Genomic DNA, 71,628 nt, shown 5'->3' on the forward strand with positions numbered 1-71,628 from the left:
CTGGACTACTGTCTGTGTTTACTCACCACTGTTGTCCAGCACAGTAACTAACATGAAAATTTAAATCAATCTACTTTACAATAACGGTATTTGGGCTGTAAGCAGAGAATGTATATTTAAAATTAACTACATGTCAGATACCATCCATATTTTTCCTCATTTAGGAATATTGCTTGTTATATGGAGTATATTTAGCATGAACTTTCTTTGGATTCTTCCATTAGTCTGTATGGGGTGATTTACCAGTTCTTGCCTTCCTGCATCACCCTGGTTTAAAGTGATTATGGGCAGAAGATTTTGGCTTTCTTGCCAAGAACAAAACAGCCATAAGGTTTATCCTTCATAGGAAAAAAGCAGAAAGAACTCACCCCCCCCAACCCCAAATAGGGAATGGAATCATAACTCCTCCATGTAAACAGAGCACTACATAGCTTTTCTTTTTTTCTTTTAAAAAAGATTTTATTTATTTTTAGAGAGAAGGGAAAGGAGAAAGTGAGGGAGAGAAACATCGATCAGTTGCCTCTTACATGTGCCCCAACTGGGGACTGGGCCACAACCCAGGCATGTGCCCTGACGGGGAATCAAACTGGTGACCTTTTTGCCTTGCTGGATGACACCCAACCCACTGAGCCACACCAGTCAGGGCTACATAGCTTTTCAATTAGACATGGAAGTGTGTGGATTTTGTCAGCACAATAGATAGGAACAAAAATGGCAAATATTAAGTCTGTTCTAATTTTTTCTTTTAAGTATTTTAGCAATATTAATATCAAATGCCTTTCTGAAGGTAAAAATGTTCAGGTCCCTTAAGATTGACGTATTGCATAAATGTAATGTAATCTATTATATCTTTTAAGTCTTCTTAGACAAAAATTAAGATACTTTGCCTCCAAAGTTCAAAGACAATACTATGACAAGAAAAGTGAGGCCTGTATCATAAAATCCAGATAGAACAAAAGGACATTCGAACAATGAAAAGGTTTCATGTAGTTTTCCTACCATCACATTTGCTCAATACTGTAGATAATATTATAGAAGGATTCTGATGAATTATGTACATAATTTAACTTTGAAAGTGGCTTTTGGGTAGAAGAGAGCTTAGGCTTTTGTCTGTCCCAGGGTACATATTCTGGCTTTGCCACTTACTAACTGTATAACCTTAGGAAAAGTACTTTTCTGCATCTGTCTCCTCATTTGTAAAGAGGAATAATACTCCTAAGGCTTTTGGGAAGGTTGAGCTAAAATATGCAAATTACTCTCTTTAATAGTCATTCAGCAATATGGTGGTTTCTTTCTTGCTGCCTCTCCATAAGAAATTAGAGCCTTTCAATCACAATATTGCACTACTTTGCACTACTTATGACTACTAACACCTTGTGTTTGTGTTGAAATTTTTACACCTTGAAAGGTCGAATCTCCATATATTAAATGTTCATAATATTAGTCAACATTCATATCTGCTGGTTTAGAGACAGGGAAGGGATATTAACCCTATTTTACAGATGGGACTTTGGATACATATAAAGATTAAGTGACTTATCCAACATCACCAAGTCAGGACAGGACTGAAACAGCAAGAACTAAATCATGTTTAAGCACATGATTCAGATGTGAACCTTACACAAGACTGGTATTTTCTTGAGTTATGAGAACATAGTAATGTTCATACAATTTTATTTGCTAATGAACAGAGCTACACTTACCAGTCATTAGGTTTGTAATTTGCAAAAGAGAGGACACAAGAGACTCCACAATGTAAAAGTTAATAGAAACAAAGCAAGATGTATGTTAGGAAAAGGGCTAAGATCAGAAACCTGACTTCTATTCCAGATGGATTTTTTTTCTTTTTAAGAAAATGATGGTAGCTTATAGTGTGGAAAACAGGTTTTATAATTTCAGAGCAACTTTGGTTGGCAGCAGGGAAAAGATAGCTGAGACTGGACTATAAATATTAAAAATGTGATTTTTAATAATATAAGTACAAAATTTTCTTTCTTTATACAATTGTAATGGAATCTGGATCAAACCGCTAGGATTTATTTTAAAAAAAAATTTAAACAATGATATAAAAACTGCAAGGTCTGAATCCAAAGTTTTTCCTCTAATAGTACCAAATACCACAAGGTACAGATTATTATACAAATGTGTACAAATTTTAAATACAAATACAATAGGACTGGATTTTAAAGGAAAACAAACAAAAAGCAGGTCCTCATTAGGATTACATTAATCTGTACAAATGACAATGGTAGGCCTGACTTCTTTCAGTACTAATCCACGTCTTCCAGTCCCTTCCCTGATACCCTGTGTCACATAGGAAACTTCCCTGGGTACAGATGAGGCATGGAACAGGTTCTAACACACGAAATCAAAACAAGATTTCTGTTCTTGATTTTGGTTCCCAAACATTACTGTTTCCTTCTGTTTCCCCAACTGAATCTCAGAACTGCTTTGAGTTGAGAAAGGCAGCCAGCAGCCAGAATACCTTTTGGAAACAAAGCCCTGTGACCGCACTGGTGGGGAGAAGGGAAGGAATTAACAGGATGCCGCGGCACTGTCCTCAAACACCTACTGGGGTGCTGTAGAGCGCCCTCTAGCTGGGGAAGAAAGCACAGTCACCTCCGAGCTGGTGTTGGGCGGGGAATCTCACACATTTAAAAACAACCCTGAAGTGCTCAACTGTCTTCTTTGGAACTAGGAAGCAAACAAAGTCTGGTTCTTTGGAAATAAGGGCAGCTGGGAATGGAAACATTCCTTTTTATTTTACTTTCTTGACATTATTGAATTTTAAACAGTTAGAATCCTGACATAATGATTCCTTTTTGAGGCACAATACCTTAAAATGCAGATGATTTAGTTTTTAGAGGGGGTCAGAGGAAGGAAGGGAGGAAGAAATAACTCTGTATCTTCCACATGCTGTTGCTGGTGGAGGCTTTTGTTATTAAATTATATATACAGAAATTTACAGGATAAATTAAAATCTAAGAGATTTTGAAGAGTTAAATACACATAATTAAAACACACATTCACGCGCACACATAAATAAACCTACATGAGAATCAACTACTTTTTTTTTGCAATTCACTTATGTGTGGAATGCAGAACACTATGTATCTGCCCACCAGGGGAGCCAATAAGATGAACCCAAGAATCCCACTGGGCAAAGTTCATCTTCCACAGCCACCAAGCAACTAAGCGGAACCTGTGAGGACTTGGTGGCTAAGCGAATGCTGCCAATGGAAGATCCCAGCTCTTCGTTCTGCAGGCCAACGGTTCTGGACCGGCCCGCAATATACGCAGCTCACCTGCTGGCGCCCACAGCTTGGCCCTGTTCCAAGTGTTGAGGCGCTCGTGCTGCCAGGGCCACAAAGCTCCTTGGCCCCTACTGAGGCTGCCAGTGGTCACAACAGACTTCGAGACATGAACACCTGTAGAGCAGGGAGTGGGACGACCCCCCCACTAGTTTACCTAAGCTGTCGCAATAACTCTAAGATGGGAATGATTCTGTCACCTCCCACCCTAAAACACTTCAAGCTGAGAGGCTTTGCCCTTTCAGACAACTGGCATCTTCCCATAATCTTAACTATTACATCTCAGACTATGAGACAGGTAAGGCAAATGGTCAGTGATGGGTCTGGAGGTACAACTGCTTGGAAAAAAAAAAAATCACATTTTAGCTGTCCATAAAGAGATGCACTTGGCACCCAGAACAAGCCCCCAGCCCCCAAGTTACACTGATTTTTAAGGCAGATTTAACCACCACAGGAGAAAAAAGAATCCCAAGCCCATATGCATGCCAAGGTTTCCTCTTGGCTAAACCCTTGCCATTTCATAAAATTATTAAAAGCAAAGTAGTTACAGTCCTATGTATATATTTGTACATTATATATATATATATATGTATATGTATGTCTATGTATATAAAAATTTAAAACCTACACCCAGTGGCCAGTGAAGGGATCTGGAACAGTCATATATACACAAACCAGCAACGGGGTAGGATAAGGTTTCTGTCCCAGGGTTCTCCGCCGTCACAGTCCAGGCATGATGTAAGCAATGTTGTCTAGTGTGTTTGACTGCAAAACAAGGGGAAAGGTTCAGTGGAAGAGTACTAAATGTTAGTTCCCTGACACATATGCTGTTCAGGGGAGAGACGAGAGGGAAAAACCGGAGTTTGACAACTTGGGGTTGATGAAGATGGCATCCTATTGTCTGTTATGCCAGGAGTTTTTCTGCTCACTTCTCCCACTGTGCCCAGTGAAAAAGAGGCAGAAGACTCCTGCCCTTCCTTTGGGTGCAGAAGAACAAACAAGAAACACTGGGGCTGCAGTAACCCCAAGGCCTAGAACTATTCCCTCTGCAGGACTACTGAGGGGACGGCATGCTTCCTAGCTTCACTGGAAGAAAGCACGGCGTGCATTCAACAATGCAGAGTCCCGTTGCCGGGCCGGACCACGAAGGGGGCCTGTCTGCTCCGTGCCAGGAAGCCTTAGGAGCTTGCGCCTGACAAGCTCTTTACAACAGGGCCTCTCTGGCTCCCAAGGGCTCTGGCCCCCCGCATCCAAGGAAAACAAGGAAAACTCACCAAGACCTGCTTGGGACAGCCGTTCAGTTCAGGTAGTTGTGTGGTGAGACACGCCAGGGGGCCCAGCGCACAGATGATGGAGTCCAGAAGGACGGACAGACTGCCGGACACAGCCACCATACCCTGAAAGGGAGAGCATCGAGGGGGAGTCGGTTGTGACCAGTCACACTCCTGACACTGCCTCCGTGCTGTGGCTGACATCCTCACGTTCTTTAGTCTTAGGCAGTTCTAGGAAACTGGCAGCAGAAATGGAAGGTATCGGCTTTGATAACTCTGTAAGTTGTTTAAAAAGAAAACTTGTATAATACAGTCCCAGGTTTCTCTTCTATATTTCTTACCCATCTTACCCTCTCTGTGACCTTGGGTTAGTCATGAATAGTAGAAAAATGTCTTACCTACTCTGGAGAGCTGCAGGGAAGATTTGTGGAGATCAGGTATGCACAAGTATTTTTCTTATTTTTTTAAAAGATTTTATTTATTTATTTTTAGAGAGGGGAAGAGATGGAGAAAAAGATGGAGAGAAACACAGCTTGGTTGCTTCTCCGACCGGGGAACCAGCCTGCAACCCAGGCATGCGCCCTGACCGGGAATCAAACCAGCGACCTTTCGGTTCGCCGGCCAGCGCCCAACCCACTGAGCCACACCAGCCAGGGCAGAAGTATTTTTCTTATGAAGACCTCAGATATAGCTCAAATGTGACAACTGTGAGACTGCTACAGCCTTACACATTAACATTTAATATAAACATGCACATATTCCTCCACATACGTGGCTTTTGATAGCTGATGATACCACTTTTCTGAGTTGATCTGTTCTCTCTTGGAAAGAATAAAATGTGGTTCCTTTCAAATTTTAACATCTTATACAATTCCTATTGTCTGTATCTCTGTGATTCCAAGAGGGAAGAAATCAGACTGCCTGCTGCGGATGCCGCTTCCCCGAAGTGCTCGGAGCCTACGTCACCTCGGAGGCCGCAGGGCAGAGTCCGTCAGAGACTGAGCTCTGGGTCAGGACTGCTGGGGCCGGGCGCTGGCCTGCCTGCTCACCGTTTCTGTACCGGGGCGGCTGCTTCCTGTGCTGTGCCTGTAGAATAGACCACTAAGGGCATCTGTAGCACAGGTGGGACTAAGTGAGACCACAGATACAAAGTGCTTGTGCCTGGAACATGGTACGTGCTCAAAAGCACCGGTAATCATCCCCGTTACCAACATCTTCACCTCCAAAGCTGCACTTCTGGCTGCCTGCTAGGCTTCCCAAGCTTGGTGTGCTGCAATGAGAAGTAACTACCCCTCCTTTCTGCTAACATTACCACCGTCCCTACAACCGCCTCGTCTCAGGGCCTCGCCATCACCGACTCCCCCCCCCCCCCACGCCCAGTGTCTCCCGCCTCCCACTGCCTGGGGAGGCGCTATGGGAAGGGGTTAAGGGCATGGACCTTGAGCCACCAAATTCAAGCCTCTGTTTCAGCACCCAGAGGCTGAACTTCAGAGCTGGTTAATTGACCTCTCTAAGTCTCTGTTTCTTCTTTTCTCTTCTGTAAAATAGGAGGAACAAAGATTCTGCCTCACAAAGCTGCAGAGTGAATTAAATGAAAGAATTCATATAAAGCACTCTGAAGCAAAGCTGGTGGTGTATCCATTCAAAGGAAATGAGCTATTAATAATATTATTCCATCACTTTTGCCTTACTGTTAATTATAGCTAATATTTTATGTCTGACTCTCCTAATGGATTATAAGCAAACTGAGGGCAGGAACCATGTCCTGTTCCTTTTCATAGCCTCCCAATAACTACTGGTGTTTCACATACAGTAAGCTCTCAGAAAACACTTACTGGATTAATTCAGATTTTTGCTGTATCTAGACTAGCCTCTGTTACAACTTCTCCCCAGTTCCGGTCTCTTTTCACTCACAGTCTAAATACCAAACAAGAGCTCCGATTATATCCCTCCCTATGAAAAAGTCCCTGCAGTTTCTGAACACCAAAGTACACACGCTTCTGAATGCCCGGTAAGACCCTCTGTAATTTGGGCAGTACTTGCTGTTCAGCCTTCCTCCACCTTACGCATTGCATGTTCCAGTTTTTCATTATTTTAGCAGTAAAACCCATTTTCAAGTAAAACCTTATGTGGACCCCAATATATAAAAGAGCTAAAGATCTGGTTAAAGTGGGAGAGGGGTTCTTACTGGACCTCCTTTGACCCTTTTTGCAGAAGACCCCAAGGCTGAGAAACAGAGACGCGCACGGTCTTCCTGGTTCGGAAGGGCTCTCTGACATCTCCATGGGACAGACTCTTGCTCAACTGTCCTGTCAGCTCCGGGTGGACAGCACCGCCCTCTCACAGCCCCTCCAACTGCCCTTGACTCTCTCTGGTCTCGATCACCACTCTGCCCCAGCTGGCACAGAGCGACGGCACGAAGACAGGCTAGAGTGGGGCAAGCTGGGCTCGGCCACAAATCGCTGTGTGAACTTGTACTAGTCACATTTCATTAGGCTTCAGGTATTCACTTTTTATTTATTTATTTTTATCCAATTTTTAAACGAGCAGATTGTATAAAATCAATATTCCATAAAGTATAGTATATAATTTCAGATGGTATGTAGGTGAACACTAATTACTTTGATAGACATCCATTTTGATGTATATTAGGGAAAACACCAGAATATCACACTCATGATATTGAGGGTATTGTGAAAGCATGGACAGATCAGTTTTTATAAAAATATAAAGTAAGTAACAGTGTAAGTGGTACATGAAAATGTCAGAATTGTAAGGATACATGCACATGTTAAAGTCTTGGAAAAGTGGTGTGGAGGGGAAGTGGGGAATGATGGCTGATGGAAATGGGTTTTCTTTTGGGGACAATGAAGATGTTCTGGAATTAGATAGTAGAAATGGGTCCACAAGTCTATGAAGATACTAAAACCCATTAAATTCTACATTTAACATAAGTGAATTTCATGGTATGTGAATTACATCTCAATAAGATTTACATAAAAAAAGGAGACTAGAGATTCTGCAAAATTCCCTCTTTTGGTCACTTTGTATATGGAACTCATAGCAACTGCTCACAGAAGTTGGCTTCTTTTAATTTGCTAATTATGGATCTATTCTCTCTTTCCAATCAGACTACATTTCCTGATGATAGCAAATAATAAGGAAGCTATTCAGATTTTCTACTACCGTAAGGTTTTGGAATAATGCCTTGTACTTAATAAATACTTGCTAAACTAAATGGAGCTATGAGGAAAAATCTGGAATATGGTTGGTGCATAAAACAAATCATTTTAAATTCTAACTTTTTAGGAGACATAAGAATGTATAAATATGAAAAATAAGGATTTCAGAATATTTTATTCTGGAAATAGCTACATCCCTTTAAATATCAGCCTACATGAAAGTACTCTAGTTATTTTAATGTATCTAGATGAGGCTATTGCTCTAACTGCTAAATATTTGAAACTAGTTGAAGATCTTAGACACAACTTCATCTCTTGTGGCCGCTGGCATTTTATCTGTTGACTAATAATTCAACTTCCACATAGAAGCAAATGGTTTTATATTCCTACACTTATTTTCAGCTTAAAATGGCTTTAGTAGCTTAGACTGATTTCTTTACAAAATGTCCTATTAGAACCCAGTGGAAAACTGAAATACTATGCTACTGAGTTAGCCAAGGGGGTAGTACATGAGAAATTGAATATGGTAATAGAAATGAACATGACAGCTTGGCAGGTTAAGTGATTTTGAAGCTTAAAAGGACAAAGATCTCCCTAGAGCACCTTGCACTGTGTAATTCAAGTACAGTGCACAGTAATGAAGAGCTTGAGAACCTCAATTTCTCTATTTGCTACTGATTTTCAAAAAGTATAGAGGAACCCTTAATGTTCTATACATTCTAATCTGTCTGCTCAAAACCTTGCTGGAAATGTGCAGAAAAACTCCAACTGTCTTAGCAGTACAAGTGATCAAAACGCCTGTGGGATCTGTACTCAGTTTTCCACCCCCAACCCAAAAGTTACAGGATTATATGTCAATCGTATCTTAATAAAGCTGGGGGAAATATTATAGGGTATTCTAATTTCTTTTTGTGCTGTTGTTTCAATAGGATGGTATTAGTGTAAACTTTATTCCAGCTCTCTAGCTGTTTCTGTTACCACGTATCTGCCCCATCACTGCATCCTGAACACCTGGTATAATCTACACAAAGTAGCTGCTCAGTGCATATATGTGGAGTGAGTGAATGGACTGAAGGATATCAGATACTGGAGTCCTGCTGCTGACAGTGGAGCTCACCTCTGTTTCCTGCAGGCGGTGTCCGATGAGGCTGAGGGACTCCCCCAACAGCTGTAGGTGAGCAGCAACATCGATGGGCTCCGTCTCTGGGGCTTTGGCTGGCGAGGCTGGTAATAGCATGGTGGTGGGCGGGGACTTCTTTTGGGGTGACAGTACCCCTACAGAGGAAGCTGAGAACAGAGACGAAACAGAGATCAAGCTTGCTATGGCCTTGAACACCATAAAAACATCCTTCCTGACTTCTCCTGTTCATGAGCTATGCCCGGCATTAGCAAACCTATGGACAGAACTGGCCCATGACCTGTTTTTGAATGGCCTGTGAGATAAGAATAATTTTACACTTTTAAATGGTTGTAGAAAAAAACAAAGAATATGTGACAGAATATGCAAATAGGCTGGTAATGCCTGAAATATTTCCTCTCTGGTCTTTTACTGAAAACAAAAAATTTTTTTTTAAAATTCTCACCCGAGGACATGTTTACTGATTTTGGAGAGAGGGGAAGGGATAGAGAGGGGGAGAGAAACATCGATCGGTTGCCTCTCGCAGGTGCCTTGACAGGGGACCGAACCTGCAACCCAGGCATGTGCCCTGACCTGGAACGAAACCAGTGACCTTTTGGTTTATGGGACGACACTCCAACCAACTGAGCCACACCAGCCAGGGCCTTTAACAAAAACGTTTGCTGACTTCTGATTTACATTTTTTAAATGCCTTTTTCAACCTATAATGTTTACTAATAATACCTGGGTATCAAGATCTTTTAATATTGGCTGCTCTCTTAATTTCTCAGTTAGGAAACAACAGTGACAGTGCCCCAGGGAAAGGAAAAGCAGGAGAGGGCGAGGCCACTACCTTTGACTTTCATGGAAGCTTCTGAGCTGGATGCCTTTCTTTTCACAGTTGTAGCTTCTGCTTTGTTCTGTTTGTGTTGCAGGTACTGCGCTTTTTGCTTCCAAATCTGCAATCAGATCAGGGCAAAATTAAAATAAATTAAAGAGGAAAAAACAGTAGAAGGGAAAGCAGTCATGGCAGACAGAATGAAGAAAAGAACGGGAACAGTACAGGGGGCAGAGAGGGTCCACGCTTCAGTGACTGCAGCCGGGTCGTGGCAGAGGACTCAGGCATTCCTCAGCGCTAACGGTCCGACCTCAGCGCTGACTTTTAGATCTCTCTAAGGTTGAAATGTAAAATCATGGAACGAACGTCTGGCTCAGTATCATGTCCATGTGGTCTCAGTATTTCTCCTAACCTCCTGGCTGGCAATACAGAGAGTGGGACAACACTGACATAAAAAACAGAAAATAAAGATAAACTACCTGGGTTAAAAATGTTTTAGATGAGCTATACCTTAAAGCAAAGTGGTAATTCCTATTCCTAGACCGCCTTCGTATCATCCAATGGGAAAGTGACTATGATTCAGACCGGACGATGCATCACTGCCTTGCTACCGTCTTCACAGCAGGGGGCGCCATTTGGTGGTGGCTGACGGGGATGATGGCCCAGAACCTGGTTACCTGGTAACTGCAGTCCTGTGTTTATCATCTGCAGTGACTATTAAGCGGATGACTTTCCTCACTTCTCAGACCATGGCTGACTTAGTAGGTGTTTGTAGTAAAGGGAATTTTTCTTTTATCACTTTAATCACTGCCCAAATATAAAGCTATTGCAAATTAAAAGAGGTTAGAAAAGATGGCCTCCTTTGAGCTACATGTGTTCTTAGAGCAAACGGGCACCAGCTAGTGTCACTGGCCCTTTACAGAACCACCTTACATCGGCTTGTCATTCCCCCCCACTACTTCAGTATTCCTTGGTTGGGTGGGCTGTAAGGGAATCGCATTTTGGAAAGCATAAAGCAGTAAGTAATGTGTCTGTAAGAGTGTACTTACCAGTTTGTCCTTTTCTGGCAATTGCTTCCACACCTCAGCCAGTTTTTTACTAAGTTCCCCAAAATCTGGCATAAAAGAGTAAAAATCTCAATAAAATAAAGGTTTAACTATCAACCACCACCCCCCCGCCCCGCGGGCCCCCCGTCGCCGCCGCAGATTGATGCAAGCAAACACTGGAAAAGGATTTTGAAATTCAGATTGTAATAGCACAAGATTCTTTCAGAAAACCAACCCAACCCAACCCACCAGCTCTCTTGGTTCTTTTCTATAGGGAAGGGGCCGTTTTGGTGGTCAGGAGATTCGCTCAAATCCTCACGCATCCACTCTCCAGTGATTTATTCCTTAAGCACCTTGCTGGTGTTCTTTAATTTGATCCCACAATATAGGGCTTATGAGCTTAGGTTAGAGAAAATATGTGATGAAGAATTTGATAAAAGAGAGTCAGTTTTTGCTGAATTTCTGGGAGCTCGGTAGCAGAGAAGAACTTCCCCGGAGCAGCTGAGAAGCTGCCCCCGGGTCGGAGGCTGCCCTTCCGCCTGTACGGCTGGGCCACACTTCCTGCAGCATGTCCTGGCCCCTGACGGTGCTTCACGCGCGCCTCAGGATAGCCTCGATGAGAAGCTCGGGAGCTACTTCGCATCCCAGGCAAGTGCGATGTATACAAGGCGAGGCCTTGTCTAAGGTCTGGGTGGAGTATTTTTCTCACCTACTAACCTCTAATATAGAGACAGATGTGAACCATCTAATACAAGTCATTTCATAACTGCATACCCAAGGGCAGTTCAAGGAAGAAGTCAGCTGTAGAATCTTGGAAATAAAACAACTGCATGGAAATAAGCCCTGTATGTACTGGGCTTACCCAGTTTTCCATTTTGTCAGTTTCAGAGATACAAATAAAAAGCTCATCTCTTTTATGGTTAGGGTAAATTAAGGTAAAATCTAAAGTAATTTGCAGAACCAAGGGAAAAAAGTCGGATCTGGGTTCCTTTAACACTATGGGGAGAAGCTGCCTCCTGACCGGTGAATTAACCACACTGCTTCAGAGGCGCGAATGGAAAGTAAAAAACTCAAGAGCAGAAATGTTCTTACCTATGCCTGGATGGTCAGCCACAATGGTCACACGATACTCTTTACAGAACACCTGGTAGGCCGACATGTTCTTCTTTTTTGGCTGGTGCCACATAAGAACAGAACAGGGTAAGGCTTGATTAGAACACAAGTTGACTAACCCTGAATCTGTGGTCACAAGACAGGAAAGAGGCTACAGTTTGTCACCTAGGGAAGCGTTCTGAACTACTAACCCGCTTCCCCAGTGGAATAGTTGAGTTAATCCGTGTGACTTACCACTCAGAGGTGACTATCAGTTTTACTTTTAGAAGGTTAAACACACATGCTAACTTATTTTTAGATGTTTCAGACTGTTGTAGCTGCGTAATAATTGCTTGTAAAGCCCTCATTGTTCCTATATCCCATCCCATGTTATGCATTCTTTCAGAACTAAGTGCTAAGAAAGCTCTTCACCTCTCCTGGGGTGTCACTCTTCTCATCTTTGAAATCAAACAACCACACAATTTCTTTTTAAACTTTGAAAGCCAAGAGCCAAATCTATGCTATTTGGTTCCTCTGCGTTTGATTTCTAAGCTTATAATTTCCCTGATCCTGCTTTTACTATCACTTGTAGTTTATCATTATTTGATTGTCCACATTCTGATGGTCCAAGGTGAGGTAAATAAATTAACTGAAGGCAATTCTTTGGCAGTCAATGTAAGATGAACCGCTTTCACTTCAACAAACTGCCTTCTACTACTTGAACATGTTCTTCACCATATTAGGAAAATTCCAAGAGCAAAGCATGATTTTTGAGGAACAGCCAGTTCAATGAGGGATAGTTAAATCAAAATATATTATGCATTCCATTTTACAGCTATCCATAGGCAGAGGAAAAAAGTTAAGTTTTCCTACCTGAAAAGATACATTAGACAGCATCTGTCCAAACCGTTCATTTGAGGATGAGAAAAAGGAAACAGAAAACAGTGACTCACTTGGATCCTACACCTGAGCTAAATGATAAAAGCAGAGCGACTACAACGTAGGTAGCCTGGGCTAGGCCTGGGCTACGCGTTATGGGCCAAAGAAAGAAAACACGTTGCTTTCTTACAGAAGTTGCTATTCAAAAGGAAAAGATTATCTGATAAACTGAGATGTGCTCAGGATGGCTTTCCTTTAAAACCTCATCTGAAGTATTAAGTTATGATGATCAGTCCTCCATGTCCTCCCCAAAGCAGCCCTTTCTGGCCCTGCTGCTATTAGGCCACAAATGATTGGTGCTTTAAAAGTTACTGAGAACTTCTGTTTGCCAAAAACCAACCAGCAAACAACACAGTCCTGTCTCTTGACTTCGGAGTTGCGTGTTTTAAATTAAGCCTGAGCGCACTTTGCTCACCTTAGTTCTTAATGTTATTTTCATAAAATAACTACCCTCAAAGGCCAAAGACTAGTGGAGAATGGTGGCAATAAAGAAGCTTGTATGACAGCTCTGTTTAATTCCAGAAGGAATTCTGATTTTTGATGGGTGACAAATGGGGGGCGGGGGCGGGGTTGGAGGGTTGGTGAAAAAGGGGAGGGATTAAGAAGTACAAATTCCTAGTTATGAACACAGAGGATGTAAAGTGCAGCAGAAGGACTACAGGCGATAATAATACTGTAAAAACTATGTATGGTGTCAGGTGGGTCATAGACTTACCTGGGGGTTCACTTCATGAGTTACGTAAATGTCTAATCACTATGTTGTACACCTTAACTAATACAATATTGTATGTTGACTGCAATTTAAAAATTAAAAAAAAAAAGATTCTGAAACCATTTTGAGAAATGGAAACATTCTTGACAATTTTCAAAGTACGTGCTTTGAATGAGACAGCACTTCTTTGGTATAAAAATTATGGCATATTTGTTACAAATTCAGCTTCAAAAATTTTAAACGAATCTTTTTAAACAGCTTTTCCATGGGCCTGACATTTACTGGAGTGCATGATGAAAGAATAATTTGTAAAAGTCTATACACAGCCAAATCTTTCTCAACTTCAGACTCAGTCTCACTACTAAATATGAGAACAATAGAAAGAATATGTGCTTAAGAGAGTTCCCAGCTCGTTTGGTCATAGTATTAAACTTGCAAGAAGTTGTAACAATGTTTTCTCACTGCCTTCACCTGGAGCTGACGACAGGGAAATCTAGCTGCACCGGGCTGACACATTCTGTTGGCCTTCACTGTGGTGCCTTCTGAGGGCATTTTCGAGGGAAACTTCACAGTTCTCACCTTATGTGCTGACCTTAGAACCTAGCGATTGTGTGAGATCCAACTTCAGTTTGAGCACCTGAAGTTCGAAATTCAAACTTAAGGGTTAAAATTCTTCTAGGGTGTAAGACATTTCCATGTGATTCTAAGTGCAAGGCCCGTATTTCTACTCTAGACTTTCTCATGCAAGTGGAAGTATTCCAAGTGAACCACAATGGTTACATCTGGAATAACATGGACTCCCCTTTAATTTAAAACATTTTAAAAAGATTTTATTTTTAAAGAGAGGGAAGGGAACTTCGATGTGCGAGAGACACATCAATTTATCTGCCTCTCACAGGAACGGAGCCTGCAAACCAGGCACGTGCCCTGACCTTTAGCTTTGCGGACCACACCCAACCTACTGAGCCAGGCCAGTCAGGGTGTAATTTAATCAAATGTTAATACTTTGAAAACTTGGATACATTATTATTAATTGCAGCAAATAACTTGCAACATGTGCACTTACTAAGTGTGACGCAAAATGTAATTTTACAGCCAGAACATCCTTTTAAATGTTTGATGACATTTGTCACAGTATCAAGATCTTTCAAAGATCAACTTCTTACTGCTCTTTATAAAGCAGTGCTGCTTAACTAACTCTTTGGGGTCTTACAGCTCTTTGGAAATATGATGAAAATGCCTCTTCAAGCCCATCCATGACTGTAGTTTAAGAATGTGTTTTAAAAGATAAAATACAGGGGGACGTTGTTAAGACATAACTTAGGAATGTTAAAAATAAAACTTGGCTTTTTTTCTGTTGATACAGGAGCCAATCTCTTCATTCATATTAAAACTATGTAGGAGACACTTACTATAAAAGCTTTACCCATAGAAATTAATTTAAACCTCATAACAACCCCATTAGGTAGGGCCATATTACTGCCATTTTAAAGGTGAGGAAAGTGAGATCCACAGTCCTACATCTAGGGAGCGGCACGGCCACCATCTGAACTCAGACGGTCTGCCTTTGGAGCCTGCACTCTTAACTATGACATCATCTGATGTTCTTGTGGATGAACTGAATTGAGATCCCTAAATCTGATCTGGCTAAAGGAGAGGGTGTCAAAGTAGGGTTTTCACACCAAAGCTTTTATTTTAACCATTCTGAACAGAAATCTTTCTAAAATATACTCTATACTTCTGAGAGCTCTCCTAATACACCACTGAATGTAATTTAGATACTCTTTCTGTATAGTGGAAAGAGAATGTATCCTATAATCAGAAAACCTGGGTTCAAATTCCTGTCTGTGTGTGTCCTAGGCAGGTAATCTCGCTTCTTTGAGCTTATTTCTGTGAAATGGAGATGCTGTCTACACCTCATTGGGTTCCTGTGAAAATTCACTGGTATACCATAGATAAACATCTTAGTGTAGTGCTGAGAACACCCTCTAGAATAAAACCTCTATAAATATAGCTATTATTATTGTAATTTACTAATTCTTACTCAGCTCTACTCTTCTTAATTCCTGTTTGGCGTAAAGATTCGGTTCAGGTGCCAGCTCCCCCAGGAAACCTCCTCTGACACTTCCGGGCTCCCCTCCTGGCCCCGCAGCACCTGCCTCTGTGGAGGTTCGTCACCCTGGATCCTTTCCCTCACTACATCCAGAGCCGACACTATCTTATTCATCCTCGTCCACAGCACCCGGCAAGTGCCCGGCACGATGAACGGGCAGAATAAATATGTAAGAAAGAACAAATGAGTAGCAAAGACCGAGAGCTGTGTGCGTGAAAAGGCCGGTGTGCAGTTGTTTGTACACCTCATCTGATTTTGACAGCACCCCAGTCGGTGAAGGGGCTGAGCGCTACTTCGCTGTTCTACAGAGAACGGGCTCCGAGGGGTCACGTGATCGTCTCTACCCCATGTGCCTTCTCCCCAGTGTCCTTACAGCGCTCCCAGGAGCTGAAGGACACTCGCTTTACGGCATCTGCTTTTGCTCCTTAGAGATCCTGTTTTTGCTGGGTTCTTAACTGTTTTCCAAACAGGTGAGGTAAGTACAGAGTTTGCTTCCTAAAAGGTGGGTATTATATTAAAAAAGCAAAGCAAAACCAAAACCAAAACCATAGAAGCATAGTTTCCTTGCTTAATCTAATGTGAAATGAATGGTTGAAAAAAAAAAGTTTTAAAAAGATGTTATCATTTTATGCTTTTGAAGAATTTAGGATGAAAGCAACAGTAATTGTAACAACAGCTATTTACTGAGCCATGCCTTGTGCTCAGTGTGTTACACGTATCTCCTAATTTAGTCTAAATAACCTCTTTTGAAGTGAGGAAGCAATCTCCAGAGAACAAAGCTAGCAAGTAAGTAGCAGACTAGAACAAGAATCTAAGTTCGCTGACTTCGAGCCCAAGCTTTCATTATATTTCATTATGCGCTGCCTCTTTAATTTTAAAACATCAATATGTATGTCTCAACAGGACTAATCTCAGACAGCAGCACACTATATTGGTCTCCCCTGACCCAGAACCTACTTTTAGCTTTGTCAAAGATGTATTACGGTGCTGGGTAGCCATCTCTTAGTTTTAGAAAGGCACGTGGTAGAGTGGAAAGGGTACAGGCTGGGGGCTAAAGAAATCTATGTTAAAATTCTGGCTCCGTGTCTTATCTTTTCTTTTTTTCCTTTTAAATTTTATTTACTGATTTTAGAGACAGAGAGGAAAAGAGAAAGAGATTTGTTGTTCCACTTATTTATGCATTCTGGTTGCTTGTTTGTGCCCTGACCTGAGATCGAACCCGCAACCTTGGCATATCAGGACGACGCTCTAACCAACTGAGCTACCCGACCAGGGCCCTCTTCTTTTCAGCTTCTTCCTCTGCCAAATGGGGCTAATGATACCTATCAGTCAGGACTGCTATGCATGCAGAATGCCTAGGTGAGCCCGGCACATAGCAGGTACTCAATAGGTGATAGTTACTAGCTTTTTAAAAAAATCCTCACCCAAGGACATTTTTTTTTCCCATTGCTTTTTAGAGAGAGAGGAAGGAAAAGAGAGAAACATTGATGTGAGAGAGAGGCGTCAATTGGTTGCCTCCTGTACATCCTAGGACTGGGCAACGAATCTGCAGCCTAGGTGTGTGCCTTGACCGGGAATCAAATCCTCAATGTTTCAGTTATAGGATGATGCTCTAACCAACTGAGCCACACCAGCTAGGGCCGTAGTTACTAGCTTTTACCACTTACTGCTGCTGTTCTTCAACTTCAGCCCTGCCAGAGAGAGAATGTATGTGATACCAGCACAAGTCGAGTTATAGCTCAGAATTTAGCTTATTAGCAGATTGGCAACAATGCCTGGCTGTGCCAGGCACTAGGCCGCCTGGACAGCTTTAGTTTGCTTAGAGAAAATCGAACATTCTGGAAACATACAGATAATTAAAGGGCATACTTCTCTGAAGTGGCAGCACCAGAGATGTTATTTTGAGTGGTAGTAAATAGGCTTTTGTTGATTTATAAAACAAAAATGAAGGCATCTTTGACATGTTACCGTGTCCTGCTCTACATACACAAAAAGTTCCACTCCAGTGGGATGATCTTTAAGGGGAGTCATCAAGGTATTACCATGTGATTTCTCTGCTCCTCCTTAGAAAGCAGGATTCAACAAACACACACACACACACATATCCCCAAACCAATCTTAACACTGAAAATACTACCTTTCACCAGCGAGAGTGTCCAATTTCCCTTCTTTGTATCAGTCAAATTTCTCCAGCAAGAGTCCCACTCCTGCTGCCTTTGCTTCTCACTCCTTGAATTCTGCCAATCTGGCCTCCATGCTTCCCCACTGCACTTAGCAACTTGTCCTCCCCAGCACGAGACCGTCTATGCTTGGGACTGCCTGTCCCCTCCCTTCTGGGACAATGACCTCTCAGTGGTTTTCCAACACAACGCCCCCTCCCTCTGCAGTGCCCTAAGGGGAATGTTCTGCTCGGGGCCCTGTGCCCTCTCATCTACTCCCGTATTTCACTCACTGCACAGGAACACCTACCTTCTAACCCTGGTTTCAACGATCTTACTGAATTCGGGGTCTCTCATTTCCATAGCTCTCTGGAAGTTCTCCAGAGATGAGAATTATAGCAACTAACTTTTATGGAATGTTCTGTTTGGAGCACTGTGCAAAGCCAACATTCCCAAACTTTGTTGGTTCATGGTGCCTATGTGGGTTTTCACGTGGTACTTGCTTTTGATCAGAGCAATCACAGAAAACCCAGCTTTGAAAAGATACGGGTTTACTAAAAGGAATGTATGTGATAACACGATGAAACCGTAAATTACTTCAAGCCAGTAGCTCAGAAGGTACCTGAGGGATGTCAAGAACTGTTGTTTCTTTTGAAAATTTAATATATTTAAAAATATCTAATGGTGCCCCTTTGAGTTGGCTTGGTGCCCAGAGGGTCTTGCCACACTGTATGAACTCATTTGGTCCTTAAGAAGCCTGTTAGGGGGATCTATTATCACCCCCAGCTTACAGATGGAGAAGTGGTGCAACTCATACAACATCACATAGTTTGTAGGTGGTAGAGCCAGGATTGGAACCAAATGGTCTGGCTCCACAGTGCACGATTTAACTACTTAGATACGCTGAATCTCTTCATGACTGTATTGTATACTCTAAACCTAACTTCTCTTCTTTTCCCGAAGCAGCCACTCTTCTTGCTTCTCTATTTTTATCCCAGTCCTGGTCATAGAACCTAAGGCAGAAAGCATGCACACAGAGGCCTTCGGCATTTCTACCAGCTGGCCCTCCAGCCTCTGCTCACTGAAGGTTGAGGGAACACGATTCCTGAAACATTCCGTTCTGTCTCTAGGTGTACTTTGGCATAGGTCAGGTTTAAAAAGCACAGTATGTGCCCCATAAATATTTGTTGGATAAATAAATGAATACATTCAAAGTATGACTAATTCAGGTTTGGACAGTCACAATCAAATACAAGGGGGGACCCGAAAACATCTGGAATTTATTTATAAAAAATTGTATTTATTCTTACATGTTTAAGCTTCAGTCACCTTCAAAGTCCTCTCTGTTTGATGCACTACACCTATCGAGATATTTTTTCCACTGCTCAAAACAGTCTTTGAACTCTTCAATTTTGGTGCCTTTTAGTACTTCTGCCATTTTTTGTTTCACCTCTTTTGCATCGGCAAAATGTTTCCCTTTGAGGGCTTTTTTCATCCAGTGGAAACAGACAAAAAGTTGCTCGGGGCAAGATCGGGTGAATAGGGAGGGTGGGGCACGGTGGTTAAGCTGGGGTTTTTTGGGTCAAAAACTGAACACTCAGCGCTGGGTAGGCTGGTGCATTAAACCACCCATCCTGAAAAGGACAAAGGCTCAGCTATAGGAGTCTTCAAAAAAAGTTCCCTGCAGCTGGACGCAGCCTCTCCCAACGCCAGCTGGTGCATGGATTCTGATGGGTTCCTAGGACACCCACCTAACAGGAAGCCTCTACTACAAGAGCCTTCATAAAAAGGCTTTTGCCCTAAACTGTAATTCTTTTTCAGTAGCAACTGCTAGCCACATGGGGGAATGTCCCTACCCTTGAAATTATAATTTTATTTTCCAAGGTACTTAGGTTCAAAACCTTAAGGGACATCTTTATACTCATTTATGTTTCTGCCTCCCCAGACCCAAGCCCACTTGCCAGATCATGTCGGGTTTTCCTTCAGAGCCTCTCCTGAACCTGTCTCTCCAATGGTTTTTCTAGCAGGCTTTTGTTCCTGACCTTGGACTATAATAAGCTCCTGGGCTGTCTGTCTAAAGTCTCTCCTCAGTCTAAACCACCTGGTACAGCTCTGCCATTTTATTCTTAAATTATCACTTAGAGCATACCGAAACCCTGCTCATAACCCCAAGGTGCCCACTGCCTAATCCTTTTTTTGGGGATTTAAAGTTCTCTACAATTTGTTCCCCACCTGCTTTTTCAATACATGTTGTCATCTATACATTCCCTCATTTGACAAAAAAACCACAAAACGCTTACCAAGGACATAGGGGAGTTGAAGGCACCATTAGGGTGACTAAAACAGTCCCTAAGGAGTTAAGACACCTGAAAGAAGCTTGTAGTCTTTCACAGGGGAAATGGAACATGTACAAAGATAACTCCAATTAGGAGGACAGTAAGTGCAACGAGAGTGAGCGAGCGAGCGAGCCAGTGGCCGGGCAGCTCCGCTGGTTAGCGTCGTCCCCATACGCAAGGCTGTGCTCAGGGCACGTACAAGAAGCAACCAACGAATGCACAAACAAGTGAAACAACAAATACATGTGTCTGTTGGTCTGTCTCTCTCTCCCTTCTCTATCAATAAAATTTTAAAAAGTTCACTGTGACTGGAGGGTCAGATGCTTTAGAAGAGGTGGCATTTGACATGGTCCTGAAGGGAGGGCAGAGCTTCGACACGCGAGAAGGGGAAGAAGGGCACTGAAAACAGAGCGAGGGGTGGAGGGAAGAGTGTACGAGAAACAAGTTCAGTTCCCACACAGTACATGCAAAGCAGACGAGCAGCAGGTAAACCTGAAGGGGAGGGTCAGGGTGAAACCAGAGGCGATTACGAATGGCTGGCCAAGGGTTTGGACTCGGATATTTATTAATTCAACAAGCCCTAGGGATGGAGTGGAGAGCAAGACAGACAGGGTCCTTGTCTAACATAAAGCCAGGAAGCACCCACTGAAGAAAGTGAACAGAGGACGGCCACCGTCGAAGTAGGACCTAAGATCATTCTCCCTTCAAGGAGTAAGATTAATTGTACGGGGGAAGAAGCGGAAAGGAGGCCACTTATTACGTCACGTGCAGAGAGGAATGAGACCCAAGATAGTGGCAGTGGTAACGGAGGACATTGAGGTAGGGGAGTGTTTAAAGGAGGAAGAACATTAGGCCTCACACTTGAATGGAATTAGTCAGAGGAGAGCAGGGGAGAGGGAAATGCAAACATGAATCATAAAAAAAGTAAACCAGAAGGCTGGAAAAAATACATCAGAACAGTGGTTGTCTCTGGGGGTGGGATTGGGAAGGGGTAGGATCTTGATAGAGGTTGGGTCACACAGGGGTGTGCATTTATAAAACTCATCATGGTATACTTAACATTTGTGCATTATAACATATGTAAATTTTACCTAAAAGCTCTGAAAACAAATACTGAGCTTAAGTTAATGATATGCAAGCTGAAGTATTTAGGGGTGAAGTGTATGTATCTACAATTTACTCTGAAATACATGAAAAAAAAGACGGATCGATGGATGTATGACAAAGCAAATAGCAAAATACTGGGTTGGCCAAAAAGTCCGTTTTTTCCGTACGAGGGCTCTAGCAGCACTCAGTTGTCTTTAACTTCATTCAAAACAATTTTGTTAAGATTGTATTGTGACAGCTGTCATATCAGCATGTATTAGAAAAAACTTACCAAAACTGGTGAACTTTTGTGCAGCCATTTTAATACTGAAGATGGAAGATATGCAACATTTTTGGCATATTATGCTTTATTATTTCAAGAAAAGTAAAAACAACTGAAACGCAAAAAAAAGAAAAAGATTAGCGCAGTGTATGGAGAAGGTGCTGTGACTGATCGAATGTGTCAAAGGTGGTTTGTGAAGTTTCTTGGTACTATTGACATTTTAGCCACATAATTCTTTGCTGAGGGGCTGGCTTGTGCATTGGAAGGTGTTTAGCAGCACTCCTGGCTTCTCCCCACTAGAAGCCAACAGTGGGAGACAGCTGACATACTCAAAATATCCAAATCAATAGTTACTGGTGAAAATGAAAAATGTCTTTTATTGTACGGGAAAAATGTCTTTTATTTTACGGAAAAAATGTAACAGACTTTTTGACCAACCCAATATTAACTGTAGACTCTCAGTGGGTGGCATAGGGTGTTCACTATATAATTTTTTCAATGGTTTTTGTTTGAAAAATTGCATAATGAAGTGCTGAGAAAAACAACAAGCTCACAGTTTTGAGCTTGGGGTGACTGGTAGGAAATGGGGAACACAGAGGAGATAAAGGAGGAGCTGCAGGTTTGAGGGTGTGAGGTGCTCAAGTATCCAGGGAGAAAGATTTGTCAGGCAGCTAGAAACGCGGGACTGGAGTTTGGATGTTTTGCAGTGGTACTTCCTACCATCTCTCGGTCTCCCTTTTTCTTCTTCAAGCGTTCCCTGACCACCTCCCCTCCGCACTCAGCACTGCAACATTCGTTTATGACATTATCGTATAGTGCTAGAGTGGAAAGCCTCAGGTTAAACAGAATCTTATACACAATACATACTATGTCATGAAGCAACTTTCAAATAAACAAATGAATAAAACCTGATCTAGTATTTGACTATACAGTTCTATTCATTCATTCATTCCTCAACAGAGGATATTTTTTTCCCTGCTTTTAGAAATAGAGGAAGGGAGAGAGAAAAACATCGATGTGAGGGAGAGACACTGATTGGCTACCTCCTGAATGTGCGTGGACCAAGGAATCTGCAACCTGGGTATGTGCCCTGACTGGGAATCAAGCCCACACCTTTCGGTGACATGATGACACTAACCGATCCACACTGGCCAGGGCTGACTGTACAGTTCTTTATGCTCCCATGGATTCTTGGCTTCAAAGGATTTTTTCTTTTTTCTTTTCTTTTCTGAGACATATACACTTTTTAAAAAGGCACTCTTTGCAGTGGAGAAAAAAATTTGAATCTCAATTATGTACTGAAATGAACTGCCATTCCCAAATTCTTAATATATTGGCCTTTCTTTTTCAGTAACTTCTTTTGTATGTTATCATACATTTCATTTTGCAGAACTATAAACAAAGAAAGAAAATGGCTATCCTGAGGTGGCAAAACTATAATTGATTTTTTTTTTTTTTTTGCTGTTATTCTGATTTCTAGAGTTCTACAAAAATAATTTATTACTTTAGGGAAAAAACTTTATTTTTAAAAGGAAACCTTAATGACATAGTCATCAGTCCCTAAAGCACAACTACTAGGAAATTTCTCAAGTTGTGGAAAACAATTTCTCACCCTTATCTCCGCAAGTGAGCTCCCTAAGGTCAGGAACTGCTCCTGCTCACCTTTGCGCCTCTTCGCAGCTATTGCAGGACCGGGCTTGGCAAACAGCGAGCGCTCAGATGGTGACAGAACACCCAGTGACGCTGAACATACCAGAAAGTAGCCCACCCAGTTAGTGGACAGCCGTTATAGCTTACTCCATTAACTTGGCCATTATGCTAGTTTTAAAAACATGCCTGGGTTGCGGGCCAGGTCCCCAGTTGGGGGCACACGAGAGGCAACCACACAGTGATGTTTCTCTCCCTCCCTTCCCCTCTCTCTAAAAATAAATAAATAAAATCTTTTTAAAAAAACCCACGAATAATTAAGATTGCTATTTTGTTCCAGACAGACTGGCCATTAGTAATATTTTATATTTTGTGTCATTCCAAGAGATTTACCTCGCTACATTCCCAACGGTTCACCTCAGCTGTTTAATTCCACATCCACTTACTACTGTCAAGGAAGCACACTTTAAAAAATGTTTTACCTTTTCTCCTCTTTCTCTCTCTCTATCCTTTTCTTCTTTTTTCTTTTTTTTCTCACTATGTCCATCTGTATGGAGGCCAGGGAGTGGTGGGGGAGGGGCCGCTGCTCCCGTGTAGGGGATGCTGGGAGGAGGTCCAGGGGTCACTGTGACTTCTCCCACCGGGGCAGCAGAAAGTCCTGAACTTCTCTTGGACTTGGAGTGGCGCTTCTCTTTATGCTTCTCCTTGTCCTTCTTCTTTTTACTCTTCTTTGACTTCTTCTTCTTTTTGATTTCCCGGTAAGAATCATCTATCACTAACTCGCCAGCCTCCAGCTCCCCTCCAGAGGATGAGTCTGATTCTACTAGGATAGGTTCCAGCCCTGAAAGATCCAGGTTAGCACTGTGGGATTCTGGGAACTGGGAGGCATCAGACCCACAGCCTTCAGGGCCAGGAGGCGAATGTGGGTCTGAGGACGCCTTGTGCTTCTTCCGGGCTGTTTTCAGAAAGCTCTGCAACTCATGTCCTAGGAGTAAAGCACCTTGCTCGTCCCGAGCTGATTTCTTAGAGGACTTTTTCGCAGCCGCTTGCTGAGAGGGGTACTGAAAAGACTCCTCATCAACTGAGCTGCTTCCCTTCTCCTTCGGTGAGAGAATCAGTTTCATCTTTAAGCCGTCAGGCTCGCGAAGGGTCAGCGTCTCGGTGTTCACGTAGAGCGGTTTCATTTTTTTGGATCTGTGGGAACCGCCGTCCTCCAGGGATAGCTCCCCACTGCTCCCGCTCCCTTTCTTCCTGTGGTGTTCCCTTTTACTTTCCGAATGGCTTGAAGAACTAGAGGACTTTTCCCCTGTCTTTTTGGAGGGTTTGGAGCCCGTTGCCAGTGGGGAAGTGATAGCTTTCAACAGGTCCATCGCTGTATCAGCAGCTTGCGGGCTGGACTTTTTCTTTTTCTTCTGTGATGATTCCAAAGACGAAATATCTAGAAATAATGATGAGAAGTACTGTCCACGTGACAAAGAAACTTCCAAGAAGTTTCCTCTCTCGCCCCAAACACCCAACTGACATGAGGAAGAAGCTAACAGGAATGATTTAAGGGGAGACCCTTCAACTAATGATTCCTAACATTCAGAGATGATGCCCATGTGCTTCCTGGATTGGTAGACTCTGCCTCTGACCCTGGACAGTTCTCGCCACTAAAGCTGTTTTTCTTCGCTGAGTCTTCACAAGCAACCAAAGAGAGCATGCCCAGAAGAATGGGCTACAGCTGTGGGATTATGAGTCTAGCTGACCCTTGAACAACATGGGTGTGAACTGCACAGGTCCACTTATACACAGATTTTTTCTCTTGCTTATGATTTTCTTAATAACATTGTTTTTTCCTCTACATTTATTGTAAGAATAAAGCATATAATACAGATAATGTCCAAAATATGTATTGACTGTTCAAGTTATTGATAAGGCTTCCAGTCAATAAGGGGCTATTAATAGTTCAGTTTCTGGGAAGTTAAAGTTATATGTGGATCTTCGACTGTGCGCGGTCAGTGCCCCAAATCCCCATGTTGTTCAAGGGTCAGCAATTTAGATCACACTCCAAACACAGTATTGTTTGTTTCTGTGTTCAGGACAAACCCATTCTAGTAAAGAGTTAGTCTTGTCAGCTATGTGCATAATATAGCTAAGAACAGCTGGTCTGTGAGTGGATGTGCACTGGATTGAGAACTCACAGGTGTGGGCCAGAGGGCCTAGGACGATTTATGGCAAAAGGGATGCTAAATAGCAATGGGCACAAGATAAGTGGATGATTGGGGAGAGAAGGAACCTGGTACCTGGTGTATCACAAATGAAGACTGTTCTTCTATGCTGAATCCTCCAAAATACCAGCCCTCCACCTCTCTCCTCCTTCACTCTGGTTTATCGGCACTCAGAACAAGAACCACTGTCCTGTTAAATAGGCCACTGAGTCAGCAACATCTGGATCCCTTTCCCCTACCCCGACTCCAAGAACCAGTGATGTGTTTATCCCACCTGCCGCCCTTGCCCACGCTTACCTCCATAGTAGTAATCATCAGAGGAGTGCTTCCTTTTCTTCTTGTGCGTGTCCGTCCCCAAGAAATAAAGTTCACTATCCTGGAATCAAAGAGGAAGAAGAATTGACCAAGGAATAAGATGATGAGGCAAAAGCAGCTTGGAACCAGTCTTGTCTTTTGATGATTTCTGACATTGGAAAACAAAGTAAAACAGAAAATAATAAAAATAGACACAAATGATGTTCATTTTTCTTTTCAAACGTTTTTAAAGGAAACTCCGTTCTTCAAATATTAGGAAATATGATATGTGATAGTTTAAAACTTTCCTAATTCAAATGTTTAGAATTTACCTTTAACTTCTTCTTGGAAGAATTCCTGACCTGAGCAGCGATTTCTTCCTCTTCCCTTAAAAAATCTTTGTAAGAACGTTTCTTTTCTCGTTGGCTTCGGCCAGCTGCTAGTCCTATGTCCTCAAAGCTGTGGTCACCATCAAAACAATCTGAGAAGCACAGATTCGTTTGGGAAAGGAAAGAAAATGAGTCAAGTAAGTAACAACCAAATCACCACATATGTAATGCAACAGCCCCTCCATTTCCAAATTAAAATAATGTTTCAGTAAGTCCAACGGAATACAAGGCTAGATCCAAGGGGACAGGAATATTTCTCGATGACTTGGCTGTAAATACAAGAATCAAACCTATAGAGCAATGCTTCTATGCTATGCAAATTCCCAGTGTGCATCCTCAGACATGGTTTCTTAGTTGTGATTTGGCAGGCGGACACAGACTTGCAGAAGTAAGGCTGACAAGAATAAGGATTTGCGTGCTGTGCTGCTCTGTGGGAGTCCAGCATGTGATTCCTATCCCCACACTCCTGCACACTGGAGCTGGCAAGGACCACGAACGAGCGCTGCAGGGGCTCACCCCAACAGACTACCGTGTTTCAGACTCTTGTATTGGAACCCTGTCTTGGTTTTCGTTTCCACGGGCCCAGTCTGGGGATGGCGTGGAGGCTTAATAGTGCTCTGGATCATCACTTGGGAGTCCAGGCTGTTATGGCCAGTCCTGGTCTCTATATCCATGGGCTGCAAGGGTTGAAGAGGACACCCTCTTTGAAATGCTTCTCAGATTAAGGGGTCATACCTTCTTTCTTCACGGCGTCATCATAAGCCATGGCGGTCCTGCAGGGCCTTTGAGAATGAGTCAGTGTGTCCAGGCTCCTTCCCGTCTACTGGACCAGGTCTGAGAAACAAAGAAGGAAAACCTTCCTGTAATGTGAATCACTGTGGAGAAGCAACCTTCCAGACGGAAATGCGCAGTGATCCAAGGGCAGACTGGAAGGGCAGCAAGGAATAAAGGAGTGTCTTGTCACCTCCTCATTCTGTAAATATATTGGGATTGAAACTGCAGGAAGTGCACTTGGCTTAATTTGATTTGATTCATGAATTAAAGTTGTTTGGGGAAGTATATAAAATACCTCCCACATAAAAAGTATTTCAAAATGAATGAGAATTTTGGAAATGCCAACACGACTGACAACACAGAGACAGAGTAAAAGCTGACATTAAGTCAGAGGGATAGGTTCAATCACTGTTACAAATGCAGATAAAGCAGGATGCAGAGGAGGACAGATTACATCACACATCTGAGACCATAAAAGCTGATCATGTGGATTGGTAACAGCCTAAAATCCATTGTAGAGCCATTCAGACAGAAATGATAACATTACAGGGATATTAAAGATCCCTGAAGCGCATTTTTGTTATGCATTTTGTTGGGCCATATGAATTTGCTCAAATTGCAGAAATGCAAGAGTAGGTATGCTTCTTATATTATTAGTTGGCCCTATGACAGTTTTCAACACTATCAAGCCTTGTAAAGGCTAGGTGAAAATAAGAATTATCATTTGTTTACTGGTAAGGAAATATTTATGATTATTAAGAGTTTCACTAATTTGAAGAATTACCGTAGTATACATGTTCTATGTATTGTATTGAATTTGTTAATATTACTTTTTTGGCCTTCAAGCTTACACATCCATTTTGACTTGGAAGATGAATTACACTCTAACATAAATTTCTTCGAATACTTTAAGGACAGGTAACGTCACAATTCCTGCAGGAAAAGTCTTTGCAGGAAATTTAAAAATTATATAAATATACTCAAAATGTTCTCACCCAGTTAGAGAAATGCCTGAAAATTGATATGACTGGTCATTTATTAAATTTTATTTTACTTTCATTACTATAATGGGATTTAGAAATGCTGATGGACACTTGAAGGAGACACTGCCAATCCCTTCATGTAGGTATGAATAATACTGAAGTGTGTAACTTTTGTAAAAGAAAAGATGAATTTAATTAACAAGAAAAACTTTCATAAGGATCACATTTAAAATAAATGAAAGAATTGTACAAGTCAGATAAAATACAATGCACAGATATGCCTAATTTGAAAGTAGAAAGAAAAAGTTTTACCCGGAATGAGTTATAAGTAAGATTAAGAAGCATTAAAAAATAAAGTTTCTTTACTTCTCTAAGAAGTGGAATGAGGAATGAACTTGGTCAAGATCAGAGAAGCTAGAGTGAAGAAAAGAAACAAAATGAACTAAATTATTTTAAAGATAAACTGAAAACCTGCTTGCTCAAAGGCCTTTTCCTAGGAAATGAAGGGATATAGTCAGGTCTCATGAACAAATATAATGAGGCAAGATACATAATGTAGCCAGTTTTTCATGTTTAGTGTAAGCACTAAGTTTTCTCAAATAGAAATTACTGTTCTCTCCTTTCCACCCAAGTGGCACTAATGCCAAAAGCAGTAAGGGGAGGGGAATGACACAGGAAATTATATCCATTCATTTGAAAATAGCATATCATCTCGATCATCTCATTGGCACTAAAATATTGAGCTTATTAGAAACATATATAGATTCCCATTAGTTTTTATAGGCTGATAATGCCAAGAGGTACTACAACTTGAGACCTTAAGTTAAATGTGTCCCCTGCCAAATGAATTTTGGCAAAGAATGTTTTGGTAACATCAAAATTGTCAAAATAGGAATAAAGTACCTCTGAAGACAGTGTAAGAAAACAAGGACCACTTACTGGACCATGAAAAAACACTCATGGTCTCATAACTGACTGCATTGGAAAATAACAAGTGAATTTAAGAAGTTGTGAAAGGGAACAGAAAATTAGGAGCTGCCCTGGCTGGTTTGGCTCAATGGACTGGGCATCGGCCTGCAAACCAAAGGGTCAAGGGTTGGATTCCCAGGCAGGGAGCCTGCCTGGGTTGCAGGTCAGGTCCCCCTGTTGGGGGCGCGCAAGAGGCAACCACACATTGATATTTCTTTCCTTCTCTTTTTCCCTCCCTGCCCCTCTCTAAAAATAAATAAATAAATAAATAAATAAAAAGAAAGAAAATTAGGAGCTGATCCTCAAAGGCACAGGCCAACAGAGAAAGCATGTGCTGGTGTTAGCATTATCTATTAGAACTAGGCCTGTTACTGTTTAAATTTTCATAAAAACACTTTAGAGCATTTTATAAATTACAGGATTAAAAAACCTGTAAAAAAAAAATGAACGAGGCCTGAAGGCAAGTCCAATTCACCAAAAATTTGGGACAGCTTAAAAAACTAAAAATAAACACAATGGACTATGTCACACAGCCAGGGAACTGATGGACCCTGAATTTCTAGATTCTTGAAAATCAGGATATTATTGCAGCTTAGGGGTTAGTTTTGATTGCTGACTCACAGAAAAAAAGATGAAACCAGATAAAGAAGTCTCAAGCAACAGTGTGGAAGAAAGGCAGAGTTAGGGCAACATATATATAAGATCAGATGACTCCTGATATTCCTTCCGGGTCTTGAATATTATCCATGATAACTTCAGAGTTCAGGGTTAGGAAGCAGATTGTGAGGATTAATGAAAATGAAAAAATATTAGGTTTGATTTTCACATCAGAAAATAGAGGCTACAATGACATTAAGTGTTGGCAAATGTAAAACAGGTGTTAACACCCATTCTCCTGAATTCCACAATTTGGAAGTTTATAGAATTAAATGTTGTCAACTTCAAGAGGCAGGTACAATTTCACAATTCCGTTCCTCTCAGTGTGCTAAGAAATGACAACATAAGTAAAAGTTCATTATTTAATATAGTTTATGGAAGAAACCTGCCATTATAAAAAATGTGTACTTATAAAATGTGCAAATTGTTAAATGGCTCTTTTGAGACTTTTCTTCAGGATGTAAAAAAGGAGAGGCAGAGCTGCTCATCTTCTTGTAGAGAAATGTTTGCATCGTGTTCAGGCATAGCTTTCTGGATTAGCACAGTAATTAGGAAAAAAACTGAAATCCTCAATAGTACTTTGTTATTTTGAAAGTTCAAATTATAAATACTGAAAAAAAATAAATAAATAAAGTTTCGGAAGGTGATTTTTTTGGAGGTGATCTGAGCCGCCTCAGCGACCACTACCAAGCCTCTTCATCCCAGAACTTAAATATCTTGAAAGAGGGAACAAGGGAAGCCCCTGAAACCAGGCCAGAATCGGAATGGAAATCCTGAGATCCAGGTGCAGTCCAGGACGGGAGCCTCGGTGAAGACCGTTCTCTTCTTCCAGAACGCCTTTCAGGCACTTAAACTGCCCGTCAGCGCAGGAAAAGGAAGATGCGCATCCAGCTGTTGCCACTTTCTGGATTTTTGTTGTTACTTCTAGGGTATGAGCAGGCGATGCCTTCTCTTCTTCAGTCGAGATTTCCTCCAATCTCAGAACAGAGCGGCTCCGAAGTCTTGCCACTCCCTTCTCCAAGCACCCACCTAGGCAGCACTCACAGCCCCTGCCAGCTCTGGCCACTGCGGAGATGCCCGCGGCCCGGCCCGGCCCGGCCCGGCCCGGCGTGGGGACCGGATCATCGCAACGCGGTGCAATGGACCCGAGCCACGACCACCGCACAGATCGGCTGACCGCACGTTTCCCAAACGCCAGCAATACCGATTTTGACAAGCCTCCTCCCATCAACAGGCTTTACTCTGGATCCCGGTTATTTTTTGTTTGTTTGTTTGCTTGTTTTTTCTTCTGCCGAGAGGAAATAAAACCATCCACCAGCTTAACAACCATCAAGAAGGGCGTTAGACGCTTCCCCTCTTCTGCGTGATATCAAATCCGGTGAATCTACAAGTAATCGCTGCGGGGGGACGTGGGCCCTTCGGAGAGGATCCCACCACGAAGGCACGTTCAAACGGGGTCACACGCAGAGAGTACGCGCAGCACCGGGTTATTTATACAAAGAGCCCCCAGGACCACCACTGTCGCGGTCCCCACGGCACACCAATGGGACTCTCCCGACAGCTTTGCAGCAACAGCTAGTTCAACAAAGCTCTGTAAGGGGAAAGGCTCCCGTGGCCGCTCCTGCCAGCCGAGGACCCAGCCCTCCCGTCGCCGCGGTCCCAGGGCCCTTTCGCCCTGTCAGTCGCGGGGACCCCACACCCCGGGTCCTCAGTGGCACCGTGATCCCGACCCCGCTTCCCGCGTCCCAGGCGGCCTCCTGGAGCCCCGGAGGGCGGAGACGGCCCGGGCAGGGGGAGGGGCGGCCCCAGCCCGCAGGCCCCCAGGGCGGCCACACGCCCCCTCCCGGCCCCGCAGCTTTCCCGCCTTCCCCGTTTGAACAGCTCCCGCCCGCCCTCCTCCTTCGGCCCGCTCCAGCCCCTTCTCGGGGGCGGACTGCGGCCGCTACTCCAGTCCCCGGCTCGGCCCTTGGGCTAGGCCGCGACGGGCCTGGGGCGCCTCCGGGGAGGTGTCGCGGGCCCTAGGCGGTGGGTGGCAGCGGGGCGGGGCCGCTCTCCCCCCGGAGTGGGGGCCCAGCCCGGCCTCGTGGGGGCTGCGCTCGCCGCTACCTTCACTCGGATCGCCCGGATCCCGCCTCCGCGCCGCCGACCGCCGCCATCTTGGAGAAGGAGAGAAAAGCGCGAGCCGCCAGGGAGCCTCAGTCGAGCCCAGAGCGCAGACTCCGGCGCGCGAAGGGGAATCCCGCAGGTGAAAGAGCGCCGAGCGCATCGAATGAACTGCGGCGCTTCCTAAACTCGGGGACCAGTATTTATAGAGAATTTGCGCTAATCCTCATCGCATCCTACTGATGTAGGTCTTGTCACAGTTTACAGACGAGAAGCAGGCTCCCGGAGGTTAGCTGACTTGCCTAATGATACGCAGGTAGTTGGCGTGGGAGGCAGGACACCACACCAAGTCTTCCGATTCTTAATGTATGCTCTTTCCAAAAGACCATATACTGTTTCCTTCACGATATTTTTTATAAAGTAACTTCCCTCTGCAAAATCTAGATCCATGCACATTAATAGCAATGGTGCCTATTTGGAATTGAGTATCTACGTTTGGGTGTTTGGCATATTTGGGGTGGGGTGGAAGAACGTATCATTGTAACAGTGCCCTGGAAAACAATTTGCATGACAAGTCATCTGCATTTCTCCTCTTAGGTTACTTTGTGTTTAAAAGTTAGAAACAGTCTTCAGAGAAATGAAGGGATGTCAAACACAGGAGAGAGATGGGCTTTTCTGATTTCCTCAGGAGAATTTGGACCAATGGGAAGAAACTACAGTGTGCAGATCTTGATTCAATATGAATATGAACTTATTTTTTATAGAGCAGTTCAGTTGTGTTTGGCTACTCTGTGAGGTAGTGAGCTCCCTATCACCAGAGGAATCCAAATCAGGAGTGTCCTAGTTACAGTGGAGCAGAGAGATTAGAGATATCAATTGGCTTCTAGAGTTGTGAATTCCGTGAAACTATGCAAAATTATGTGTTTATGCACATGGGTATTTTTCTAGGATTTTGATCCTATCAAAAATTAGGAACCCTTGTCCTAGTGAGCTTGCCATTCCAGAATTGGACAAGCGCCTGAAAGTGATGTAGCCATGCCTCTCATGTTACACACATACTTAGACGTTGAGACCAAGAGAAGCAAGACGATTGGTCTCAGACCACACCACCAGTTAGTGATCAGATAAGGATTAGAAAGAAGCCAGATTATTGGACTCTTGGGTCAGTGCTCTCTGAACCATATCGCAGTCTTTCTCCCCTGCGCTGAGTAGAATGATCAGATTCTCTTTAACCACTGCTCTTACAATGGTGAGATGCTGAGATGTTAAAACACCCGAGACAGAGTTGTTGAATTTCTTCCCAAAATATAAATGTAAACAATAAATAAAACCAACATCATTACCTCCTTTTCCTCAACCCCCATCCTCCTCATTAAAAAGACAGGCAATGAGTTTCACCAAAAGGTATGGAATTGCACTTCTGGGACACCTGATGCTTGGCTTCCCTGTGAGGTATTTAAAGAGTGTTAAGAATGTATTTCTCGCCCTGACTTGTGTGACATAGTTGGTTGGGCATTGTCCCACGGAGTGAAGGGTCACCAGTTAGATTCCTGATTCCCGGTCAGGGTTTGGGGTTCAGTCCCTGATGTTTCTCTTCCTGTCTCCTTCTCTTCCCCTTTCTCTAAAAATAAATGAATATAAAATTTAAAAAAAAAAGAATATTTCCTTCTTGTTCTTAAGTATTGGTCAAGATGTTTTCAGTTTTAAGTGACAGAAACCCAATTCAAAGTAGTTCCCCAGAAAAGGATTTGTATTGGCTGACTTTATTGGCATGGCTGGATCCCAGCGAGGGACTCAAATCTCTTGACATCTCTCCAGGGTGCTTTCTTCTGAGTTGGCTGTATTCTCAGGTTCCAGGTGGTGACTCTAAACACCTTTAGGCTTCACTACTAACAGTGTCCCTGGTTTGTTTTGGCAGACATCATGGTATTCCTCTTTTTGCTGAATTGGATGGTGTGTACAAACAGAAAGCAATCCATATGAGCAAAGGTGTGGGACATGTGATTGGCCAGATCAGGCCACATGCTCAGCCCCCAAATTAGGGTGGACTCAAGGGAAATCAGGGATTATTGTCAGAAGGGTGAATGGGTGCTAGGTAAGCAAAAACAAAACAAACAAAAAAACACCAAAACAAAACAAAACAACACAAACCAATAGCTGTCCACCCAATTGTATCACTAGCTTGAACCCAAAAGCCTCCTGAGCCCCATTTGTCCCATTCTTCCTTTTGTCCCACCTGAGGATGGATCTATCGTATTATTGCTCATCTTAATGTCGTGTAGACCCGAAGGCAGAACACTCTTCATCCTGCTTTTTCTGTTAACTTGCTCCTGGTCTTGTATCACTGCCTGTGCCTTCCTCCATTCATTTAACAAACATTTATTGTAAACACAACACACATTAGGCACTGTCCTAGGTGGTGGGGACAGGAGAGTGAACGAAAACAAGAGTCTTTGATACACTGGAGCTTATATTCTAGTTGGGTTGGGGGGCAGAAAACACATATATAACATGTTAGATGGTGATCAAAAGTGGAGAGAAATGCCAGGAGGGAGTGAAGGTGGGAAGGATTGTTCTTTAAAATTGTGATCAGGGAGGTTTCTCTGATGAGAAGTATGCTGGAGGCTGGCTCAGCCAGAAGTGGGTGGGTGGAGGGAGCCAGGCATCTGTAGCTCCTGAGATGGATGCAAGGCCTTCCTCTGAGCCTCAGTGGAAAAAATAGTCTCTATTGAATATCCTATCATGGTTCTTTCTGAAAATTGGAAGTGGGGAAAGGAGGATTCTCATGGTATCCTGAGATGGAGAGGGACTTGGTCATAGTGGGTTCTGTGAGTAGGATGCCTTGTCTGTGGTGAGTGAGAATGGCATCTGAGATCTGGGAAGCCTGCGTGCTCCCTGGGCTGGGGTTCTCTGTCTACCTGACCCAAGTAACACGGCCCAGTGCCTGGCAGTAGCAGGGGATGGCCCATCCAGTTGTGCTTAATTTGGACATTTTCTTCTTCAGACCATTTTTTCGTGTTCTGCCCTTTTCAGCTGTGTTTTGAACATCTTCTTTCTGCTAGACCTAGTGAGTAATATTGCAGTGATGGACTTTAGCACAATAGTTAGGGCCCTTTTGATGGGGAATGATGGGACCTAATTAAAACAAGAACAATTTTATGGTTCATGTGAAAAAACGCCAACAGCCAGACAGAAGCTAGCCCTCTAGACAACTGGATCCAAGTATGCAAATCCCTTCCTCTTAGCTCTATTCTCTTGGGCTGGCAGTACTCATGGGCCTGGAATCCTGGCCACAGGTAGCCTAGTCTTATATCCTTACAGTGTCCTGACCAGAGAGGAAAAAAAGCTGTCCCACACCAGTCTTATGGGGGAAAAAAAAAATCCCAGGGAAGAACTCTGATTGGCTGGCTCAATGTCATGTGATCAGCCAGTATTGTGATGGGCTGTTCTGGCAGAACTGTAAAGTTAGAATGGGGCAGGAGTAGTAGTTCCACAAAAGAACAGAGGACTCTATTCTGGAAAGACAAATATAAATCCTCCATAGTGAAGCAGTGACACTCTGTTCCTGATTCTGAGGAGCTTATTATCATGTGTGTGTGTTTTCTGGGAAATGTAAAACAAGTCCATAAAAACCACGAAACAAATAGAAAAGGAAGGCATTCCACAATAGATCATCTCATCTCTCACTGGGTTATTCGATAGCTTTCAGACTGATTTCTTGTCTTTCAAGACCCCCGCTCCACTTCCAAGTCTGTCTCCTCATAGCGATCAGAATAAGGCACAATTAAGACAAGGTCATATTCCAGCTGATGAAGTTTTAACAGCTCCGTGTTGCCTGCGCCATAAAGAGAAAATCTCTTACTGTGGAAAGCCAGGAATTCTCTTACTCTGCCTCCAATTCCTCTCCAGCCTTGATTCCTCATGTCCCTTGATGCAGTGACCTCCTCATCATCTCTGAAGCTTGCAGTGCCCTATCCTGCATCCATGACATTGTGCACACATTTCCTTGTCACTAGTGGTCGCCCACATCCTATCACTTTTGCCATCTCTGCTCCCAGAAAGCTTCTATTTATTCTTCAAGGTGTAGCTCAAATGCCCCCTCTCCAAGTCATCCTCTGGGGTTGCCACACACTTGGTAATGCATTTCAGTTACTGACTTCCCATTGCATTGCAGCAGCTCCTTTACATACCTCAGTTCCCCATTCCTCAAGGACAGACAGGATCTAAGTTGCCTTTGTCCCTCTAGGCACATGGTAGGTATTCAGTGACTCCTTTTGATTAGACGTTGTTGAGTGAAGACTGGGACAGATCGTTTTTCTTGGGCCTCAGGAGGCAGACATAAAAACTGCTTGGGAGAGTTATAGACGGTGTATAGGTTTTGTTTGCAGCCACTTCGCATCTTCTGTGCAGACACCACTGCTCAGATTCAGGAGCGGGCACATAACTCCAGTCGTGGGGTAATTTTTAAACTTCAGATGGAGGCAAGAGGTCCTTTGTGTCTCTCATTCAAGTCGTGTGGATATGAACCTGGGGCTGCCCACAGCCATGCCTGCCACTGTGGGAAGACACTGTGTCTGAGAACATGGGAAAGACACCCAGACGGACCCGAAGATGCTCAGTGCCTGGACCGAGCTGTCCCCTGCCCCTTCCACGCTTTATCATGTGAGCCAAGCATCTCCCCTTCCCCAGCTGGGTCATCTGGCTGGTTGCTCCCCTGCTGTTTGGAGCCCCGAGGAGCTCCCTGGTTCCCAGGATTCAGGAAAGAGGAAGCCTTTGAGCTTGCCTTGCCTGTGGGGTGCGGTGGAGTGGGACAGGATGGGAGTGCACTCCTGGTGGGAGAAACCAGGTAGAAGGAGGCTCTGGGCTGCATCACATCTTCCGAATGACAAGCAGTGGCACCTCCCGGCCTGGGGGGAGTGCTCAGTTCCTGGGAGTTTGTACTTAGTCTGGAAGGGCTCGCCCCAGCCCCTGCCTTCCTTTCGCCCACCTGCCTCTCTTCTCTTGTGCATTTATTTTAATTTTTTAGAGAGAGGGAGGAAGGGAGGGAGAAAGAAGGGGAGAAACACTGATGTGAGAGAGGAACATCGATCGATTGCCTCTCACCTGCATTCTGACCTGGGATCAGACCACAACCCAGGCCTGTGCCCTGACTGGGAATGGAACCGGCGACCTTTTGCTTTGCAGGACGATGCCGGAGCCACGGAGCCACAAGGGTCGGGGCTGCTGCTGTGCATTTAGAGGTAATAGTAATGACTATTTCTACTCCCCCCTCCGTAAGAAAATATTTTAAAATTATAATGTACATCTTTCAAAATACAAACATCTAAGTACCTACCTTCCAGACTGAACAAATGTTAACATTATTCTACTTATAATGGCTTCAGCTTTTAGATTTAGTTTTTAATTTTTTTTAAAGGAAAGATAACATATGAACACAGTTAAAGCCCCGTCCCTGTCCGCAGCACCCATAGTTCATTCTCCCCACTGTCTTCTCAGAGGAAATGAAATTGGTATATGTCCTTCCTGTCCCAGTTCTGATCATATATATTCGTGACAGGCAGTTTAGGCTAATGCTTAAGAGCATTAACTCAGGAGCCAGGTTTCCTAGATTAAAGTCTAACTCTGTTACTTTCTAGCTGTGTGACCTTGAGCAAGTTACTAGACTTCTCTGGGCCCCAGTGCCTCTCTTCTCAAAATGGAAATAGGTAAGAAAAACATTTACACAGCAGTACCTAAACCTGGAAGGCACTATAGGTGTTAGCTACTCTTATCCCTGAATAATAGAAGGTGCTTTGTTGTATTGCACTGCACTAGCACCATTAGTCAAAGCTATGTAAATGGTATAGGACCATATGTGTCCTTTGGTAACAACTGTGTTTTTCACTCAATGGTACATGTGTAGAAGTCTTTCCTTCTAGCCAATGTTGAATAATAGGAACCAGAGTTGTTCTGCTGCCTGAAACAACGAAAAAAATCTAGACAAAGTATAGAAAGAAGGCACGGGACAGTGATCTTGGAGAGAAGAGAGAACAGCAAGGTGAGTCCTTCAGACTACACTGTAGGGAAGGGTAACCCAGGTGGAGCCAGGTGGTCTCCTTGAGCTGAGAAAACAGAGTTGGGAATTTGGGGGGTGGGGTCAAGGTGGCTGGATTTTTGGGCAGAGAGAGCTCTGGACCTCATACGGAGAGCCCCCCTGGGATGTTCAGCCAAGGACTGATCAGCGCATGTGTGCAAAGAAACTAGCTAAGGCCTGAGACAGAACTGCTCAAGATTAGGGGAAATAATCTCTGCAGCTCTGCAGGGCTGGAAGTAGTTTGGATTCCCATCAGCCAGAGTGGAAAAACCTCGTCATTCATGGGATGTTTTCTAGAGCACTCAGTAGCAGGGGAACCTTAGTTTGCCCTGGAATAAAGGCTGCTCTGATCCCACCTAATACAGGCTGCTCTGATCCCACCTTAAACATAAACCTTGAAAGGATTGAACTGTTTCCAGGTAGCTGAATTGTATCCCAGGACAAAGTGCATGACTATGTCTAGGAATACGGAGTATCCAGTGCCCAACACAGCAATCCTCACAATATTTGGCATTCAATAAAAAGGACCAGGCATGCAAAAAAAGCAGGAAAATATGACCCATAAAGAAGAGGGAACCTACCAAATTGGAGAAAATATTTGCCAACCATGTTTAATAAAGGGTTATTATTCAAACTGTATAAGAACTCGTACAACTCAGTAGCAAAACCCACAAATAACCTGATTAAAAAATGGGCAAGGACCTCAAGAGGCATTTTTCCAAGAAGATACACAAATGGCCAGTGGCTACAAGAACAGTGCTCATCATCACTGCCCATCAGCGAAATGCAAAACATACGAGAATCGACCAGTGGATGCAAAGGTAAGTGGAACAACAAGTCGATGTTTCTCTCTCTCTCCTTCTCCTTCTCTAAAATCAATTAAAAAAACCAAAAAAACAGACTTCCAGCCAAGATAGAGGCCTAGACAGGCAGGCTTTGTGTCCCTCCACAACTAAGAAGGAATACAACTACCTCAAAACTAGAGACAACCAGAAGTTCCAGAAAATTAAAGTGCATGGAAGCCCAGCAAAGAAGGATATAAAGAAGAAATACTCATCCAGACAGGTAGGAGGGGCGGAGCTGGGGAGGAGAGGACAACGCTTGGTGGTGGCAGCAGCGGCAACAGCAGCGGCGGACCGGCGGAAAGTGCAGTCACACGGTTTAAAAAGTCAGGAGGGACACATGGGGAGTGTTCCCAGCTCCTCACCAGACCTTGCAACTCACTGTCCCAGCGCCGGGGAAAATCAAGCCTCATTGCTTCTGACTGTGCAGACCAGTGGGGGTTGGGGTTGAGGCAGAGACGGCCGGTCTCAGCAGAGTCCCCTTGTTTAAAGGGCCCCCACAGTCCTAGAATGTCTGTAGACCCACCCACTCTGGGAACGACGGCCAGAGCAGCAGCTAGAGGGGCGCCAGTCCTGTGCAGAATTGGGAGAGGTGCCTGGAAAAGGGGCAAGTGCTGGGCAAGCAGCATTGTTCCTTCTAAGACCCCTCCCCCACATACAGCGCCACAACGTGGTGAAGCAGGTCGCCCTGTACTGATGAATCCCTAAGGCTCCGCCCCTTACAACGTTGTAGGGGTGACAGCTCTCCCTGGGACACAGAAGCAAACAAACACAGGAGACTTCCAGCCAAGATGGAGGCCTAGACTGACAGGCTCCGTCTCCCTCCACACCTAAGAAGGAATACAAGTCCCGCAAAACCAGCAATAACCAGAAGTTCCAGAAAATAAATGGAAGTCCAACGTATGAAGTTATAAGAAGTGGTGCTCATCTGGACGGGTAGGAGGGGCGAAGCCCTGGTGGAGAGGTCAAGCTGTGCTGTCCCCAGCAGCAGCAGTGATGGCGGCAGGACAGCGGTTAGCACAGACACCTGTATTTAGGGAGAGGCCAGAAGCGCCTGGGGAGCACCCCCTGCTGCAGACAAGACCCGTCAGCTTGCGATTCCAAAGCCGGGGAAGGCAGACCCCCCCATTGCCTTGGACTGTGAGGCCCGGAGGGGCTGAGGACGGAGGAGGAGGCGCCCGGTCTCTCAGCGGAGATTGAATGGCAGGAATTCATCTTTGACCCCCACCCCGCAGAAAACGCCACAGCATGGTGAGAAGGGTCGCTTGGTCATGGAGAGTGCACAGGGCTCCCCCCTCCACCCCATAGTGTAAGAGGTGTGACAGCCCTGCCCAGGAAGCAAAGGTAAACACAAAACTGTCAGGATGGCACAGATCATGATAGAGTTCCCGGTGATGCAGCTGACCAGACAGCAAATTTCTAATCTAATGAAGCAGCAGATAGAAAATCTTTCTGAGGCACAGTTCAGAGCTTTGCTTATAAAAGCGCTTACAGACCTAACAGTAGATCTTAAACAAGATGGGGAAGGAATGAAGGCTAGTCCTGCTGAAATGAACAAAAACACATACGAAACTAGTGGTGAGGGCAAGAAAACCAAGGATCAAATCAACAAATCGAAACATAGGGAAGGAACAAACAGTCAACCAGTACAGAAAGAGGAAATGAGAAGTGAGGAAAATGAGGAGAGGCTCAAACTTATCGGACAACTATAGGCGGGCCAACATCCGAATCATAGGGCTGCCAGAAGGTGAAGGAGGAGAACTAGAAATTGAAAAATTATGTGAAAAAATAATGAAGCAGAATTTCCCTAACTTGGGGAAGGAAATAGACTTACAGGTCCAGGAAGCACACAGAGTTCCAAAACAACTGGACCCAGGGAGAACCACACCAAGACACATTATAATGAAAATGTCAAAAATTAAGAATAAAGAGAGAATCTTAAAAGCAGCAAGAGAGAAGAAGAGAATTACGTACAAAGGGGTCCCAATAAGACTGTCAGCTGATTTCTCAAAAGAAACTCTGCAGGCAAGAAGGGACTGGCAAGAAATATTCAAAGTAGTGAAAAGCAAAAACCTACAACCACGATTACTCTCTCCAGCGAAGCTGTCATTCAGAATAGAAGGGCAGAGAAAGTGCTTCCAGGACAAAGTAAAACTGAAGGAGTTCATCAGATCCGAACCACTGTTATATGAGATATTAAAGGGACTTATTTAAAAGAAAGGATCAAAACTATGAACATTAAAATGAAAGCTGTATCACAACAACCAACAACAGAAGCTAGGGAACTGAAACAAAGGCAAACTAAGCAGGCAACGAGAGTGGGAAAAGAATTATAGGTATGGGGAACATTTTGGGGGGAGGTCAGCAGGGAGGGGGAAAAGGGAGGGAGATGGTGCCGGAATCAAGAAGCATAGTAGGAGGGAGTGGAGTAGACAGGAAGATGTTGAGAAGAACTATATGCACAACCAACGGTCAGGGACTGGGGGGAGGGTCAGACAACTGGAGGGAGGGGGGCCACTGGGTGGAGGGGAGCAGAGGGAAAAGAAATTGGGACAAGTGTAACAGCATAATCAATAAAGCATATTTAAAAACAAAAACAAAAACAAAACAAAAAACACCACGGTGAGATATCACCTCAGAATAGCTATCATCAAAAAGTCAGAAGATAACAAATGTTGGCAAGGGTGGGGAGAAAAGGGAACCCTTGGGCACTGCTGGAGAAAATGTAAATTGGTCCAGCCGCTATGGAGACGAGTATGGAAGTTCCTCAAGGAATTAAAAATAAAACTACCATATGACTCAGCAATTCCACTTCTAGGTATATATCTGAAGAAAGCAAAATCAGTGTCTTGATGAGCTATCTGCCTCTCCATATTCATGCAGCATAATTCACAATAGTCAAGAGACGGAAGCAACCGAAGTGTCTGTTGACAGATGAATGGATAAAGAAAAAATTATGTATATATTACAATGAAATGTCATTCAACTATATAAAAGAAGGGAATGAACCCAGGGGACACTATGCTAAGTGAAATAAACCAGACACAGACAGCAAATATCACACATTCATATGTGGAATCTGAAAAACCCACAAAAACAAAAAAATAAAACCATCAAACTTAGAGTAACAGGGAGTAGAATGGGTGGTTACCAGAGGCTGGGGAGTGAGGGAAAGGGAACATATTGATCAAAGGGTAACTATGGGAGGTGATAGATATGTAAATTAGTTTGATCATTTCACTCTGTGTGTGTATACACATTATATCAAAACATCATGTTGAACACCTTAAATATATACAATTTTTAATTTCTCAAATACAAAGCTAAACCAAGAATCATAAGCCTACAGATGTGTATAGAGTTGTTCTTATATTCTCTTATTATTCATTTGGCATCTGGAGGGTGAAATCCAAAGTCTAGAGTTAATAGTAATTTACTAATGTTGGTTCATTAGATTTGACAAAAACAAAAAAACAAACAACAATAATGTGAGATAATAAACATTAGAGGAAACTAAAACTGTGTGAAGAACATATGAGAACTTTCTCTACTATCCTTGCAAGTCTAAAATTATTCCAAATTAAAGGTTTATTTTAAAAAGGGCATACTTGGAGAAGATCAATAAAACTGATAAATCTCTAGATGATCAGGGGGAAAAAGGCATGAAACACCAACATCAGAAACAAGCTGTGAAACAAACACACACACACACACACACACACACACACTTACATCTTTGCTAGCTACCTGTGTTGACACACATACCTCCAGGTAATTTATTTTCACAGTCGCATAGTATTCTACTGTGGCAATGCCCCCATTTTTACTTATTCATTTTTCATCACTGTAGGCATTTAAATGGTCTCTTTTTGGAAAATAGTATAAACAGCAGCACATAGTCTTGTTGAAGTCCCCTGTGCAACTGTGTGAGAATTTCGTGGAGAAGACCCCTAGAAGTGGCGATGCTGTGTCCTAGGGCACAGCTTTACCTTGACCAGATGTTGCCAAGTTGCTTTTCAAAGTGGGTGAACGGACTTCTGCATTTTTTTTTATTTTTTTATTTTTTATTTTTGTATCCTTGGCTTCCTGAGTTCTGTTCTGTGCCTGATTTGGGGAGTTCCAGCTCTCTTCCTCCTCTTCATACTTCCTGTCTATGAGATGACTGAGGTTGATTCTGGAGAATGGAAACAATGCTACCCCCTTCCACGGAGGCCTCCAGAAATTTCCAGAGATTTCACTCTTCCACATGTTCTCAAAGCTGCAGTCTCCCAGTAAAGTCCAGTGTAAGAGACGTCCATCTGTATGGTGAATGTCTTGGGCAATTTTCCATGCTAACCAGCAAACTGAAGAACATGTTCACGGACATCAGTTCATTGGCTTGGTAGTTTGAGATGAGATGTGTGTTATACTCTCCTCTTGGTACTTAGTTGGTCTCGTCCTATTGATTTCTCAGATGAGGAGAGTTACATTCAGAAAGATTAAGTGTTATATCCAAGGTCATTCTTACCGAAGATGCATAACCTGAGTCTAACTATGAGGAAACCTCTGACAAACCTGAAATGAAGGACATTTGATGATAGGACTGGCCTGTGCTCTTAAAAAATGTTAACGCCAGTGGGTATATGGGAAATCTCTATACCCTGCTCAATTTTGTTGTCAGTCAAAAACTGTGCTTTAAAAAGCCTTTAAGAATGTCATGAAACCCTGGCTGACGTGGCTCAGTGGATTGAGCGTCAGCCTGCGAACCAAGTGTCGCTGGTTCGATTCCCAGTCAGGGCACATAACTAGGTTGCACATCAGGTCCCCAGTTGGGGGTGTGAGTGAGAGGCAACCACACAGTGATGTTTCTCTCCCTCTCTTTCTCCTTTCCTTCTCTCTAAAAGTAAATTAATTAATTAAAAAAAAAGAATTTCATGACATGCACATGGACATTGTGAGTGTACATGCATGCACACACACACAGGCTGGAGAATGGCTGGCAGATTAACGGAGCCCCAAAAGGCAATAAATGAATGCAATGCATGGCCCTGGATTCTCTTTTGTACAGGTGACATCACTGGGACACTTGGTGGAATCTGAGGTCCACGCAATAGACTGTAGTGCTGTATCTGGAATAATTGCCTGCTTTGGTCATCGGACTGTGGTTATGGCAGAGAATGTCCTGCACTGAAGGTTTGGGGGCATCACACCTGCAGCTTACCCCAGGTGGTTCAGAATTCATCGCATGTCTGCTCACCTCTGTGGAGAGAGGACAGAGGGAAGGCAAAGCACAGTAGGCACATGTGCACCTGTAGGGAATTGGGGCAAAGGGTACCTGAGGAGTCTTTGCGCTATTCTTGGAGCCTTTTTCTATATCTGAAATTATGTCACAATAGAGTCCGAAGGAAAAAAAAGGAAAAGAAAATGCTCATTTAGCTCCATTCATCTTGCATCTGTGTAGGTACCCTCTCCAGTCATTCATTCACCCTGACTTATAACTTTTTATTTATTGATTTGAGGAGAGAGAGAGGGAGGGAGGGAGACAGAGAGAGAGAGAGAGAGAGAGAGAGAGAGAGAGAGAGAGAGAGAAGCATCACTTTGTTGTTCCACTTATATGCATTCATTGGCTGATTCTTGTATGTGCCCTGACTGGGAACTGAACCCACAACCTTGGTGTATCATGCTCTGACCAACTGAGCTACCTAGTCAGGGCCACCCTGACTTTACAAAAAGCCTGCGATGGCCCATGAGACAAAGAAATGCTGGGGGCACTCCGGAGGCAAGTTAAGTCCCTCCTCACTCTTTTGAGGTCTGCAGAGCAGTGCATAAAGTGCGCACACACACACACACACACACACACACACACACATGCATACACCCTCTCTACCCAGCCTAGTGTCACTGGGGCTTTGCAGAGCAAAGGTGATTTCTTCAGAAGAGTTGATTCAGACACGGAAAAATATGTCAACGTCAATAAATTTTCCTTGAAAAATAGCTTACATATCAAAATGCCCTTGTGTAAAGCACTTCCTTGTGAGTCATCGTATGCAATCCTTAGAACCACCTTCTGAAGTAGGCACTTATTAAGATACATCTTATTTACAGTAAAGGAAATTGAAGCTCAGAAGGGTAGTTTCTTGCCTCAAATCAACTACAAATAACTGTACATCTAGATGCTGATCTCTGAGCCTCTAATCACGATTACACAACTCTGGGGTTGGGGGGCGGGGCTAAAGGCTGATGAGAAATTTCCTGAAAGCTGATGGGCAAATGGACCTGCCTGGCTGTAGGATGAGCAGGTGGGTGTGTCCGAGAGTTCTGGGCTCTTTGAGGCTTTCCTCCATGTGTCCACTAGAGGGTGCTGCTGGCCCAGTTTAGAAGTACTTTCCCCTCAAAAGTGTGGCCAGAGAAGGATTTGCTCTAAAAGCCGAAAAACAGTTTAATTTAAGCTTCATGGTCACCTGCATGGAAACCTTCTAAAATACACGTATATATATTAAAAATTTATAAAAAATATAAATTTATATAAATATATTTTACCAAATTCTGCATTAGATTTTCATAACAGAGCCTTCTGAATAAGCTTCAGCCCTGTTCATCCCACCCCCCGCTCCCCCAATCTGTATTCACCCCAGCTCATGCAAATACTTTAATAACTCAGTGTTCAGAGCCTGGGACACTGACTCTTGTGCATTAGAGAGAGTACGTTTTCATGGGACATGGCTGTCCCCTCGTTTGGGCTATGGGCTATAGACTCTGCCCTATTTGACCTTGACTACTGGTTTGTAGACCACTGTGAGCTGTCTGTAAACAGTTGCTGAGTGAAGGAGTGAGGGGCAAGCCCCCCGGCAGTGCCACTGCGTTTATCTTTCCTCTTTCTTCTCTTTGGGCCTCCGTTTCTCAAGTTCAATGTTCTCGAATTCATCTCTAAGGCTGCTTCTAAGCCAGGTATTTACTCCACCTCCTCTCCCTGACCTCTGTCCCTTCTTCTTCTCCTCTGCCACCTTTCATCTGAGTTCCTCTTATTTTTCTATTTTTGATGCCCATGGTCCTTGGTTTGGAGGTTTATGCACAGTCGTGGGATAACAGGAGAAAGAACTCCATTCACTAGCACACACATGGCACTTGTGTATTAGTCTACTTGGGCTGCTATAGCAAAATACTATAGCCTGGGCGACTTAAAGAACAGATATTTATTTCTCACTGTTCTTGAGGCTGGAAGTCCAAGGTCAAGGTGCTGGTCGAATCGGTTGCTGGTGGGCACTTTCTCCCTGGCCGCCTTCTCTCTGTGTCCTCCCAGAGCAGGGAGCGAGCTCTGGTGTCCCTTCTTCTTCGTGTAAGGTCATTAGTCCAGTCATGACCCCCATGACTTCATCTAAACTTCATTATCTCCCAAATGCCCCATCTCCAAATACCATCACATTGGGGCTCAACATATAAATGGGGGGCACAATGCAGTCCCTAGCAACTTATAAAAGTAGTGATTACTTACCTCTCCACTAAAACCTGCTCCTCTTCCTCTATTCCTTATCTGGAGAAAGACATTCTTTCATCCCCGATTCCCTCTTCCTCTTATGTCCAATCAGACATCATGTCTTACCAATTATATTTCCTGTGTGTCACCCCCATTCTCCCCTCTGTACCTCCCACAACTTCTCTAGGGCAAACCCTATCATTCATGTCAGCCAGGATTGAGAACCAGAAAACTCTGCTGCAATGGCTTAGAAAGGCTAACGGTGTATTTCCCGTGTGCAGAGGGTAGTCCGGAGCAGGTAGGGCAGGCCCGGCACAGAGGCCTGAGGATGTCATCGGGGACCCTGACCCTGCTGCTTCTCCAAGCATCACTTCCACATTCCAGGCCATAACTCCTTCTGAGAGCCTTTGTCTTGCTATTGGGGAAGGGAACCCCTCTCTAGGGCCGTCCAGCTGCATCTCATTGGCTAGAACAGTGTCCTATGACCCTCCCTGGCTTCAGGGGATCTGGGTAGGTGAGTGTTTCACTTTCCAGACCCTGTAGTACGAAGAGGCAAGGGGAAAGAGGGTGCACATGGCTTTGGGTGGCCAATCCTGGCTCTGCTACATCATATCTTACCACAGTAAGCAAATGGGGGAAGGGAGAGAGAGAGAAGGGCAAGAAGCCAAGCGAATGTGCGACTTCAGGTGAAGCCCCAGCATCAGTCTGATTTCGTGGAAAGCTCTGGAGTTTATATTAGACGTCAGAGCTCATCCTCACTCATCTCCACTCTGACCAAACTCAACAGTCTTTGGCTAAGAGCTGCCCTCTGGGGCCTGCAAAGCTGCAAAGCCACTCCAGGTGCCCAGGTCCTGGCTGCCAAGGGGAGTTTGCAGGTGCAACCTTTAGAAGCAAAGCACCTGGAAACTGGGAGACAGGCACAAAGGACAGGTAAGAGGCACGTGAGGGAGGAAGGGTGGCGCACCCACAGCGTCTGCAGCACGCTTCTTACTGGGCTGGTTTTACTTTACTCTCCAAGCTGGTTTTCTTAGCGATCAGCCCCCCTACTTACCCTCACAGCTCTAATCCTGCCAGTGTTCCAGCTCTGCAACTCCCCTCCGAGAGGCTGAACCCAGCGGGCAGCGTGTGTCTCTCTGCCTGAGGCCACCACCGTCACCCTCCCCCCTTTTCCCACCATCCATCACAACTCACCACGGTTCACATAAACTTGGACATGCACTCTGTGTATTTCCACAATGTTGTCAGCTGCCCATACAGCATCGAGAATATATTTCCCTATTTTAGAGTGCTGGTAACTCAATTTATCGCAATTTATTCCACAAAAGTAGACAGTAACTCAACTGGTGAGGGGAAAAATACATCCTACCAGCCACCACCGACTCTCTGCGCTGGAAATCAGAATGGTAATGCATGGAATAGATTAATGCGAATAATAGGCTTGGTTGGCCAACGTGTGAGCTGAATTAAATGCCTTTTTAGTAAATCTCAGCATGAGTTATCTATTCACTCAGATTGCATGTACGGAGACGGAGGGAGGCTGTGTGGACAGACGGCCCACGCTGTACTGTGCGTTATCCCACTCTGAGGTTCTTTGTTAATAACCACAGTCCCTGGGACTGCAGATTTGCTGATTGCTGTGACAGGTGGCTACCAGTGTGAGGTTGAGGCATGCATGCATTCATTCATTCATTCGTTCATTCACTCATTTCCCAAGCCACCGCAAGGCCCAAGGGAAGATGCACCAGGCATTGAGCTTGACATTGGAACTAAAGAGATGCAGAGATGGAACAGATCAGAGAAGCTCCCCACCTTGCAGAGCTCAGAGTCTGGTGGGGGAAGACCAAGCAACAAGCAGGTCAGGTGACAAAGGGTTGACATGCTCTGAGAGTGGCAAGGTCGCAGGCTCAGGCGTCAGACTGCCAGGGTTGACATCTGGGCCGTGCCACCTATTGGACAAGACTCGTAACCTAAATTTCCTTATCTGTAAAATGGGGATAGTAGTGCCTACGGGGTGGGGTGGGGATTAAATGACAAGCACATGGCAGAATGCTGGATGCTCACTGTTGCTCTCATGATTACTGATGGCTGGACAGAGCCAACGGGAGGAGGCTCAGGGTGTTTTAATGGAAGGGTGATGCTTGTTTGGAGATCAGAGTGGCGCAGAAAAGGGACCTCAGTGCAGAGAAAGCGAGGTGCGCAAAGGTCCCAGTTCACACACCCCCACCCAGTTTTCTGGGGCGTAATTAAGTTTACTTACGTTATTCACTGTTCTTTGACAGTGGGTCTCTAGTATCTTCTCCAGCCTCTCCAGGAGGTTCCTAGAAGCCACTAGTCCTACACGAAATTCACTGGGAAAGGATCATCAGGATAAAAAAAGTCTTGTATTTGAAAGTCGCCTGGCCTTGGAATCTAGATGGAGAGGACTCTGTCTGCAGTATTCCTGGAATCGCCCAGAGTTGTCCTTGGCTTTCCCAGCTTGTCGTCCCCCGGGGGTAATTACCTTTCTATAGAGTGCCCTGTGGTAACTTAGCACCTGCATCGACAGGTGCTCCGTATATTGTTGTTAACGTTTGGATGAGAGGGGCGCTCCTGATTCTGGGAGGCAGCCTGCTCCACCACGGGTCAGCTCTAACTTTTAAAGGGCGTTCTTCTTGGTATGGAGCCCACATCTGCTTTCCCATCACATAGCCCTGCTGTGTTGCCTAAGAGATGGTCTCAGACCAGCTCTGAAGCTCCTCTTTAGGAATTGTTTTTAGTTCTTATTTCTGAGCTGCACACGGCAATTGCACTTGGTGGCATGTCTTAATTTCACTGGCCTGGAGTCCCTTCTGTACTTGAATTTGCAATCATCCCATATTTAGACCAGGGAAGACTCAGATGGTGGGGGAGGGCAGGGCTGGGTTGCAGAGATTACTGAGTAAGCTGAAGCTCTTCCAAGACTCACCTCCAGCCAATCGATAGATTGAAATTGGGTGTGTGGTTATTGTTGCAAGGCACTAGATTTTTTCTATTCATTTATATATTCACTCAATCATTTCTTTATTCCACAGATGTTTATTTAGCACTTACCATGGGCCAAGCCCTGTGTTAACTACTGTGGAGACTGAAATGAATGTGAAGCCTTTTTTTTTTTTTTTTTCTCTCTTTCTCTCGAGGAGCTCTTAGCCGGGTGGGGGATTCAGACCTGTTTCTAATAGACTTTCAGGGGTCTGGGGGGTCCCACTTTGGGTGTCAAGTGCTTAGATCCACGCCACCGAGGCCCAGTCCTCACTCTGTGTCTGAGTGGGGCTGAGCCCGCAGCAGGGGCAGAGTTGCTCTTGGCCTTGGTTGTGGGGAGAGGAGGGCTGTGGGCCTCGGGGTGCAGGCGGGAGCTGTTGGTGGGACTACAGGGTAGTCCACACGGGCTCTGGAATTCCTGTCCGGGAAATCACCTTCCGTCCGGTTCCACCGTCTCTCCAAGGGGAACAGTGGCCTGAGGAGGAAATTCAGAGGAGAGATCTTTGGGGAAGCTTTCGGAAGTAGCATTTGCCTTGGGGATAGTGTGATGTGACAAAACACGGGTGGGTTTTGAAGTCATTCATCCGGCCCCCCACTCCCTCACCCACGCCTGCACGCCACCCAGCGGACATTCATTTATGCCATGCTTCAGCACAGAGAAAACCAGAAGGGAATGGCCCTTTAGGCCCCAAAGTGCCCCCTGGCTGTGGAGCAGGTTAGGGATGTTTCCTCCTTCACCGTGCCCTTCCTTGCCAGGGGCTCCTATAGGCAGCTCTGGTGTGAGAAGCTCTTCGATCTGGGGACCGGGACAGGAAGTGTGTTAGCACCTGTCACGGTGTCTCCCCCGCCCTCCCAGGCTGCCGAGGGGCTTCGGGCCCTTGTGCGGGGCTGAGAGAGTGGTCCACGCAGGAACGGTCCCTCACGTGGGCTGGCTTGGTTTGTGTTGGGAAGAGAAGGAAGAGATGGCACTTCAGGTGACAGGAACACGTCTGAAAGCGGACAGAAGATGGGAGAAAGACAAGAGTGGGAATGGACTGCGGTCGGGGAAGAGTTTGGGGAGGGTTGGAGAAAGGGAAAGAGGATTTTGGGGGGCCGGGTCATGGGAGAGGTTGAGAGGTTGCGGAAAGAGGATTGTGAGGTGTTTCTTGTGCATTACAAAGAGAATGTCCTTCGCTAGAAGTTTTGTGAGAGACTTCAAGTTCGAATTGATGTTGCTTCTCAAAAGAAAACCCGCAGTGTAAAGCCTGGCGTTTAGGACACAATACTTCAAAGGCAATGCTGTGTGTAGGCAGGACCCGAAGACAGCTCGGTTTTATAGGGGTTACATGGGATATCAATGATGAGGTGGCGGGGGCACGGAGAGAGAGAGAGAGAGAGAGAGAGAGAGAGAGAGAGAGAGAGAGAGAGAGAGAAGAGATTGGCTTCAGGTTCTCCCCAGGAAAGGAGCTTTCTCCATAAAGCAACCCTTGCTCAAAGGACACCGTGCCACCGCAGAAAATGCCTTGAATACGTGGTGACCAATTCTGGTTTTGTCACTAGCGAGTGACGTTTCAGTTTCCTGCTCTATGAACAGGTGACGCTGCCGGCCGTGCCTTGGTCCTGAGGGCTTTGGGAGGGACACCGCAGGAGAACATGGGGGAGCAGGCAAGTGTGCCCGCGAGCAAAGCAGACGAAGGGGGAGACGCCGTTGAAAATTAGAGCAGGCCTGCACAGCCTCCCTCCCTCATAGTCATTTCCTTCCCGCCTCCTTTCTGCATCCAGGCTTCGCTTAGGTAAGGGGTGCCCAGGTGATGTATGGGTCTCTCCTGAGCGGGATGGGGGGGCAGTGAGTGCTGCCTGGTGCAGGCTGAACACGGTCCCCCTCTCCAGGCCAATGGTGGGTTGAGGCACAGAAGGCCAGGCTGCTCAGTGAGGCTGCTGGGGGCTTCTCTGGAACATTCCCTCGTGCTCTAGGAGGGGCAGAGGGCAGAGACGCATTGCTCCCTGTCTTTGGACATTGTCCCAGGAACATGCAATGCTTTGGTGCACGAATAACACCTCCATCATGAGATTGTTAGGATTGGATAAGATAACACAGGTGAAGCTCTTAGCATGACATCTGGGGACGAGTGAGGTTTCATTCAGCGTTTGACATTATTATTGTTATTGCAGGTGATATGGCTTTTGATTGCAAGGCTCTATACTGGACATACTCAATATCTGAGGAGTGAGCCGTATGGCCAATGAAAGGGAACCCAGGAGTCCGGACCCCCAGTGCCTCTAACTTCCCTGTGGCCTGAGGTTTTTCCCTCTCGTCCTGGGCTCTGGGGCCTCCAGTGCTCAGGGAGGACAATTGGAGGGGAGCAAGGAGCTGGGGATTACAGCCTAGTGCCTCTTTCTGTGTCAGCACTGGGCATTCCTGTAGAAGTCATAAACAGTCAGTGTCTGAGCTAGAGAGCCTTGGGCTCAGTGCTCCCCACTTTACAGGTGCAGTGATTGAGGCCACAGACCCCGATGATAGAAGAACCCGAGTGTCAGAGTAGACAGCGCTCTTCTCGCTGCCCTGTGCTGTTAGCTGGTTAACCCAACACCCCCCCCCCCCAAACATTTCCTCCCTTGGTGATTAATCTAGAGTATAGCTAGGTGTGTTAATGTGATCCCATTTTAGCCAATGATACGTAAGTGGGCATCTGCTGTGTGTGGGGGCAGGGCTCCTGGTAACAGGGAGAGCTAGAGCTGGCTTTACGTCCCCCTGCCTGTCATCCTACCTGAAATGTGGGCACAATGCCTGGAGCTGCAGCAGCCACTTTATAACCACGAGGGAGGGGACTAGAGAATTTCCCGGTTACAACCCCCTGACATCACTGAGATACTGAATTGATTCTGGCAGCTCCTTGTTTGTTTGTGTTAGTCTGATGTTCTGTTACCGGCAGCAGAGAACGCCCTTGACCGATAGAGCCCTTCTGCCTCCCCCTTGGTGAGCTCCATCTTATAGGTGAAGGCACTGAGACCTTCAGACAGGAGGGGTGGGCCTGGGCGGGAGGGTGAGGGCCAAGGGGATGCGGGCTGCTCGCACAGAGCACTCACGCTTTGATCAGGAAATTCTTAGAAGCTGCTTTCAGTTCTCACTAGCCTCGGGGGCCTCGTTCCGGGCTACGACTTAGGGCCAAAAGCTCAGTTATGAGTTAATAATAGAGGCCGCTGCGAGATAATGTTTGCAGGTGCTTCTTGCTGAGCACTGGCCTATTAATGCAGAGTATTATTATTATCAACCCCCCTGGCCCCCTAAGCCTATGAGAGCGAACTGTTTCACTCATCCGAGACACAGCCAGAGAAATGTAATTTTGATCTAACTCGTGGTTCCTCCAAAATGTGCCTGCACACTGCTCAGGGGTGGGAGGGAGAGAGCGAAGCATGAACACCTCTCATGGGTGGGAGACGAGAAACGGCTGCGTGAAGGAGCATCGGACTCCACCGGAAGGTCCGTTTTCCACGTGATGCTTTGTCGATTACTGCAAATCTAGTCTCGACTATAATGAACAACCCCCCTCTGCCTCCCTCTCTGCACTCCCACCTCTCCCCTCATCAGTCTTCAGAGGAAAAGAGCTTAGGGAAGGTTGCCCTTTAATTGATTCATCCGGAGTTGCAGGAAGCTGAGATTATGACTTAAATGACTTCTTAGCGTAAATGAGGGTAAACCCATGCTGACCACGGAGAGGAGACAGGGTAAGTGTGGCTTCTGCGGGCCAGAGTGGCTCCTCTCTTCCTAAATGCAATGCCTTCGTAATTAATTGATTAATTAAGTAATTATGTGCGGGCGCTTACTCTATTTTGTGCATCTGGTCTGCTCGCTGGGAGCAGAGACGCTGCCTTACTTGTCTCCACAAGGCAGAGGCTGTTTAGTGAGCAACTAAGCGATGGAGCTGGTGCCAGACAGCCTGGGTTCCGATCCTGGTTCTGCCACTCAGCCACGTGACCCTGGACAAGTTAATTTACCTCCCTGTGCCTCTGTTTTCTTCGCTGTAAGTTGGGGATAATAATACTTACCTCCTGGGGTTGTTGTGAAGCTTGTGTGGAATAATGTGTGTGAAGCTCTTAGCTCTCGCTCTGAACGTTACCCATGTCCCTCACTGCGCCTGGCGCAGAGCTGGGTGTGGTTAGTACTCAGGAAGAATGGCTGTGGTAGAAGTGGTGGTAGAAAGAGCAGTGAATAATTACTGAGCCCTTACCCTTTAACAAGGTGCTTTGTTAAGCTCAGCACATCCATGATCTCATCTAATTCCTAACCAACACTGTTCACTCACTCACCATGGGTACTGGATGGGGCAGGCACAGTGCCTTCGGTGGAGACCCCGGGAAACAAGGTCTCTGCTCCCAGGGAGTTACAGTAGTTTCCATTCTCATGAGGAGACAGACAGTGAGCTCACAAAAATGTCACCTACAGCGAAAGGTTGTAGAGTGAGAGGACAGATGCTCAGGAAGAGAAGCTGGGGAGTAGCGCATCACGGGAGGAACTGTTTTAGAGGGGTGCTCTGGGGAGGCCTCTCCAAGGAGGTCGCCCTCGTGGAGACCCTAGTGATGGGCGGGAGTGTGCCACGCTTCTCACCGGAGTGGAGGTTTTAGGCAGACATCTTGCTCTCACGGGCTTTCTGCTTTGGTGGGAGAGTCAGATGTGACGTCTGGGCCTATGAGTAAGGGTGACAGGAGTTGTCACAGGCAAAGTGCTGAGCACTCTAAGGACACAGAGCAGGGGGACCAAACTCACCTAGTGTCTTTCCTCTGCAAGTGACAGAAACCCCCTCAACTGGATTAATGAACAGGGAGACTTATTGGCTCAGGTAAGTTGGGGTAAGTGGGCTTCAGGCATGGCTGAATCCTGGTGGTCTAATGGTGGCTTTTGGATGATGTCTCTGCTTCATCTCTTAGCTCAGCTTGTCTCTGTGCAGGCTTTGTGCTCAACAGACTCTCCAAGTGGCACCCCAAGTCCCCACACTGATTGCCATGGTGAGGATGGTCAGAGTTCTCTGATTGGCCAGGGTGAGTCATGTGCCTATTCACCCCCTAAGAACCGACAGTACCCAAAGGAAGCTCGCACTGTTGTTACTGAAGGGCTGCCAGGCAGATGGAACAACAACAGGTGTCCCTGCAGGGACCAGACCTAGCCAGGGGGCCCAGGCCAGGGCTCCTGATAAAAGTGACATTCAAGCATATCCTCTAGCTGAAGAGGGAGGAGAGGCAACAGAGGGAAGAGAATTACAGACTCTCAGGGGTGAAAAGGGCCTTAACATTAGGGGTCCCTATAAAATATAAATTATTGGTGCAAAAGTAATGTCTGACTTTTTTTAAATGAAAGTTTTAGATAGTATTTATTAAGTTTGTGCCTCTTATAATTTTTTGATGTCACAGTGACTAATTTATACCTTATTTTTTCAGATTATCGAAGTATTGTTCATAATTATCCACAATATTTGCACCCATGTTCATCCTGTCTAAAGACCATGTTAGAAATGTTTTACTCTATGAGTTCCATAAAGGTGCCAGTGCAAGGACAGCGGCAAAGTCTACTCAGAGCGCTTGTGGGGACGACGCAGGGACTGAAAGAAGTTGCAGGAGGCGGTTTTCCCGTCTTCAAAGTGGGGATTTCAGTTTGAAAAATGAGCCAAAAGAGGGTCATCCAAAAAAACTTGCTTCCGAAGTGCTGGAAGCTGTTGTCATAGAAAACCCCACCATCACCTCTAGGGAACTCACAGAACAATGTAACGTAGCCCATACAACTGTGCTATGCCAACTGAAAAGGATCGGAAAGGTCTCAGTAGTTGGAAAATGGGTCGCACACGAACTGTCTCCAGAGAATCTGCAACAGCGTGTTGCTTGCTGTGAATCATTGCTTTTGCGACACCTTCAGGCACCGTTTTTAGGTCGGCTTGTTACAGGTGCTGAGAAGTGGATCCTTTACCACAGTGTTAAATGCCGCCGATCATGGATCAGTCGAGGAGGAAGAAGAGTTCAGCACCCAAGAGGGGGACTTCATCCAAAGAAGATCATGTTGAGTGTGTGGTGGGATATGGAAGGGATTGTCCATTACGAACTGTTAGACAACAATCAAACAATCACTGCTAACCTTTCCTGTGAACAACTTCGTCGTTTGAAAGCAGCTTTGAACCAGAAGTGAACCTCCTTAGTCAACAGAAAGGCTGTCATCTTCCATCACGATAATGCTCGTCCTCACGCAGCTCGACTCACCAAAAGTTTCTCAAAAGAACTTGGTTGGGAAATATTGCTTCATCCTCCGTATTCTCCTGACCTTGCTCCTTCTGATTGTCACTTGTTTTGGGGACGACAGAACCATTTTGATGGTCTTAGGTTGACATCAAGAGAAGAGGTTGAAAATGAGTTGCATTCATATTTTGCTTCAAAACCTGAAGAATTTTATAAGTGTGGCATTTATAAGCTAGTGGACAGATGGAATGAGGTTCTAGAAAGCAAAGGAGGTTATGTTAACATATAAATATTTTCATAATCATGGGCTTTTTCATTTTTAAAATAGACCTCGAAATCGGGCGTTATTTTTGCACCAACCTTATATCATCCACTCTGCAACACTTCAAGGAGGGAAAAGAGCACTATTAACTGTCACTGGGGACAATGATCTTAACAGGGACCTCTGTGAGCAAATTGAACATAGCGCCATCCTACAAAAAGATACATCACATAATACAATGCAATGTGACGTGATGTATTGTTAGGTAATACAATGTAACACACGATAATGTAACTTACCATATAATAGCAGGAGTTCATTTAGTCCTCGCAGCAGCCTGAAGGACGAGCCCGTGACTGAACCTGCCGTGGGACCGCACAGACAATGCCGCCTCCCAGGCTTGCCATCAGAAGACGCGCAGCTGCATCCCACCTTTGCACGCGCACTATGCACTGGGCACAGACTCACCTCTCCAAGCCTCAGTCCTCTCACCTGTAAAATGGATTCACAGACACAGAGCTCGATGGGTAGCGGGAGCAGAGAGCGGACCCCAGAGAGCCCTGTTGCCGTCACCACCCGGGAGGAGCCGCCTCTGTGGCAGTCGGCCCCAGTCACCGTGACCGCAGCCCTGCGCAGCGCGGGGACACCCAGCAGCAGCCTGCCCCGCCCCCACGGTCAGCACCGCAGACACCAAGCCCCGCACCACGGGCAGCGGGGCGCAGGGAGCAGCAGCGCGCAGGGCGGCCTCACATCGGGGGCGCCTGTCGGTGGGGACAGGAAGGTCATCGCAGGGGAGGTTTTGGGAACAATAAAATGGCTCAGTCTCCTCCGCAGGAATGACACCAGGGAAGGCGTACGCGTCCGCCAGGCCGCCATAACGAAGGGAAGAGCGCCCCCAGGAAGCACCTTCGCGGTACAGGAGCCGGGCGGACTGCGGGACCGGACGGTGCTGAAGGAGAAAGGGGGTGCGCGGCGCCCCGGGCCCTGGTGGGGCTGCAGGGCTGGGCGGTCCCTGTGCAGCAGACCGCGAGCATTGTAGGCGCTCCGTCCGCGTCGCGCGGAGCTCCACGCAGTCACCAGCGGAAGCACCAGGAGAGTGAGCGCGGGGAGAAGAGCGAGGGCGGGGAGGCTGCCCCCGAAGGCCAGGTCCTACCGCAGGCAGCGGTTCCCACCTGACTACCTGCGGAGACCCACGGGTGTCGTTGACCCCTGGAGTCCAGCCCTCCTGGGCAGGGAGGCGACTGAGGCGCAGGAGAACGAGGTACACCAGTGAGACACAGCATGGATCGGGGCCACAGACCACGACTGCGCAGGGTCCCTCCTCGCCGAGGGCAGCCTAGAGAGGACGGCAATGAAGAAGATGAGGAACACCAAGGAGATGAGACCGAAGGTCAGCAGCCACCTCAACGTCGGTAGCGGCGCAACTTCAGTTACCTAGGCAGACGCCCAGAAACCCCTAAACCGCAAGACGGCAAAGAGACCAAAGCAGCGGATCCACCCGCTGAGAGTTCATCCGCTCCCGGGGCAGAGCAGGGCGGGGCTGAGTAAATGCTCATCTACCGTCTCCATCCTCATCCGAATCAGGCATCCAGCAAGAAGAAACGGATATGCAATTCCACTAATGAGGAATGGACAAAAGATTGGCGTTGAAGACCTGAAGTGCTTGCTTTTTGCCCGTTGACCAGACGACTAGAACTATCTGCGTTATCTATGCAGCACTGGGTTTTTATTCTTTTTATCTGAAGAATTCTCTTTTTTGGTAATGACAAAGGTTTTTTTTTTAGCCTGGTTTTTCTCAATACACCTTTAAAGGTTTTAAAATTGTTTCACATCTGGTCAAGTTGAAATTTTTAAGAACCTCATTTTTTATTTGTAATATAAGTTTACAACTTGATGTTTTCAAGAACATCAATGAACTACAAACACATGTTAATAAAGGTCTTAAATAATTTTTTTTAAAAAAGTTGCTTACAAAGTTCTAGAAAAGTCTTCATCTTCCACATCTGTGACATGCTTCAAACAGCTGGGACACTTGAGAAATTCAGTATCCTCACGTGGACAATTGTGCATTGATTGGTTTGTCCCTGCTTCTCCGAAGAAACAAAAGAGCTCCAGAGGTGACTAGCCCACAGGAGGCTGTGAACTGGGTCTCGGGGTGGGGTGTTAGAAGGAAGCTGTTTCCCCAAAGTTCTCTCTGAACAGCCTGCAGAGAGACTAGCCATTTCCCTCGCTATAAATAAAGGTGGCCCCGCTGGTTCTGTGGTCGGAAGGAAATATCAATAACATGACTAATTATGGAAATTGCATAATGCATCATTAGTTAGTAATTATGACTTTGTCAAGTGCCTGTTAATTTTTATGTAAGAATCACTCAGTGTATGGCATGGAAATATTAGCTTGTCATCCGGCTTTCCTTTCTGGTGGGGGAGAGTGATTTTGGGAACAGGAGGGGAGAGAGGGAGGAGGAGGGGGAGCTGAAGCAGGAGGAGGGCGAGGAAGTGGGGAGCTGAGGGGTGTCACACCTGGGACAGGAGATGTCATGCCTGGAGAGTGCAGGTGGGAGGACCCAGGAGCTGAGAAGGTGAATTATATCCAACTTGCCAGCCTCCTGCTTCTGTCCCAGAATCAAAGTGTCCGCATGGGGTGTTGTTGACGCATTTCTCTAATAAGATGGCATTATCATGTTACAGCCTCCCCGGAGGTTCTTGGCATGTCTCATTTTGCTTGAATAAATTATTAATTTGGTCTAATTAGGCTCATCCAGCAGCTGGGAGGCAGGTTGAGCTAATTTGGGATTCCTGTGTGAGTCTGGGCGCATGCTTGGCTCCGTGGAGAGGGCGGTTGGGGCAGGAGGGAGGGCCACAGAGAGTGGGAGGGGAGGTTTTAGGCACCTCCATCCACTTCTGACTCTTTCTTCCCCAGCACCTGCCAACTGAGCGGCGAGTGCTAAGAACCTATGTCTTTTTTCAGACACTTGGATCCTTAGTTTTGGCTGCAGAGTTGCCTAGGTTAGGAGAGGACATGGTTCAAAAGAGTTGGTGATGTCGACTTGTCCCTCAGCCCCGTGTTGACGGTGCTTTACAATCAGATGTGCATCTACCAAATTTATTTCTTTGGTGTAGAACGGAGCTCCACCCGACATGGTCCTCTGAACTCAGGAGGTCATGTCAACTCTCTGTGGCCTCGGTCACAGTGACATAATAATTACCCGTCCTTGTGAATTGAGAAGCTAAATGCACCTGGATATCCTAGGAGGGGTGCCTGGTACATTGTCAGTGTTCAGTAACCGGTAGCCATGCTGCTCATGAAAGAGTCGGGCAGGAACAGCTGCAGGTGTTTTATACTCGGGGAAATGATCGCCCCCAGAGATGTTCTGACTTGTATAGGACGGATGACACAAAGTCCTTCTCCATTGTTCTTCCTGCCCCTTCAGGCCACTTCTCAAGGGTGGCATTGACAATGAGCTATTTATTTCTTTTTTGACAAAAGCTTGTGTTTTCATAGGCAATGAAAAAACCAATGTGCTCAAGAGTCCTCATTATGTTTTAATGGCATTCAAATGCCTCTGACATTTTTCTCCCCATGTAATAAGGTTTCAAGATCTATTTGTTTTTGAGAACCAAATCATCTTCCTGGGTTTTCCTGTTTTCCAGGGATCAGTGATCTGTTTCTAAGTGGCAGCACCAGGACCCACCACGTCCGCCTTTGAGTCCCCAGAGCTTGGGCAGCTTGCCCTCGTCGGGGCTTCCCTGGTTCTTTATGTTTCTGTCTCCCAGGCTAGACTTTGAGCATCTGCAGAGGTTCCTTCCCCAAGTCGGATGCTGCAGGCTGGGTGCTCTTCCAGGCTCAGAGCTGTGTCTCTTATCTCGGGGTCCCCAGCTCAGCGTATGGCACCTGGTGGCCTTCTGGAAACTTCTGGACAAATGAAGAAATGACAACCAAGAACAAAGCTGCAGTGGCTGTAATTTCATCTTTCCTCTGTTTGGAAGGCTCTGTAGCACCTCAAGACCCATCAATTTCAGTCAATCAACATACATCATAAGCATCACCCACCACGGCAGTGCTGCTGTGCCCACATGCCGGCTCACATAGTCAGAGGATCAGGGACCACCCTCGTGTCACAGGGAGGGAGACCGAGGACAGAAGAAGAAAGCAACGTGCATGGACACTTAGATTTAACTCTTCCCTCTCTGTGGCCTCTTTCATCAAATTGGTCTGACGTCGTTGACTCTTCCCTTTATATATTTATAATCCCTTCTCTACCGCCTCATGCCAGGATGGCTGCAGCCCCTCCCCACTGGTCTTCCTGCTTCTTGCCTCTTGCATCTCAGTCTGCTTAGCTTCCTAAGAGAGGAAATAGGGTGTCTCTGTCTCATTCCACTTCCTAAAAAAACCTACTGTGACCTTTTCATACCTATTCCTTGTCTAAGAAAAGAAAATCTATACAAGCTTGCTAAAGAAATGTGTGTGTGCATGGGGGAGAGGTTTACAAAAATTTGTCCAAGTGGGTAAAAAAGTGCCTGATACATGGTACTACGTAAGCATTTGTTCCTGCTGCTGTTATTATTATTGCTTATCATTGTTGTTGTTTTTCAGCTCTAATGGGACCCAACAGTAACATATCAATGTAGCAGAACCTCATGGGCACTGGCATTGGGACTCAGCAAATGTGTTACTTCTTTCAGGAAGTGCTCCTGATACCCCTGCGCTTTAATTGGATTCTCAGGTAGCCCAGAACCCCAAACAGTCAAGAGCCGTTATCCAGTTCTGATCAATTTTGTCCTTGGCTCAAGCAGGATACCAGAGAGCTGTGTATTTGGACTTTACTGTCCTGGCCCTCGTAGAATCGCTTTCATATTCTTCATTGAAGGACATAAAAAACTGGAACAAAAAATAATAGGTTCTTGGATTTATTATAGGGATATATTGAAAGTGGTGTTTATTACCTCACATACGTTCCCTTTATTAGGGGCTAATTTTCCCCAAGTCTCTGCACCGATTTGTACTTAATGCTTTGGATATTGGGAACACAACAGTAATGTTCATGTTTTCCTCTTTGCCTTTGCTGCTGGGAGTCTCAGAGCTGACTGACCAGACAACTTCCAGTGAGGCTTTAGAGGTGCATTGTTAGCTAATCTGACTTCATCTTATATTTTCACCCTGTTTTTCTTTAGCTTTGATTTCATCATAAAAATTCTGTTTTGCTACATGCATCCCTGTAAGCCACATTAATTCCTTTTGACTATCAAGTAGGATATCAGTGAATAAATATTCATCCATCTTCTTGTCCCATCCCATCCTGACCCCAGAGACTTGAACCAGAACAGAAAACCCCTACAGGCTGCCAGGCAGAACCCTTTCCCAACCCATATAATTGCGTTTTAATCTATTATTACAATCTCTGTCTTTTAACCAGAGAGTTTAACCCAGTTCGGATTATTATGATTTATATATTTAGATTCATTTTTTGCCATCAGATTAGACATTTTATGCTTTTCAACTTTTCTAATTTTTTTCCCTTTCCATTCTGTTTTATTTTGCCTTGATTGAGATATTTTATCCTTATTTCTTTTTTATCTCTGCTTATTTAAAAGTTATACTAAAGTTATGTTTCCATTTTTTATTTCCCTAGAAATATAAATATATATAATATTATGTACCATAATACATTACAAAGCATAAGACTATAGCATATACAAATATAATATATTATATATCTGACAATATTTTTAAGTTAATTAACATCTTTACCTTCCTTCTGGACAAAGCAAGTTTCTGAGGATGTTATTACCTGCCTCCAGACTTATTTGTCATTGTTCAGTATTTTAATTCTTCTCCTTTTAAAACCTGATATATTAGACAATGTGTTTAATAAAATGAATTTTTATTTAGATTTACCCATATATTTACCATTTATTTGTTCCTGTTTCTTCTTGCATCAGAAACCTTCTTCTAGACATTTTCTTTCCTTGTGAAGTACATCCTTTAAAAGTTTACTTTGTGAAAGTTTGTTGGTTAATAGTCTCTCTCTCTTCACAAATGCCTTTATTTTACCTTTATTTATTTAAATATAGCTTTTTCCTTGGTACAGAATTCTAAGTTGGCAGTTACTATTAGCACTTTGAAAGTATTAATTCACTTTCCTGTGGCTTTCATTGTTGCTACAAAGTCAGTTGCCAATCTAAATATTTCTTTGTAGGTAATAGATCCTTTTTCCTGACTTCTTTTAACATTTCCTATTTAATTCATTCACTGCACAAGTATTTATTGATTGTCATTATGTGATGGTGCTCCTTCCCATCATGAAGCCTACATTCGAGGATCTTGGGTATTCTGAAATTTGCCTTTGATACATCAACAAAGGGATTTCTTTTAATTATCCTGCTTGGGGCTTTCTTGAATTTTTAGTTTTATTTCTTTTATCAATTTTGGTAAAATCTTAGCCTTTTCCTTTTTATCTCTTCAAATATAACCTCTTCATCATTCACTCTGTTCTCTCACTTTGAATTCTAATTAGACATATGGTCAACATTTTTACTCCGTTCTCTATTACTCTTCACTTTTCCTACCTCCACTTCTATCTCATGGGCATTTTGGACATTTTCTTCAACTCTATCTTCTGTTTTGCCGATCATCTCTTTAGCCGTTTCTAATTTAACCTGTCCACTGAGTTTTAAATTTTAATTATATTTTTATCTCTGTAATTCCATTTAAAAAATATACCTGAGTGTCTTGAGTGTGTCTTATTTCCCTGCCATACTTTAAGTTCCCTCTGTCCTTACCTTGCACTGATATCGTGCTGTCTTGATTGCTGCAGAGTTAGGGCAAACTTTGGAATCAAGTAGTGAAAGTCCTTCAACTTCGTTCCTTTTCCATGACTTTTCTGGCCATCTTAGGTCTTTTACATGGCCATATATTTTAGAATCAGTGTAGCAGTTTCTTCGAAAAACCTGCTGGGATGATTTTATTTAAGATTGCATTGGATTATAAATAAATTTGAGAGAAGGTACATGGCATCTCCTCATTTATTTAGATCTTTAATTTTTTTTTAATTTTAATTTTTTTTATTTTTGGTTTTTCAATTTAGATCTTTAATTTTTAATAGAGAAGCCTTGCACATCTTTTATGAGATTCCTTCTTTGGTAGTAAATTTTCAATGCTGTTTTTAATTAGGTTGTTTAAAAAAATTTAATATTTCGGTTGTTCCTTTCTAGTACATAGAAATACAATTAATTTTTATGTACTAGTCTTGTATTCTGTGAACTTGTTAAATTCACCTATTGGCTTTATTAGCATTTCTTTTAGATTTAGAGTTTTCTATATAAACAATACTTTTATTTGTGTATAAAGATATATGTCTTCTTTTCTAATCTTCGTGTTTTTTATTTCCTTTTATTGCTCTATTGTACTGGATAGGACTTCCAGCACAATGCTAAATGGAGGTAGTGAGAACAGGCATCCTTGACGTGTTCCTGATCTTAGGAAGAAAACATTCGATGCTTCACTATTAAGTGGAATATTATCTGTGAATTTTTCACAGATGCCCTTTATAAGATTGAGGGAGCTCCTTTCTATTTCTTGTTTTCTAAGAATTTAAAAAATCATGAATAGGAATTGAGTTTTGTCAGATGCCTTTTCTGCATCTTTTGTGGCAATTATGTGATTTTCATCTTTTATTCTAGTGTGGTGAATTGCATTGCTTTCTTTTTAATATTAAATCAATCTCAAGTGCCTGGAATAAACAGCACTTGGTCATGATGTATTATCCTTTTACTATATTGCAGATTCAAGTAGCTAACATTTTATCGAGGAATTTTGCTTTTAGGCTCAAGGGGAGTATTGGCCTGTAATTTTCTTTCTTGTCCTATATTTTTCAGTTTTTTGTTATTGAATTTTTTCTGGCCTCAGAATGAGTTACAAAATACTTCTTTCTTTACTACTTTCTGAAAAAGCTTGTAATAGGTCCTGTGATACCCCCATTCACCCCAGATACCCCTTGTCAGAAATGAAGGATTCATTTTCTTGCTTCTGGGAATGGGCCTGCTGATGACACCTCCCCAGGACTTTCTGGTGGACAACACAGCCCTCTGCCTAGTCCACATCCACTGACTAAGCTCATGTAGGGCTTTAAAGGGTCTGGACCCCTCCTCTGTTTGGGACAACTTATTTATTTATTTATTTATTTATTTTTACATCACTGTGTGGTTGCCTCTCACTCATGCCCCCAACTGGGGACCTGACATGCAACCTAGTCATGTGCCCTGACTGGGAATCGAACCAGCAACACTTGGCTCGCAGGTCGATGCTCAATTCACTGAGCCACAGCAGCCAGGGTGGTGGGACAACTTTAAAGAGGCTGAAACCTCTGTTGCAACTCCATTATTGTTGCACTTCTCCTTCCCAATCTTTCTTCCTTTGCTACCTTATAGGTATTGCTCCCAAGATCACCCTCCAATGAACTACTTCATGAAAACTCTATCTCAAAGTCTTGTTTCTTGGGAAACTCAACTTATGACAGAGTTTATGTAAAATTAGTTTTATTTATTTTTCAAATGTCACGATTCATTAGTTAAAACCTCTTGACCTGGAATCATCCTTGTGGGAAGGTTATTGACTAAGAATTCAATTTCTTTAACAGATATAAGGCAATTTGGATTTTCTATGTCTTCTTGCATTGGCTTTGGTAAGTCATGTTTTTCAAGAAATTTGTCCACTTTATTCTTTTTCCACTTTGCTTAATATTAATATGGACACACCAGCTTTCTTGTGCTTAATGTTTACAGGCTTTGTTTTTTCTTTACACTTTTACTTTTTGGGGGGGATAGAGGGAGGGAGAAAGAGGGAGAGAAACATCAGTGTGTGGCTGCTGCTTGTGCACCCTAACTGGGCACCTGGCCTGCAACCCAGGCATGTGCCCTGACTGGGAATCGAACCGACAACCCTTTGGTTTGCAGGCTGGCACTCAATCCACTGAGCCACACCAGCCAGGACTACACTTTTACTTTTAATCCATCAGTTTTGATATCGAAAGTGTTTTTGTTACAAATAGCATGTAGTTAAGTCCTTTAAAAATTTACTCAACACTCTGGTTTAGAATTGGAATTCTTAGTCCATTTACATTTAATGAAAGTATTGATCTTCCATCTTGGTATATATTCTTTATTTGTCTCATCTATTCTTTGTTCCTCTGTTCCTCCTTTCTTGACTGTTTTTTTTTTGGGGGGGGGCGGGGGGAGCCAAGTAATTTTTAGTGTTCAATTGAATATCCTTTATTATTTATAGCTGTACTTCGTGGGTTTTTTTAGTGATTGTTCTAGATATTACAACATGTATCTTTAACTCAGCACTGTACCCTTCAAATAATATTATATAATTTCACAATGTAAGAAACTTGAAACAATGAGTTTTCTTTTACTCTTCTTGCCTTATGTATTCTTGTTTTTACAGATTATCTTTCTATTTGTGTTCTAAACCCTATAAATTGTATTTATTTTGCTTCAAACAGTCTTTTAACATATATAATGTATAAAACAAAGATAACTAAAACAACATAAATATTTACCCTCGTATTTATCACTATCATTCTTATTTTTCTATTTCTTCCCACAGTTTAGGCTTCCCTCTGATTTACTTCCCTTCAGCTTGAAGAACTTGGTTGAACACTTATAATGAAAATTGGCTGGAGACGAATTCCCTTAGCTTTTTTGCTCTGTCTGAAAATGTTTTTCATTCACTTTCCCTTTGAAGGGTATTTTCATTGGATTTGGACATCATGGTTGACAGATGCCCCTCCCCCAGCCCTTCAAAGATACCGTTGCACTGTTTTCTGGCCACCTTTGTTTCCACTGAGACATCAGCTGTCATTCTTATTATTGTCCTTTCCGTGTATGAAGTGGCATTTTTCCTCTTGATACTTTACAGATGTCTTCTTTATCATTTCAGCATTGTGACTATGATGTGCTTAGGTGAGGATTTATTTGTATTTATCCTGCTTGGGAGTCACTGTTCTTATTGAATATGTAGCTCTAGAGTGAAATTTTGAATTTCATATAGAGATGAAGTTTAAAAACAGTTAAAAAAAATCAAAGCTTTGATTAACTCACCACATAAAGTCTCTACTCAATATATAGGCGAGAATGCATTATGATTTAGATATTTTCCCTGTAGAGAAAATACAACTTTTCTGGAATTAAGGAAGAGAGAAAGAATAGTCAGTGAAAATTGGAGTTTGGATGTAGAAATAGCTCTGCTTGTCCTTTCTTTCCAGGGAAAACAAAGGGGAGGAGAAATGACAGGATTTCCCAATTAATGTTGGTATCTGATAGCAGAAGGAACATGTGCCCCCTTTCCTGCAAAAGCCTTAGGAAAGTGGAAATACCCCATGATTCTTCTGCGCCCCATTGGCTTGAGGAATTCAGTTGAAATGTTTCCGGGTGTTTGTCAGGTACAGGTTACCGGTGAGTGTCATAAGTCTCGAGGGGAGTAGAGAGTGACTTTTCTGGGCCTAGCAGGTTTTCTGAAGGCCTGGAATGTAGCTGTGAGAGAGCCTGGAGGCTTTGCTGCGGGGACAAGGACGCACAGCAGTGTGGACTCTCTGAAGATGCCCCATGGTTAGATGTCTGAAGATCAGATTGTTCTTTAGATCTGTGCTTTGATGTTTAATATCTGGAGAATATGGGTACTGCACATAGCACAGTAGACTAGGAACCAAGTGAGGTTTAGTTTCTGCTACCAAAAAACAAAACAAAACAAAACAAAAACAAAAAAAACTTAAAGGAGAAATTAAATTCAATGATGGCAAAATAAGTTTCATTTCTTGCATCCTTAGGCTTTTTGACTGTGATTCCACTTGCACTGGTGGCCATCATTATTATCGGCATATTATGGGCTTCACTTCACTTAGGACCAGCACCTTCCACCCCGACCCCTCCTTGCCTGTCTGACTGGAAAGCAAGTCTCACAAGTTTATTTATTGTATTATGTTATGTTGCACCCATTACTTAGTAGATATCCCACGTGGATGAACTATGGGGTTGAATTCTCTGGCACATTGGGTAAACCGAAGTTGCACGGCTTTGCCTCTAGGAGGCCAAGTTCACTTTCTGTTTCATTGTTTGGTTGGTGGTTTTAGCTCATCACTGAGGCAGGAGCTGGTTGGGAAAACCCAGTGGGGAAGAGGAAGCTCAGTGTTTCTTTTTCCCTCTTCCTTAATCAAACCTTAGAACATTCTGTGCTTTTTTTTCAGCAAGTGGTCACGCCTATAGTATATCTAGAGTGAATGCCAGTGCGGTTATGTGAGATCGAAGGCCGTGACAGTCCTCTGGAACCAGCTCATGGAAGACCTCAATGCCAAGCTGATGTGTTTGGACGGGGTCCTGCAGGCATGTGGGCTTAGCAGGCACTGATTTTTAAGCCTAGGACAGATGAGATGAAAGTGGTGTTTTAAGAAGACCTGCCTTATTTTTCTAGTATTGAGACAACTAGGAAGCTAAAACAAAACAAAACAAAACAAAAACAAACAAACAAAAAACTTATTAAGAGTGTTTTTCTTCTCTTTTTAGAAAAAAGAGACCACCAATTCTCTTGTACAAAGTGACACAGGTCAGGTGGGCATAGAGGAGTTAACAGTAATGAAAATCTAACTTCCAGATATGACATGGAGTCTGTCCAGCCTCCACAACCTTCTACATCCTCACATATGCAGGGTTTCCAAAGGTAGTGCTGAGACTCTACAAGAAAGGAAGTAGCCAGATCCAGCGCATCTTAGGATCCAAACTCTAGTTCTCCTCCCCTAGGAAGCCTTCCAGGATGCTTCTAGCCCCCAAGTTTCCACTGGAATATTTATCTGTTCCAATTTGAAGCCTACTATTACTTTTTTACCTTGACTAAGAGTTAAGGGTCCTGCCTTACCTGTCCTCCTAGACCACATTCTTTTTGAGGCTGGGAGACACTGTATCTCTGACATGCACTGTGCACTCAACATTTGCTGGTTAAATAATCTAATACACATGAATCACTGGTACTTACGAATCTCAAAGGAAAAAAGGATTAGTATCTGATCATGGCAATTTTAGTTGGAAGTTTACTTCCTTGTATATATCCTTTGAAGAGAGGTGACTTAGGTAGGCTAAAGGGTAGGGAATATTTAAATTCCTAGTGATAGTCTGGAATCCACAGGGAGAAGATGATTCATCAAGGGTCACCTATAAAAGAAACATAAAATTGGACAAGGAATAACAGAATAAAACATACACTGTCCATTTCTTCTGCATTCCAAGTTAGGAGCAGAGACCACCGGCACTGTCTGCCGGTGGGAGGCGGGAACCGGGCTTTGGGACCAGACATCCCTGAGCCTGCATCTTGGCCCTCCAAATTCTCAGCTGTGTGACTTTAGACAAGTCACTCAACCTCTCTGAGTCCAGTGGTTCAGGTTTGAGTCCAGACTACTTCGATTTGAATTCTGACTTTGCAAAGTACAAAATAGTGTGACTTTGGGCAAGTTACTTGTGCCTCTTTTTTTTTCTTTTTAAATCTGTAAACAATAGATAATAACAACACTTGGTTTTATGGTTATTGTGAGGATTAAATGCATTTTAATGCTTGTAAAAGTGCTTTGAAAAGCATCTGGCACACAGTATGTACATAGGATATTATTATTAATTATTGCTCTGGGCATATTATATAGCTTACATATAAAACTACCTATGTATCTTTCTGTCCATCTGTCTGTCTATCACCTATCTAGCAGCAAGCTATCTGTCTATCTATAGTGTTATCTAATGATTTCAGCTCAAGGTTTGATACTAACAGTCATGGAATAGAGGCTAATTAGCAAATATTAATGCCTACAATCTCCTCATGAGTACTTTCGGAGAAGGAGGGAGTGAGCAGAGAAAGGGCAGGGCAGTGAAGAGAGAGAAATAGTGAAAGAAGGAGGGGCTGATGAAGTAGAAAAGAGAGGAGGAGAGAAAAAAACAATGAGGGGGTGAGCAGAGGAGGAGCGGCAGGGACAGCGGGACAGACGCATCCCCTAAGGTTGTGATCAGAGTGAGAAGTCACGCTCTCTCTGACTCATTGAAGGTGGGGACTTTACACTCTCGCCCACTCTTTTGAAATGTTTACTAACCAGTGAACAATGGCTGTCTGGCTAACTGGTCCCTGTTGGTGTCCAGCTGGGAGACGGTTCTTGGACAGTGGCAGGTCAGGACGGTCCCTGGCAGTGGGGAGATGCAGAGCTGGGCTGAGGCTTTGGCTCGGTCCTGGCTCCCCAGCCAGTAGTGATTTTGTGGCATGTTTGAGAAGACCAGCAAAGCTGTCCTTTAGAATTGAAAGACAGATTAAGAGTTTCCAGGACAAGAAAAAGCTAAAGGAGTTCATCATCGCCAAACCAGTATTAGATGAAATGTTAACAGGCCTTTAAGAAAAAGGAGAAGGTCAAAAATATAAACAATAAAATGGCAATAAGTACATACCTATCAATAACCGAAGCTAAAAAACAAAATAAACAAGCAGAACAGAGACATAGTCACAGATACAGAGGACATTTTGACAGTTGCCACATGGGAGGGGCTCGGCGGGGTGGGCGAAAGGGTGAGGGGATTAAGAAGTTACAGACTAGTTGTGCAGATGTAAGTGCAGCATAGGAAGTAGAGTAGCCAAAGAACATACATGCATGGCCCATGGATGTGGACAACAGGGACTGCCTGAGGGTGTGGAGGGTTCTGGGTGGAGGGCAGCCAAGGGGAAAAATTGGGACAACTATAATAGCATAAACAATAAAATATAATTTAAATTAAAATAAAAAAGGAGACCAGGAATGAACTGGAGTGTCCCCTACTGCGTCTACCACTCAGCCTGCCATTTGACCACCGTGAAGGGCCCAGGAGATGCTCCAGCCCAGAGAACCCGCAGAGAGACTGGCAGCGTCTCCCTGGTGCTCTCTGGGTGCTTCTGCGATGCTTGCTTCTCTCCATTTCCCCCTTTTCTGTTAAGGCTGCCCCCGCCTCTGTCGGGCGTGCCGGCTCAGCCTCGCTCCGCCAACGTCTGGGGGATGTGGCAGCGGGAGAGAGAAAGCGGAGCACGGGTACTCACAGCCTTTTAATTTTCCATTCAGACATTTCATTAACATTTGGCAAGAGGTCCCTGCCTTTGTGAGGCCATGCAGGCAGCCCCAGTTCCCGGGCTGCCAGCTCCCTGAAGCATCCTCGTGTCCCCAAGGGCATGGCCATGTTTTCCTGCCCTTCAGTGCCTGCTCCACTTGCTGGACCGTCTCAGGGATGGGAGGGCTCTGGAAGGGCAAGGAACCACACAGGGCAGCCACAGGTCTGTCGGGAATAAGCCGAGAGAAGGCAGTGGGTCTGGGCCAAGACGACAGACGAGAAGCAGCTGAGCCACTCGGGGATCAGATGGGCAGTAAAGGGTCATTTTCACACACGCCGAGCATCTCATGTGTGCGAGGCTGGTGTCTGTCCCGGTCTGCTTCCTTCCTGCTACAGCTGATGAGCTGTCCCTCCCGAGGCCACCCCTCCACGTGTGCACTAGATAGGCTGTCTTCCTGAGGACGTCACTGCAGCAACACTCCGCTCTCCCCTGCAGCTTCTAAACGCTGATCATTCCCAGCAGCACACAGACATGCTGTTATCTTTTTCCATCTTAAATAAAACCCTACGCTGACCCCCAATTTCCCTCCTGCTCACCCTTCCCCCTTTCTTTCTTCTCCTTTTCAGCAAAACTCTTTGAAAGAGTTTATTAAACACCTGTCATTCCCTCCTGAGAGAATTCCTCTCCTCTCGTTCATTCCTGACTCCGATCAGACATTTGCTCCTACATCTCCCCAGCGACTACGTTCTGTGGTTGCTTGTGTTCTTGACTTCCCTGACCTCTCAGCAGCTGTTCACCCTGCTGGTTATTCCTTCTTTTCTAGAAACACTACTTGGCTTCATGAAAGCCTGCACCCCTCCCTCATTTTTCTTTCTATTGCCCTGCCCACGCTCGCTCTTCCCTGTCCGGCTGTTCACCTTCTGAGGGCCTACCTGCCCCTGGACTTCTTTCAGACCTGACTCCTCTCTAGTTTATACGTTCAGCCTACGGGTACTTGAGCTTTGGATGTGTGTCTCCAACCGTCTATCTGAAAAGTGTCTATTCCGCGTGTATAGTTCACAAATATTTCAAACTTCCAACTCCCAAAACAACTCCGGATTCCACTACCTCTCATCCCTGCCCCCGACCTGCTTTTCTCCCCATCTTCTCCACCTTCCCCATCTCACTAAGGGTTTTATATGCACTGGTTTTGGTTTTGGTTTTTTACCAAAGCAGAGACTCAGAAATCATCCTTAATTCCTCCTTGTCCCTCCCCATCCAGCCGGTCAGCAAATATATCTCAATTATGCTCACTCTCTGTCTGATGTTACGTCCTCTGTGTCCACTGTCGCCTCTCAACTGGACGACACCAGTAGCCTTAACGGCTGTCCCTCTCCCACCTTTGCCCCACAGATCTGCTGCCAGGGCTGGCCGTCTGGGTTCTGTCTTAGAGGTTCTCCTTTCCTCTCTCTCCCTTCCTTCTACCCTTCCTTATCTGCCCCCTCGCTCCCTCTCCCCCTCCCCCCTGCCTTCCTTCCCCTCTCCCATCAGCCAGGCCCTGGGTGGCTGCTGTGAACCCAGAATTGATGGCACTGTGGTCCCTATCCTAAAGGGGACCCCATCAGCGTTCCTCCTGGCTCTCTCTGTGTGCTAACTTCTAACTCATTGACTAGTTTTCTGCATTGGCGTCTGCGTCCTCTTGTTTGGGGGCTGCCACAAACCCCTAGAAACACCAGCCAGGAGCCCACACTGCTTTCCAGAGTCCAGAGCTGGATCTGTGGGGTGGGGTATAATGAGGGCAACCCAAAGCAGGAGGGGACGAGTGATGAATGTGAACATAGGTCCCTAGAGGCACAAAAGGTCAAAATCAGAAAGTACAATTGGGTCCCCAAGCCCAGAAACGGGGCATGTGTACATTGTGTTCAGTTGTGCAGGTTGTGAGCTGCACAAGGGGATGCCTACCGTGGAGGCAGGTAGGGACTGAAATCCAGCCTGTCCTCTTCTCACTGAGCTTGTGCTCAGAGCTGTGTCTGATGCACAGGGAGGTACCTTGTGGAGCAGCTGGAATCCCGACGGCCAGCCCTGCTTTTTTATCCTTGATCTTGAACATCAGTTCCTTGGAGGGGCTCCCTCAATGCCCCATCTGGAGTAGGTTTCCACTGCTAGTCTGGTCTTCACTTCCCTCTTTGGTCTTCATAGCTCATGTCAGATTT

At 44.5% G+C, this 71,628-nt stretch overlaps 1 protein-coding gene and 1 pseudogene across 4 annotated transcripts; one reads left to right on the plus strand and one right to left on the minus strand.

The window, feature by feature from the left end:
* Positions 1 to 3,655: 3,655 nt before the first annotated feature.
* HMGXB4 (HMG-box containing 4) lies at positions 3,656 to 31,596 on the minus strand. 4 transcript variants are annotated; one of them, XM_090272541.1, is made up of 10 exons: positions 26,761 to 26,806; positions 25,969 to 26,117; positions 25,640 to 25,718; positions 23,615 to 24,570; positions 11,858 to 11,939; positions 10,769 to 10,833; positions 9,735 to 9,840; positions 8,882 to 9,051; positions 4,586 to 4,708; positions 3,656 to 4,076 (listed from the first exon to the last, which is right to left on the minus strand). In XM_090272541.1, exons 1-10 carry the CDS (start codon positions 26,789 to 26,791, stop codon positions 4,032 to 4,034), a joined length of 1,806 nt encoding a protein of 601 aa, XP_090128667.1. In that variant the 5' UTR covers positions 26,792 to 26,806; the 3' UTR covers positions 3,656 to 4,031. The 4 variants fall into 4 exon arrangements, with proteins under 4 accessions (XP_090128667.1, XP_090128668.1, XP_090128670.1 ...); XM_090272542.1 differs by lacking the exon at positions 3,656 to 4,076 and adding an exon at positions 31,515 to 31,596 and having other exon boundaries at positions 4,104 to 4,708; positions 26,761 to 26,859; XM_090272544.1 differs by lacking the exons at positions 3,656 to 4,076; positions 26,761 to 26,806 and adding an exon at positions 31,515 to 31,595 and having other exon boundaries at positions 4,105 to 4,708.
* A 24,263-nt stretch (positions 31,597 to 55,859) lies between these two features.
* LOC150011102 (Y-box-binding protein 1 pseudogene) lies at positions 55,860 to 56,884 on the plus strand (annotated as a pseudogene).
* Positions 56,885 to 71,628: the final 14,744 nt, after the last annotated feature.

This window comes from Furipterus horrens, unplaced genomic scaffold (genome assembly GCF_987537825.1).
Source record: "Furipterus horrens unplaced genomic scaffold, mFurHor1.1.pri manual_scaffold_4, whole genome shotgun sequence".
NCBI lineage: Eukaryota > Metazoa > Chordata > Mammalia > Chiroptera > Furipteridae > Furipterus > Furipterus horrens.

Excerpts from the sequence above, each read along its gene's own strand:
- HMGXB4 (XM_090272542.1), bottom strand. The coding sequence starts at position 26,791 with ATGGCTTATGATGACGCCGTGAAGAAAGAAG. Across the intron at positions 26,118-26,760 it reads TGACGCCGTGAAGAAAGAAG|ATTGTTTTGATGGTGACCAC; the intron begins GTATGACCCCTT and ends TGTGCTTCTCAG. Across the intron at positions 10,834-11,857 it reads GGCTGACCATCCAGGCATAG|ATTTTGGGGAACTTAGTAAA; the intron begins GTAAGAACATTT and ends CTTTTATGCCAG.